We start from the raw sequence: 72,089 nt of genomic DNA, 5'->3' as shown, positions 1-72,089 counted from the left end.
ACGATTAGCATTTTTGTCAGCATTTTGTCTGGCTGGCTGTGTCTTATACCCACTTCCTTGGTGTGGGTGGAAAGGGGATCTACATTCTGTGGTTCTGTATTATGCTGTTGGACATTCCTCACATGTTTTTTTTTTTTTTAAATAAGCACATTATCTCCTGGCTTTTCCTTTTCTAATAACAGTATAGAATAACAGTATATCAGCATTTATACTGTATATTGTTCAGCACAGCGAAACCTTTCAAAGGGCCACAAGTTCAGTGTAGTAGATGAGGTTGAGGGACAATATAAAAAAATATTTCTGTGCAATACCTGAGTATGTGTTTGTTGCATATATATATATATATATATATATATATATATATATAGTTTCATTATCATGTGTTCATACATTGTTCATACATACCTGCTAACTATAGATATCAAGAGGCAAGGTACACATAGGCAAGACCACAAAACCAAACAAACAAATTGTATGATAAGGCAAAACTGCACAATCCTAGAGTGAGCTTGGGCAAGGTTCCTCTTCTCCCAGCAGGATCCTTATATAAGCCACAGCAATCACTTAAGGCAGGGCAGAGCCAGTAATGAGGTACATAGCAAGACTCAAATCCTGAACTGGACCAGGAGCATTTGCAGCAGTCCGGTAGCGTAACATGATTAGTTTGTTATTGGTTGTGACATTATCCAGGAGAGAGCAAAGTGCGAATGTGAAAAACCGAGAGCTTGATTAACACCACAACAAGTGAACAACAGAGTGAAGATGGTCAAAGCAAACTCAGGCTAAAAAAGGTAAATAAATCTAAAGGAGATTTCTTTCCCTGTAAATAAATGAATCCTTTACATGTATTTGTACAGTAGGTCTGTCCTCTAAACGTACTTCATGTCTATTTTATATATATGAAAGGCTATGTCAAATGTGGTTTGAGCTAGCTACAGGCGGATGATCTTGTTTTTTTAGTTGCTAAACATCATGTACCTGATATTTCTAAACATCCTGTTATGACTGAAAATGTTGCACCTTTTATGTTGCTCACATTTCTACAAAGACAGATGTTTTGCCATCTATATATACTTGATGTAAGCAAGAATAAAGGTGACCCCCTGCAGTACAGGAGAGTCAAAGGCTATGTGAGCATCAGGCAATTGCTCCAGCCAGGCCAGTCCCAAGATGCAGAGTAGAGCCAAGACATAAACTGTGATGGTCTCATAGCCTACCTGCAGCCAAAGGGGTTGCATGCAGGGGCTGGCAAGGGGATATTCAGTGCCTGGGACAGGTGCCAATCTATGTAGCTCCCTACAATGCTGGAATCGATCCCCCCTTCAATGTCACAGTTATATACAGGTATATACGAGCAGAAACAAAACACTGCAGGTTTAAGGTATGATGAGAAAGTATCAGGATCAGCTCTACATGTAACACAAGATGACCTGAGGCCCTGCAGTATGCCAATCAAACAAATGCTGATGGTGCTCCTCCATCGAGAAGTGTTATTGGGCATGATGTGGTATGTCCTCGGTCATCATGGAATGCCAGTTCCACTTTATTATCATTTAAACCCATGGTAATAAGAGCATGCTAATTCTGAATGATGGAAGTCCAGAATGTGGTCCAGAATGTGACTCTATAATCCACAACATCCCTACTTGAGGCAAAACCGGTCTTCCTCAGACTCTATTCCCTTGGGTGGATGGCCAAAAATGGAGGAGAAGAGAGCTTTAAACTGCTCAAAAAAGAGTATCTCTGGTCCTTGCTGTCACCACACATTAATGGCCCAGGTCCTGGCCCTCAAGGAGTGTATGGAAGTGAAGAATGCCTCTTTGCATCCTTGGATCCTTGGATCTTATGGAAAATTTGAGTTATGGGTTACACACAAGACAGGGTGAACACAAAACATTGCAGCAAAACCCTGCTGCACAGAATGGGATCCCCATCATATTTGTATGGTTAAGAGTGTTTGGATTTGTGGGAAACAGTAGGTGTGTCTTACTAACCTGAGTGAGTGCACTGTGGAATTGAGTCGCCGGAGTTGTTCCCAAACTCAGCTGATGCTGTTAGGTGATAGTCACCTGTTCCAGGATGGCATTGCTTGTTCCCTGGAAACTGCCTTACTGGGTATGAAACTGGATTCTATCATGAACTATGAAAAAAGGTAAAAGAAACTGGTGCACAAGAACAAATGAATGACTGTTAATACAGTGAACAGAACAAAGATAAAGTAATCACATATAATAAAGTGAACAGAACAAGGACAAATTAATCACATCTAATCCAATAAACATATCAAAGATAAATTAATCATGTGTAATACAGTCAAAAGAATAAGGACAAACTAATCAACAATGATTAATTGTGAACAGAACAAGAACTAATTTATCACATTTAGTACAGTTAACTCAACCAGGATAATCACATATACAGTGAACAGTACAAGTACAAAGTAATCACATGTAATACAATAAACAGAACATGCAAAAGTTAATCACATTTAATGCAGGGAACAGAACAAGGACAAAAACATGCAGAGATAAAGAGGGCAAGACTAGTGGATAGCAGATAGCATAACAACAAACAGGTGTAAACATTTATAACATGAACACAGTGAGAGTCTTGGAGTTATTCCTAGGAAGGAAAATGACAGGAGAACATGTAGCAGGTGTCAATACTCAGGAGAGGTTACGCACTCAGGACTCCCCACCAGGGCAGGATCTGTAACACTGTCCGTGTCCACGTCCTTTTGTTTGTTTCTCTTGCCTCTTTCTCTCCCTTATCTCTTGTAGATCACTGAGCTTTTTGGCATGGGATGAATTTCTTTCAAGCATCTTGGAGTTAGTGATAGGAAGGCCAGAGCATGGGTAGGTTGTAAGCATTTGTAATATAAATCTATAGGGTGTAGCAGTGTAGCAATGTATTTTTCAACATTGCACCTCTAAAACCCTTTCTGCCAAAATCTTTAGGACTTTTGGTTGTGGCATGGAGAGAGATACATTTACACATTTATAAAACCAGATTATAATGTGTCTCAGAACACCTGCTGTAGTGGTTAAGATGAACAGATTTCAGTCCATTTCTAATGTATCTTGGGTGTATTTACACCTGTAATTTTGTGTGGATAATCCCTGGATGGAAGACGGATGCTCATGGTGCATGAAACGACCAGGTGTAAATGAGACCATCTGTGTGGCAGTGGCGTTCAGTGCAAGTCAGATTTTTCACCATTTGACTTCACAGAAATCAGATCCAGATTTGGCAAACTCAAAATGGATGAACTCTTAGAGAGTGCCCTCTGCACAGTTCTTTATTCACAGCCCAGAATGAGCTCTTACTCTGTTGATGTTCAGAGAGAGCATGACACAGTCAGTCAGGGAGAAAGAAAGATTATGAGTCTATGAGAATAATAGGTCAGCTCTCTGGAGGCTACAGCAGAATTACTCTGAATATGAGTTTGCACTAATGCAGGTCAGAACCACTTGTTCTACATTGATCAAAGGAAAGTGGGAGTAATATAAAAAATAGGAGCAGCATTATGAAAAATACAGCATTATGAAAAATAATCTCATCGGATATGCTGTGTTAAGATACAATGTGGCCTCATATTAACTAAAACTTTAATTACTGAGATATGTTTTATAATAGTGATTATAAAATAATAGAAATTATAATATAATAATAGAAATTAATGTAATAGAAATGAATGTAATTCCATTTTTGTCAAATAGTAAAATACTACATTTATACATTTGATTATACATTTATACATATGATTATACATTTCTGCTTAAATTTGCTAATGCTTGCAGTTCTTGTTGACCGTGTTTCATTATTCTGTGTGTTGACACTACAGAGAAAATATGCAGTTCCTCCATTTAGTTGAGAACTGCATTTGGTTAAGGTGACTCCAACCTTTAGCATGGTCCTTTGTTAAGTATCAGTTCTTTAAACTTAAAGCTGCTGTAACTGTTCTTTGATAATTTTTTGATAATTTCTGCCAGATGTACCCACCTTCCTATACCCTCAGTCAAATCCTTTATCCAAAGTCCCTCCCTTCAAAGACATGCATGGTTAGCTATTAGCATGCCCTGCCTAGACTGACTTATTCCTCAGAGTAATCCTTTACTGATAACTAACTGCCTATACAGACAGGCAAGCTGAAGAGTTCTTAAATGAGGAAAAGAATAAGCTGTTATAAGTAAACCAAGTCTAATAGTAAACAAATTTAAAGGGGAATTATACCAATTTTAAACTTTGATATATTTTTTAATGTGGTTATGACTTTTGTTGTTCAGTGTGGAAATATCCAAATGCATGAAGCTGCCAATGACACACTAGTATAAACATGCTGCTGTTGGAAAACAATGAAAAGACTGAGATCATACCTGGAAAAGAAAATGACAGCATAAATAGCACTAACCAGAGCATTCCTGAAAAAGAAAAAGACTAAACTTTACCTCTTAAGCTGATTAAGTATATTAGACAGGGAGAGTGAAATGTTGGGATATAAGAAGCTGTTTGATAAACACTTAACACCACTAAGTTGCAGTTACACTGATTCCTTTCTCCATCCTCTCCCTGACCCTTTCTTTTGTTTCTGAAGTGTCAAGATTGCGTCTATTTTAGCCATCTTCAAACTGAATTGTAACAAGGTGAAATGCATTTGACAGCAAAAGCTATGATATGCACCCATCAGTACTTTATATGCATTGGACCTTATAATAAAGACTGGTTACATAATATTATATGTTGATAAGAATATTGTTATTAAAAATATGTAGAAATGCATTACATGCCTTGCTCTGATATTTCTGCTGCTTTAATGTTGGGTAGACACTTTAATGGTTTATATAAATTATATGAAATACAGTATAAATTGTTATATAAATGAAATATAAATTGTTATATAAATATAAATTATTCACAAAGAACAACTTAAAGTCAAATGCAAAAAACATGCAAGCTAAAGGCAGAAGCAAATGCAAGTCTCTAAATAAATGAAAATGAAACAGAACATAAATATGCATGTTATGGTATGGCCCCTCCCCCCAAATGCCCAAGGTTCCACCCAAGGCTCCACCCAGGAGACTCCACTCTGGAATAAGCAGGCGGCCCAATGGGGCTTGCAGGGGCGTATCGTCCTCAGATGACATAGCACAACAACCCTCAGTTGGTGTGGTGAATAAGACTCAACACACACCACCTGAGGGAGGTGTGGCAACAAACCAAAGCAGGGAGAAACGTGCAACAAAAGACAAAAACATAAACAAATCCACATGCAGACAGCTGCCGCATGACGGATACTACCGGCAGGGGGGGACGACATTAAACATAATATTTTATGTACACAACAGTATCCTATTTATGCAAATTTATCTTTAATTTGTTCTTTAAAGCATTGCACAATTAGAAAAAGTATAGATTATATTATATAAACTATATTACGGCCTATTAGATACAACTATAGAGTAGGTGTACCTGGTATTGATGAAAAGGGAGACAACAAACCCACCAAATAATCCATACTAGTATGTTTTTGTATGTTAAATTCTTGAAGGTCCCATTTAAAGATAAAAATGGGCCTGGACGGACACGTGGTGAAACGAAGAGATGACATCTGGGTTCAGGATTTGGTTGGTCCGCACTCAGCTACTCTCTTTAAGACCATATGTAGAGGTTTTACATTTTTACCTGAACTCTTTTGGAGTCCAACAGAGCCTGCACAGTGTAGGTGGGCTCACCTCCCACGTCCAGCAAAACATGTATTGAGAGCTGTGACCACCCACAGGTAAGTTGACTCAATAGGTTACCTCATTAATGTGCCTTTGGAAGGTGTATAGGCCAACATATGTAGGGTCTAGTTTACCACCTGATCCTTTCTGATGGGCCTTAGTAGCCACCTATACTCAATTTCCCAGGTGGAAGTCCCATGTCTCTGTGCAACATGAACCGGCTTTTCTTTTGAAGGTGGCTGTGGATGCCCAGCTCTGGCGATGAGTGTCCTTCCACACTCACTGGCTTCTCTCAAGTCATGCTTGAGCTGTGGTTAGACCTGAGATGGGCACGTTCCAGGGGTACAGTGGAGGTTGGTAGCCTAACATGCATTTGAAAAGCATAAGTCTTATAAAAACATGGATCAGAGAGTTCTGGGCAGACCAGAGTTTATCAGGTGTCATTACAGTCCACTGTGTTGTGGGACCAGGGTCTGAGAGGTGTCATTAAAGGCAACAGTTTACCAGCAGGAAGGGTGCATGGCATCTTGATCCAAGCAGGAGAAAAATGTGTCTCACTGCATGCCAGTAGCATCCAGCAAGGAATTGACCTGTGTGCCAGGATATCCTATTCCCAGCATATTGTCCTAACTGATGAAATTCAACCTGCAACTCAGTGACACACATTCAGAGTACCTGGTCTCCTATAATTCCTCTTGGTGGGTGTGAGCGTTTTGGAAAAATGTGAAACCAGTTTCAGCATGGGGTTTCCTAAACTGTACCCTATTACATCTAACTACACTACAAAGGGCAAGGAGGTGTAAGGATGCTATAAGATGGGAGCAGTGGTAAAGGCTGCTTTTGGCATCTTAAAGGTTGCTCTAGCCTCTATGGACCAGGCTTGTTGTATCTGTTTGCCTCTCAAGATATCCATGAGTGGTTGGGTGAGGTATCTAAAAAAACACAAATCTCCTATAGAAATGATCAAACCCTAGGAAATGCTGCAATTCCTTGCATGTGGAAGGCTCACGCCACTGGGTCACTGCCTCAACATTAGAGAGTTGCATCTGAATCCATGTTTTATCTATGATGTAACCTAGGAAGTGTGCTCTCTGTCAATGAAACACTTCTCCATCCAGAGAGGCTGAATAAATCAAAATGCCATTAGTGTAGGCGATGACTGATCTGCCCAGGTACTCTCATGGGATGCTGTTAATGAATGCTTGAAACATGGATAGAGCGGTTGCTAGGCCATATGGAAGTGTTCCATTCATCTCCCTCCCAGATTTGAATGAGGTTATAGTTGCAGTGTAGATCCATTTTCATGAAATATCTGAACCCCTGCTTTTTCTGCCCCTTAACTGTTCTAGGGCAATGGGCACTTAGGGGAATTTCACTGGGTAATTCAGAAGGATGGAATTCAACCCTCTGTAATCTGAGGAGAGGCCCCTGTACATTTTCTTAGCAAAGAACACATTGGCAAAGGAAAGTGAGTTGGATGTAGCCTTGCACTAAAGACTCTGTAATGCACTGCTCCATAACCCTGTTTTCCTTGTATGACAGTGTGTAAACCCAACAAATGAGGGAGAAAGTGTTGTCCAGGAGTGTTATGGTGCAATCAATCTTTTTATGTTGCCTCAAGTCTTTCAACAGAGGTGGACAGAAGGGATATGAGGAAGAGAGGTAGTGTGCTTAGCAATATGAGAAGCATTTCAATATTTGAGGGTCAGGCCATGAAATGAGTGGATTGTGTTGTTGTAACCAGGACAATCCTAGGGTGATGGTATGAACTGAGGAATTGATTAAATAAAATGAATAATGCACAATGAGCAGGGTGCTGGTTTGTAGGTGGGACTGTGGTGTATAATGACCCGCATCCAATGCTTGCACAACCATTGGAGGAGATAGAGGTAGACCTTCTACATGGAGAGACCTGGCAAGCTGGTAGTCCATAAAGCTGTCTGCTGCCTCAAAGTCCACTAGTGCTGTAACAGAGCACTTTAAGAGTGCAACATTCACCTCCAGTATAAATGAATGGTGTGCAATAAGGCCAATTGCTTTCTCGCTGTACCTGACTCATACAGATGGCAGGCTGAACAGATGTGATCTACCCCCTGTAGTACTGGCACATGTGTTGTGGGATTCTTTTCTACTTCTCCTCAGCAGTGAGGCACATGCTGCCAAGTAGCACAGGCTCCAGGGACAGCTGGGCCTCCTGCTATAGTGCTGCCTTGTGGATGGGTTGGAGTGTGCAGGGAAAGGCATTTCTCCCCCTGACGCTCATCATAAAGGATCACCCTGGCTTTCTTCTCATCCAGGGATTCCTCCTCTTCTCGGCAAGTAAGATTGGTCATGGACTTTTTATGCAACCCATGCAAAAAATCGATCAACCACTCTGCACTTCAGAAAGTAGCTACCATTGACCATTGCGTTTGACTGGATGTTAGCCGGGACGTGATAGGGCACATGAAGGGTAACACAGTTTAGAAATGGTACAAACTCCATCTTCTAAATACAACTGCTGTGCCAGAAATTTGTGGATTACAATTTACAGTTAATTCCAAAAGGTATAATGGCCAATGATGGAGGAAGCGTACCTGACGTGCTTATACCATGCCATCTATGACATGATTGTACAATCTTTAAAAGCTCTGAAAGTTGTCAAAAGCTGTTTCCTTGTCAGGAAATAGAAAACTTTCTACTCATAGTATATAATAAATAATAAATAATAACAAATAATAAATATTTTTAACCAAACAAAAAAATCCAAGCACATATCATTTTTGAGACCCATTAAAGTCAAGTTTTAAAGATTTTTTTTTAACTGAGACAAGTGGGTCCATTAAGATGTCAAGTTTACTGAATCACAGTGATATTTAAAATTGATGAAGGAAGACAACATCTCATTACCAACACTCCAATTTAAAATATCCCATTAAAATGATTTCAGAGTGATCTGATTCAGAAAACACATGACAATAATGACAAGACTTCTTTTGTAACAGAGGATGCCCTAAAGCATACTGCCACTTAAAGATGACATTCACTGCCATGGACAGGAACCAGTAGGGAAGTATTGTGTATTTACCTTTCTTCAAGCATATTTTAATTAATTATGCTGGAAATAAGTAAAAAGGAAAATGTTCCTTTTATTGTATAGTGATTGTGATTTGCAAATTCTGCTTTTCTTTGGTTAGTCTATGTGGATAGGAATCCTCTGGTACCTGTGTACGTTTCAGCACCACATGTGGATTGACATGGGGTCAGCATTAATGAGTGACTCTGCTGGTGTAATGATGCCCTGCTGGTGTAACTGTATGCTGGTGTATTAAGAACTCAAACTTACAGCCTGAGTAGCATCTCAGCTAAGCTGCAGTAAAACTTCAGACTCTGTTGGTCTGTGAAATATGATCCCTCGGAACGTTGGTTAAGCATTTCATAAATGTTGCATAGTGTGGAAAGAGAAGTAATTGGCTATGCTATTCATTTCATCTGCCATCTCTGCCTGCCTCCCACTGACTGCTGCAGAAAAAGCAGCAGCGCTCAGGTTCAGGTCTTACTGATATATACCAAGAGAGATATTTTATCCAATTATGTTATATATTTACCTATTTCTGGTTTCTCTTCTTCATGATTTCTATTATTGATAATAGATATTGCTTTATATGTTAATAATACACTGTTTGACGTTAGTACTAAATTCTTTAGATGTGATGAATGTAACAGGAGCCTCTAAAGTAAGAACTAAAGTTAAATATCAATAGTTACAAAACTATAAACACCAAAGTCAGGAACCACTGCAACTACAATGTGTATAAGCAAAACATGTTGAACAAAACTAACACCTCTCTCTCTCTCCAAAACATATATTTTTGTATGTGTGAACACAGAGCTTGTTGTGTGGGACATTACATAAATAATCATTCTTAGTTAGCTGGATTATGTTCTGAAAAAATACTGTGTTAGTCTGTGCAGCAGTTTAAAGAACAAGCCTCACAAACCTTGAAGTTTATGAGGAAGAGGTCAGTTGCTCTTTGTGTCAGATGTGTCAGTATATGTGTCATTTTTTTTTGCTAAGTTCTCATTGGGTTTGTAGTGGTCACTCAGGAGTACACTATACAAGAAGCAGACCTGGTGCAGAGGCAGATTTACTATTCACTATACAAAGCTGTCCTTCCAATACTCACAGATGATCTAGTTGCATTATATTATAAATTTCACCAAGCACATCATTTGCTCTTTTGACAAGACTGCAATTTCTAACACATATTAGATACAATTCTAAAATATGCACCTTACATACACCACAAAGATATTGCATTAAATTCCAGAGTGTTTTTATGAACAGACATTACAAAGCAGGGTTAACAAAATGCTGCTCCCCTATGAGAAAAATATTCTTGGTTACTTATCAACTGAAATGAAATGAATAACCATTTAGATAGATATGGTAAATATAGTAGTTTAGACTTTTACTCTGCTCATTATAGCCAATTTTTGTGTTGTATCCGAGACACATAGGACACAAAAATGCTTTTGTTCAGGTTTATTCTGACTGCTACGTCTTAGGAAGGTAGCGGTCAATAAGAGGAAAGCAGTTTATTCAATTTAGTTGAAAATAAAAGTTAAATGGAGTGGAATAGACCAAGCAATACAAATATATATAAAATAAAAGAAACAATCAGAAGGAAATATGGTAGTAGTTATCTCTCTACACCCGATGGCCCTTACCACTTACTGGATAGACATCTCTCACTCACTACCCTGCAAGTTAGTGTAGAATCCGCAACCATGAGTGACAGCCTCAGTACAGCCTCAGTACACCCATTGGACATCAAATTAGTAATCATTAGTAGCCATTATACTCCAAAACCGACTGGACACACATTTCCACACATGTAAGAAGTGCAAGTGACATCACACCAATATCAACTAAAATCAACAATGTCAAAATAAAAGCTTATATGTTTAAAAACAAATTAATTAAATGAAAAAAAGTAGTGAGACCCAGAGGGTTCTGGTATGGGCTCAGCATCACACTGAATACTTAATGGCTCTGCACATTCAGCTGCAGTCTGATTAGACTGAGAATGTTCTGAAACTCTACATAAGCATCTCCAAATGCAGTAGGTTCCATGTTTAACTCCTGTGAGGATCAGTGGAACCACAGTGGAGAAAGTAGAGACTTCAGACTGCCCTCCAAGGTACTGCGGAACTTCTACACCTGCACTATCGAGAGCATCCTCATGGGGAACATCACAGTCTGGTTTGGTAACAGCACCAAGCAAGACAGACAAGCACTCCAAAGGGTTGTGCATTCAGCAGAGTGCATCACTCATACGGAACTTCCTGACCTGCAGAGCATCTATTACAAGCGGTGCCAGACCAAGGCCTGGAGGATTGTGAAGGACCCCACCCATCCCAACAATATACTCTTTTCTCTGTTGAGGTCAGGGAAGTGCTTTCGCTCCCTGTTGACCAAGACAGAGAGACTAAAGAGGAGCTTCTTCCCACAGGCCATTCGGGCCCTGAATCAGGGAAACTGATAAACTGTGGGGACCACCACCACCATGTAACTGTAAATATTCAATTGTAAGCTGGAACTGTACATTGTGTACATACACTTATACATATCCATATATACATTGTACATTGTGTATATAAACATACTATACATATATTGTACATACATTGTTAATATATTTTGTATATATATATATATATATATTTCCCTATACACTCCTGTTTTTTCTCCTCAGTTTGGACAGAGCACTCTCAAACCATTTCACTGCGAGTTATACTGCGTATGACTATGTATGTGACAAATAAACAAATAAACCAAACTTGAACTTGAACTTGAAAAGCAACTGCTGGCACTCACCATGGCAAGAACCAACAACAATACTTTTTTGTCTCTTGGATATGCCTCCAATGCTTTAGCAAACACATCATTGGTATTGACAGAGAAGACCTCTCCTGATTACTGGGCTGTCTCCTTCTATCCCAAAAATACCTAAAAACGCTCATTGTTGGGTCCCTGGCTTAAAAAGTAGCAAGCTCTGTGATAGTGTAACAAGTGAAAGTAGAGGTATTATGCTGAGGACCACTTCCTCCATTGATCAATCCAGACTCTAAGGCCTGAATCTGTCTAACCTTGCAGCACATGTTTCCTGCTGCTACTACATCAGGATCTAGATGAGTTCCCTTATCCACCACATTACATGTAGCAAAACATCCATCATATTCCTCAGCCTTATTACCATCAGCCTCCCTTGCTAGTGGCTGCCTAGAGAGGGCTTCTGCTGCTGTGTTGTGTCTCCCTGGGAAATATTTAACTTCAAAATCAAATACAGCTAATTGAATACAGCCATCCATCTCTGCTCAATGGCACCAAGTTTGGCAGTTTTTAGGTGATACAGAGAATTATTATCTGTATAGCCAACCAACTTAGCTCCTAAAAGATACCCTCTAAATTTCTCGTTGATCACCCATTTTAGAGTAAGCAGTTCAAGATTCATACTGCTATAATTTCTGTCTGCATTATGAAGCCTTCTATTGGCAAATGTTATGAACTATTTGTAATCACCCTGGAGCTGGTAATGTACTGCACCTAATTCTGCTATGAAAGGAAGAGTGAAATCTGTATAACCTAAGATAGGAGTAGAGGTGAGTTTCTCTTTTAAATATTCAAATGATGCTTGACATATATGCAAATGATGCTTGATCTGACAACAATTATTCAAATTCCACGTTCCTCCTAGTAAGAACCTTCTCATGAAGGCACAGATTAAAAAGATCATAAAGCAGGCCTGCCCTTTTTGAGAAGCTCTCAATGAACCTTCTGTAATAACTACAGAAACCCAGAAACCCATTCACTGTGCTTGGAACTTTCCATTGCTTGACTGCTTCAACCTTGTCAGGATCTGTGCCAATGTCTTGGGCTGATATTTTGTGGCCCAGGAAATGAACCCTCTCCTGTAAAAAATGGCACATTTCAAGCTTCACTTTAAGACCTGTCTCTTTCAGCCATGTTAGTACAGTCTCAAGCCTCTCCATGTGCTCATAGAATGTCTGAGAGTACACCAGCATGTCATTGATGTATACTAACATAATCTGGAAAACTAGATCATTCATTGTGGACTGGAACAGACGTTGGAATGTTGAAGGACCATTACAGACCAAAGGGGCATCCTAGTATACTGATAAGTTCCAAAGGAAGTGGTAAATGTCATTTTATGCCTGTCCCCATTCATGAACTGCAACCTGATGATAATGCTAGGCAAGTCTATTGTTGAGAAAAACCTGGCTCCTCACAATGCATCAAAGCATTCATCTATTCTTGGTAGAGGAAAAACATTACATTTGGTCTTTGCATTGAGTCACCTGTAGTCAGAGTCACAGAGCCTTAGACTACCATCAGACTTCCTGACCAAGATGATATGTGAATATATGCACTAGAGCTTTCCCCACCCTTTTTCAAAAGTTTAGAGATGTGCTCTCTAACTTCCCTGTACTGGGTTGGTGGAATACGCCTGTATGGATGAGCTATTGGAATATCATCAGTCAAGTTAATTTCATGTTGAACTTCTGTGTACCCCAAGTCCCCATCCTCAATAGCAAAGATACCAGAAAACCTGTTTAATAGTGTTCTCAATCCTGCTTTTTGCTCATGAGTACCACCTATGTGTAGCTGCTCTAGATGCTGCTCTGAATGGTCCATAGGTGGCTGGGTGTCTTCTCTGTCAATAGTGATCTGCTCTACCCTAGCTGATATGCACTGGAACCAAACTTCACAGGGATCATATGTATTCACACACTCAGCTAGGGACAAAATGTCTAACCTGGGATTTAACCAGAAATCTTCCTGGGAAGGATTCACTACCTGGACCTGGAAAACCTGACCCTTGGAGGAGTTGAGAGAGGGAAGTGGAGTAAGACCACCAGGAAGAGATGTATTCACTGGGTCCAGCAGCATGATTCTACAACCTTTTTCAGAGACATCTATTGGCCCATTGGCAATTACTGTATCAACTGATGAAGCTGGCATGTGTACTACCTTCCTTCCAGGTACTCTTGTAAATGCAATGTTTTATGAACACTGTTAGCAGTTTGGACTTTTTGGATGGAAGTCTCCAATCTTATGGCAAGTTTCCACCTAGGGTTGTATCAAACTCGGCATGCACCAATTGTCGGTACCTGCTAATTATTTTCATGCAGATGAGTCCTGGGACTGCAGAAGAGTTCTCAATGTCCTTTACCACTACACAAGCCACCTAGATGTAGACAGCATATCTTCATCATACCCATGAAGATGTTCTTTAAAGAAACTTTCAGTAATTGTACAAACTTGGCTCCCAGTGTTGAGTAAATATGTAGCACTGACCCCTGCAATTTTGATACCTACCCCTGGACAGGTCCCAACAGCATGTTCCAGTAGTCTGCTACAGTTAGATTGTGTGTAGGGAGAACCTATGGTCTGCTTTCACTGTCACGCCCACAGACTGGAGCTTCCCCCATTTCTCTGGCAATCTAATCACTTCCTTGTTGTCCCATTCATCTGTTTCTATGATCCCGCCCCCCCCCCTTTAGCTCCAGCTGATTCTCATGTATCTTTTATTAGTGTGTCTATTTAAACCCTGTCTTTTTGTCTTCTGTTTGTTGGTCATTGTTTTGCTATATCCTGTTTGAGCTCTCTTGTTCCCATATATTTTTTGCCTGGGGTTCCAGGTCCAGTTACCCTCTCTGTCTGTGTTACTTTCCCTGTTCATGTTTGCTAGTTTTCTTCTGTTTGCTAGTCTGTTGTACTACCTCTCTGTTTTTGTCTATGCTGCTTTGCCCATTAGTATTTGCTTGTCTGATTCTGCTCTCTTTCCTCATCTGGTTTTCTCCCGTTGCTTTGCTTCTGTTTGTTTTCTCTTCCCCTTTTTATATATGCAAGTGTTGTCTGGTTTTCCTTGTTTTCCTTTGAGTTATGATTACTTGTATTTTTATCTTGGCTATCTTACATAGTCTGATTCAGTGTATTCCCTGCTTGTCCTTGTTTTATACCTCTGTTCTCCTATTTAGTTTTTCCTTAGCATCCATTTCCTTTGTTACCTAGTTCTTCCCCTCACCCTGTTAGCCTGTTTGTTCTTTGTTCTATTCTGTTTTGTTAGTCTGTTTGTTATTTATTATTTAGTTATTCTGTTCCATCCGTCCCTTCTATCATGGCTTCCCTATTTAGTTCAGTTCCGTCTCATGTCCAAGGTGCCAGCACTTAGTGTGTTTGCTTTACACCTCTCCAATGTTACAGAATGTCCAACCTACTAAGAACACAGCGAGTGTGCACCTTTCTGGTTAGTGTCACCTTGCTGTGAAAAGTTCTCTCAGCAAGGCCACACCAGGCATACTAACTCCCCTGGCACTGTGGGGACAAGGAGTCTGCCAAGGATAAGCAAATAAGCAGTGTTAATGTTTCTGGCACTGTAGGTGCTGCTCCAGTAATAGACATGGGGGTTATGGCTCCAAGGACATTTTTTTTTCAGGACTTATTGAACTGTCTAAAGACTGGTGAGCCTTGGTCTCTCCCTTCTGCTATGGGTCTCCCATATGAGTACAACATTGAGGGGTCTGTAGAGGGGCTCATATTATAAAGCCAGTTATACTTCTAATATTTCCTCTGTCCAGATCCTCCAGAATTTTAAAGATATGTTCTGTTACAGTTGTCACAGGGTAAGGCATTACAATGTGCAGCCATTCTAATGACTGTCAAAACTAAGTACCTTTTAGAGGGACTTTTTGGCCAGTTAAGGGCCAGGTTTTCAGGATCTAGACCCAGAGAATCCCCTGTTAACTCAGACTAGCTCAGTGCCCCATTACTCAGTATAGCGGATGCCACCTGTCCTGCTTATGATCCTGGCATAATGGATGCTGCCCATCCTGCTCCTGTTCCTGGCATAGTGGATGCCACCCATCCTGTTCCTGGTATAGTGGATGCCGGCCATCCTCCTTCTGTTCCTGGCCAAGTGGAGTCTGCCCAGCCTGTCCTTGCTGCCTGAGGTCACTCAACCTGTTCCTGTTTCCTGTATCAGGTCTGTTCCTGTAGCTGTGCCTCTGGACCTCCCAGACCCACCGTTAAATGCTGTAGCCTTACCCCCGGATCAGCCAGGTGCTGTTCCTGGTGCAAAGGATGCCTCACAGCTTGTTTCACTTCCTGGTGTGGAAGTAGCCAGGCCTGTTCCTGTGCCTCGTACCAGGCCTATCCTCGGGGTTGTTCCTCATGACTCTCCTGTGCCCAAGAAGGCTGCTACAGGTGTGCTCCCTGAGATGCTTAGGATTCCTTTGGCCACACCTCAGACTCCCAGTGACCCCTACGACCTCTCGGTCTCATGTGACTCCTCTGCTCCCTGAGGCTGCTGTGCAAGCCCCCATATCTGCCCCAGTGTCTGCTTCTTGAGTTTCCTCAGCTCCTGTATTGCCTGCTCCTTTTCCTGCTGTTGTCCTTGTTCCTGTCCAAGTATCTATACCCGTTTGTGTAAATATCGTAAAACCTGTTACCCTGCCTTGTGGCATTAGTGTTCCCTTGCCCTTTCCAGTACTTGTACCCATGCCTGTTGTATATCTTGTTATTGTGCATTTCTGTCATGGTTAATATAATTCTTTGTCCCTGTGCCTGATGCCAGTTTTTCTCCTTTTCTCTCCCCACTTGTCTCCGTGCCTATCTCCAGTCCTGACCAGGTCTCCAGTCCCACTCCTTTTCTCCATCTGGCTCCTGTCCCTAAACCCTACCCTTAGTGGTGCGCAAGGACCTGTCCCTACTTCTGTGTCTGCCTCTTGCTTTGCCTTAGCCCCTATAACTACTTCTAGTGTTGGTCTTTCGTTTCTCTTTCTTCTGTTCCTGCTTCTGGTTTTTATTCTGGCCCCTCCACTTTGGATTGTTCTGTGCTTCGGGAGTCGCACATTTGGAGGAGGGGGGGGGGGGGTGTACTATCTCACCTGCAGATGGGAGCACCCCCTGTTTCCCTGGCAACCTAATCACTTCCTTGTTTTCCTACTCGCATGTTTCTGTGGTCTCCTCCCCTTTAGCTCCAGCTGTTCCTTGATTATCTTTTATTAGTGTATCTACTTAAACCCTCTCTTATATTCACACTGTATTGTAATTTGTTCATGCAATAATGCCATCAGGTGATTTGAGTATGCCAGTTTGGGCTAGCAAGGGGGCATCAAATATTAAAGTACAGTACATTTATCATCATAACATTTCTTAGAACTAATACAAGTACCTGCTTACTAATTTTCAGCCATCAACATGCATCTATGCGCCAGAAATCCCACACTGAATATATTGTGTTTTTCTGGTAAATTTCTAACTATCGTGCCCTGGCCTTTTAAATGGCCTTTTAAAACATGCTTCTACTATAAGATAACTTCAGATTTTGTCATAAATTCAGTTGCCATCAAAGCAACTGCATGACATGTTTAAATGTTATATAGTGTTAAAGTTGTGTGCCAACTTTGTGTAAAAACATGAGTTCAGTTCCTTTAGTTACCTCAAAATGCACATAATGACGGTGTTCCTGAATAGAGCATTAGACACCACTTTTCTATTTTATATTGATTTCTATTGGACATTGCAGCACCATTGTCTTGCAGTGACAGCAATTCTTACCAATGTGTGAAGGGCCAAGGGGAGGGGGTGACTATCATTTACTTCCCAAGTGTTTCCAGGGCACGTGGAGAGATTGGCAGCTGTTTCATCAAATGGAGGATGCTTGGACAAAAACGTAGACCCCTCACTTGTCTTATTTAGTCATTCCTTTAATGTTTAAAGGTCTGTGTACTGGCAACCAGTGCTTCAATGTTGTTAGTGTAGTGCATGGGTTTGACGCTGTTTGGTGAAACTCGTACAACCATAAGAATGATTTGATCACCAATACTTTTGGACATCATGGAAAGGAGGAGGCTTATTTTAACTGAAGTTTGTGGAGTTGTTTGGGTGCTACTAGCATGGACTAGTGTGGCTGCAAGCATAGACTAGCTTGGCTGCTAGCATGGACTAGCTTTGATGTTTCCATTCACTCCTGGAAAATTTGTAATTCTGCTACAAAATTTAAGTATAAATGAGAAAGTATACTACTTCTTTATAGTATTACAGCATTTACAGTATTAGCTATTAGCTTTTCCCCTAATAACAATGATGCTATGAAGCTAATATTGTTGTGGAACTTACTAAAGTAACTTACTGTGATGTTTTAGCAAAAAGAAACATGCAAACTTGATGTATAGTGACTGATAACTTTGTGTGCATTTGGACACTTCGAAGATGTCTAGGACACCTAGTTGAAAATACTGTGTAGCTACGTGGTCATTTCATGTATATGCCCAAAACTGTTCAATTTATTAGACAAGACCCTGGTGAATCAGGAAATGTAGAGCATGAGTGAAACTGAATCTCCAGCATCAATAAACACATTATACATCCAAAAAATCAAAGGTGGTTTTGATTGATTGTTTTTTTAAAACCTTTTCTTTTGTATTAGATGAGCTCAAATGGAACCTAAATGATGAACAAATAAGACTGGATGTGAATGGATGTCTTATCCCAAGTGTCTACTTCAATTTAAATCCTGAATGATCATTGTGCTATGTGGACAATTTCAGATACCTAGTGTTAAAGTGAACAAGTACAAATCATTCAAAAAATCTTAAAACTGCAGGTGCAGTAGGGCAACTGAAGGTTCAGATGTGGGAAGTGAATTAGAATCCTTTTGTCAGTGGACACACTTCTAAACAATATGACCTACACCATTGCTTTTAATACATAGGGGCTGACCATCATCAGTGACCATCTTTGACCACATTCGTCAGCTCACTAATACCTAAAGAACATCCTCTAAAGTTACAGCGGGATGTTCTTATGAACATCCTCTAAAGTTACAGCGGGATTAGATGGCAAGTATCGTAGAACCCCTTGCTTCTGACAGATCTTTGGACATTGCACCCTGTTCCTACTCCCCTTTAGCATATGGCCTGAGGTCCTCCAAAGACCATATAATGGCTTCATCTCTTACTTCAATGAAAGTTAACTGTGGCTTCTTTCTAACAAGCTTACGTAGCTCTCTCCTAAGGTTTGCATACCTCACCCCTTCAATGAATTGGTCTCTGATGGCAACCTTTTAATCTGACATAGCATTGAAATGCTGCCTCAATATAGAAGTCAGTATCTGGGACAGTGCATGAGAATATGCATGAAAGTCTTCACCCTCTACCTGTTTACGTCCATAGAATATGTGTAATAATTAAGACAAACTGCATTTTTCTCTGAAAGCTGCTCTCATACACAAAGAGGTCACTAGGCTGTTTGGCCCCCTATCTGTAATGTCACTTCTTCTAAGGCTGCTCCTCTTAAAAGTGAGAGTACAGAGTCTGACTGATCCTCAAGGGGTCCCTAGCCCGCAACACCCTCTCTGCCTCTTCAATAAACTCAACAACCTTGCCATCCTTATTCAAATACCTACTGAAAGGATGAATGTGTCTTTCACTTGGTACATAGATGTAAGACCTCTTTGATCCATTGCTTAAACTGGTAATGGCTGCCATAGCGTTCTCATGTTTCCTATTGAGTTCCTGAAATTGCTGCTGAATGTCCCCCACACTACTCTCACCCCCTGCATCTTCATTTAGGCCAGGAGCTACTTCATCCCCCTCAGACATTTTTCAGCATTTATGCTCCACTACCCAGTTCTAGGGATTAGTCTTTCAGTCCATGTAAGATGAAGGATATTGCATGCAGGCCACTACAGTTTATGTGGAAGCTGTTGACAGGAGACATGCTGAAGCAATGACAGAGCTGCACTCAGGTCCAGAAGCCCCATTGTTGTGGACGTCCCAATGAAAATCCGTCCTTCCCACAGAGAGCTGTCACCCTGGACTCCACCAGCACTAACCTGCACCACTAACATACTTCTCTTAACTAGACTAGCCCCCCCCCCCCCCCCCCCCCCCAACTGTCAGAAACCCCACTCCTGGTAGCAAATGTGTTATATTCCAGCTAAACAGGGCACAAAAAAACTTTTGTTCAGGTTTCTTGTGACTGCTACATCTTAGAAGGGTAGAGGTCAATAGGAGGAAATTAGTTTATTCAATTCAGTTGAAAATAGAAGTTAAATGGTGTGGAATAGACTAAACAATACAAATATATGCAAAATAAAAGAAACAATCATAAGGAAATATGGTAGTGGTTATCTCTCTACACCCGATGGCCCTTACCACTTACTGGGTAGACATCTCTCACTCACTAGCCTGCTAGTAAGTGTAAAATCCATGATCATGAAGGACAGCCTCAGTACACCCAATCATTGGACATGGAATTAGTAGCCATTATACTCCAAAACCAACTGGACACAAAAACAAATGTACGGCACACGTGATACACCAATATCAATTTAAAAGCAACAATGTTAAAATAAAAGCCTATACAGTTATAAACAAATTGATCAAATGAGAATACATTTTTTACCACTTGGTTACAGTTGGAAAGAACACTTCATGATATCTGCTATGGAAATCATTTGCAGTAACAGGTTGAGAAATCAGAACCTTTGTGCTGAGTCTGTCTTCACAGTCTCTACAGTCTGCAGTAAAGTGGTGAGTTTGGGAGATTAATTGGATCATACAGCTGCTTCTTCTGGTGATGCACAAAGGAACAAACTAATACATTAATTTCAATATTCATTTCAATATGCATATGAATTTTTAAAAATTTGTCAACTCTAAATACCTACATGTATTGTTTGTCATGTTTGGCAAGCAACATTGTCTCAAACACAATTGTCTCAAGATTTCATCTCAACCACTGAACTAAAAAATAGCACAACTGAACCAGTATGCATTAACACCTATCCCAATCCCATAGTACATTGTTTATACATCAGTGACCTCCTTGCTCTATAAACAAAATCTGTGTATAAAGAATGGTGCCTCCAAGAAGTAGCTGACAATCTCACAACTAAACACATAACAGGGCCAAACAGAGAAAGTTGTACCAGGCACAAAGTTAACCATTGGGACTTTGCAAATATATATATATATTTGTAATCTTATAATTAAGTAATCACACTCCATTTTAATTTAGGAGGCTGACTACACTGTCTTTGGTGCTGACAAATTACATTTACAGGCTTTATGTTAAGCTATAAGTTATGTTAAGTTATGAGACAATGATGTTATGTGTGAGTATGTACATAAAACAAATGCCTACTACTGGAGATACACAGAAATTAAAAAATGACAATTTTCTTTCTTACAGCATCTTGGGTTGCCACCCTATGATAGCTTACCAACATGCAGGATCACAGGGGCTTTTTTGTTTTGTTACTCTCCATTAATTCTGTCTGGCATTCCCCTTATAGCAAACTGCCTTCCTGTCATTTTAACCGAGCCTATTAGCGTGTTCTGGTGAGCTCCAATAATGGCTTAGATGATGACAACAACTATAAATGAGGAAATATCAGTAGGCCATGATTACCCATGAGGCCATGATTACACATGAGGCCATGATTACCCATGAGGTTTGTGATGCCACTAGCTACATTTACTAGTATGGTATCATGGTATTTGTATATGTACATTTGTATATGCACATCTCAATTAGAAACTTTTAGTTTGATATACTTTCCCCAAAAGTATATAAAACTAAAAGGTTTAATGAATGACTGAATTAATTAATTAATTAATGCATTTTTATTTACAAGGACAATATAGATAAACCTTATTACATTTACATTTATGGCATTTAGCTGACACTTTTATCCAAAGTGACTTACAATTATGACTGGGTACAACTTGAGCAATTAAGGGTTAAGGGCTTATTACATGAGAATGCAACAGATGTAATACATAAGGCTTCAAGCTGCAGATAATTTGCATGTCACGGTAGGCTAGTCATCAAACAGGAGGGACATGCCCACTCTTTCACTTACCCACTCACAGCACCTGCCTCAGTCCCAATCATCAGCATATTAACCTTTCACTCCTGCTCCTTGTTTTCCCTTTCACTATTTAAGCCCACAGGTTCATTACGTCAGTGCTCCATATTGTCAGACCATCCAATCTACTGTCAAATCCTTCGTTCTAAACTGTATCTGGTTTTTTTTTTTTTTTTTTTTTTTTGCTGCTGCCGCCTTGCAGCTTGTTCTTTTGTACTTGCGAGAGTCGTGGACAATAAAAACTCTTTTGAATAATCCTCACCTCTTGCTCTCTCTGTGCCACCAATGTCACTTTGCAGTTTAGGTATCAATCTAGAATCTATGTGTTCCTTATCATTATGCTTTTTCACATTGATGGATAATTCTGTTTTATTTTCTCGACAATCAGGTCGAGAATTCAGGTGCCTTCAAAACTAAGTACTATGGTTACTGTTGCATGTGATGATGTTAGAGCCAGAGTGTTGCATATGTGATAATATGGCAAGCCATTTATGGGAATTTTGTATGTGAGAAGAGTTTGAAACTGAAGTTGAGGAGATTATAAAAAGATCCAGTCTGGCTGTGAGAACTATGCTCCATATAGATCTTCCCTATGTCTAGTGTGTATCTCTCCCATGCAGACCCCTCTGCCTTTGAAAACAGCTCCCAGAATAAGCATTGCAGTCTACATGACAGCTGCATCACAAATAGCATGGTTGGTATGAGAGAGGAGACATTTCACATCTCATATAAAAACATGCAGTGCAAGGCAGTATTTCTAAAGCATATTTCAAATACAAGGCTGTTCAAAGTTAACATAAAAAAATATAATGGAAAAAAATGGATTAATTATATAATGAAACAGAAACAGAGAGCATCAACTTTTGGATCACAGAAGGATATTGAGCTGTTTGATGCCCTTTACTATAAACTTGTTTTAAAAATCAGGATGAAAATTCTTTACTGAAACATACAGTTAAGATAAGGTTTATACTCAAGAGTGCTATGTAGACCAAATTATTACTTTCTTACAGCTCATACCTCCACCTTCAACACTAGGACTTCATTTGCCTATTTCAGACACAGTGGCATTTGTTAGCAGCTGTTGTCAGTTCAAGATACTGTATTTTGTTCTTCACTACCATACATATTATTATGTAACATTGTTAGACTCTCATTACATAACCAAAATAGATGAGTCTCATCAGCACATGACCATGAGTGCAGAGAACAGCTATTGGAGGCTAAAAGCTGAGCTTGGAGCTTGGGTGAAAGGGGTTGTAGGCTTGAGAAGACACTACCAGTGTTCCATTGGTCAAAAACCCTTAAAACACGTTATTATGTAGTGGATTTATCAAAATGCTGGCCAGATACTTCGTAAGAGTTGTTTAGGTGCTTAAAGTGTGTGCTTATGTGTGATGCCTTCAAATTGTAAATATACCCAAGAGTTTCTGGTAACAACACTACACTGTAAAAAACTGCCAAACCTGATTTCTGTTATTTATAACATGTTTTGCCTCATTACAATACCTAATTGTAATGTGTAACTAATTGGCTTATATTTTAATATAGCCTGTGCTACCTTAAAGTGATGTGAGGCTCAGCTCTTCAGATAACATTACATAATGTATATATGTTAAATTACAGAACTGGTCAGACACTTGCAGATAAAATAATTGAAAATTTATTAGCAAGAGAAAATCCAGAATCGTAATAGCCAGAAAAACAAGGGTCAAAAAAGCCAGCACAAAAACAAGGAACAGGAAGACAAGTGTATATGCAGGCAGTTATAATGGGAAACAGGTGGGATCAATAGTATGTTGAAGAGGAACGTGTAAATGAATGGTGATTAGTTGAAAGCTCCTTTAAGCTGTGAACAGGATCCTTGGACTTGTAGTGAGGTTGGTTGTTATAGATAGAGGAGATGTGCCATGTGACAATATATTGAAGTATTCACTATCATGAATCCTATACTCCTGTGCCTATTCTCAGTCTGTCACTGTCCTGCCCAGATCTACTCCCATCCCTGAAATATATCAACACATTCGATCAAGCTCACCTGAGCTTTAACCAGCCCCACCTGTTCCATGTCTTTCCCTGCCCATAATATTCCCCTTCTTATGGAGCCCTCTTCCCCATCCTCTTTGTGAAATATTGCCTTCATATTGTTGCATACCCTGCCTGCCTGCTTGCATGCCACCCAGTGTTCTGACCTGTACTTCCCTTCCAGACCTCATTCTCAGACTTATCCTTGGATATCTCCTAGACTCAGTTCCTGTCTTGACCCTGGATCAGGACAACCTCAAGAATAGCCTCATTCTCTGGACAATCTGCCTGAATCACACAGTTTCTCTGAATCATTATTAATCTTCTCTCAAATGGATCCTTTTGCATCTTAGTTACTTGCTATCATTACTCTCACTAACTAGAATAAAATTACTCCCACAAACTAGAGTAAATACCAACTTAGTTAAATAGATTGCTAACCTATAAAGTATCCAGTCTTTTGTGCACATTTACGACGTTAAACCACAGATTAGGTTAGCTGTACTGTAAACCTCTGAAAAGCAGGCTGTTTCAGCATTAAGGGAATGTAAAAAGTTGTTTATGCATGTTCTTATAACTTACATTGAGTTGTGCAATAAAACTTGGACTTTCCGAATTTGGAGTCAATCAAATCAAATTTAGTTATATAAATGCTTTTTACAACAGATCTTATCACAAAGCAGCTTTACAAATGTTCAAGTCCAAGCCCCCAGTGAGCAAGCCAAGGGTGACAGTGGCAAGGAAAAACTAGAGCATGAGGAAAAACCTTGAGAGAAACCAAGACTCAAAGAGCCCCCCCCGCTGCAATAATAACAATTTTAAGGGAAAAAAAAAATAATAATGAAAAAAAAACAAAACAAAAAAACAATTAAGGTCTAGTTCGGATTTCTAGAAGTCCTACTCTTGTCCTGTTGGTGTGCACATGTCCAAAACCCATCCCTCAAGAGAACATGCATCAAGGGCAATGGAGAAGTAGTTGGCTGGGGTGGAGGTGTGGTGGGCTACAAATCTATCTGTGGTATTTTTCAGGCACAGTGCGAAACATGAGTTGATAAAATAAAAAATGAAACTTTAATGAACAAAGTTCAACAACAGAATAAAGCTAAATATCCAAAAGGATTAGAAAGTAAGAAAGCATTTAAACAATGATGCAGCATCGAAGTAGAAGTAATAGAGACTTCACAGAGAGCTGTATAAGGAGTAGAGGCTACACAGACAGCTGTAGGACTCGAATACAAAAAAAACTGGAGATGGTACCTTGTAGGATTTAAATAGGGTATTGAGATGAGGGACAGGTGCAAGAGATTACTAATAGTCTGGAGATTGTAAAAAGATAAGTGGACGTGAGTTGTGATTTGTGGATTGTTGACAAGATGGGCGTGACATGCATTAAACATTTGCTCCCACCCATTTCTGTCATCTGTTGTAGGTAAGCAGTGTAGGAGTAAGTAAATACACTAACAACCCCCCCCCCTCCATTTAAATTCTAATGTATTTGAAAAAAAAATCTTCAAGTGTCCCTCTGAATGCTAATGTTATCTCTGCCTTCAAGTGTTGTAGGTCTGGGGAGTTGAAAAGATGAGGTAACAGTAATAAATATGCAGCTCTGTGTGTATTGGGTGGTATAGTATGGAGTCTATGAGAGCAGAGAATGTCTGCAGAATGAGTCCATGAAAGCATACACTCCTCTAATGAGTACAGATATCTCTCTCAAACACTCTAGATATTCATGAATGCTAGCTCAATGTGAGCTTTACTTTATTGTAATAGCATCTAGTTCTGATCTTTAGAAATCTGAGAAACCAACAATAAATAATTTGCATGAACTTGTATCGATTTGCAATCTTAGTTTCACCAAAAAAATAAACAAATAAATAAATAAATTTCAGAAAACACTCTTTGGGACACTCCTGTGACAACACAGTCATGTTTGCCTCAGAACGACCAATTGTTTTTCACTCAGCCTGCCCTTAAGGTCACCATCTATGATGAAATTTTCCAAAGCATTTTGTTGTGAACTGATTGTTAGACCCTTGTAGCCTCATCCCAGCATACTGCACTCAGCCCTCATGCAGACCTTATCTGAGTTCAATTTCATTGGGTTAAATAACAATATGAAACTGCAATATATTCATTAAGGCAGAAAAGTCAGAATGAAATTATGTTGCTGTGTGCAAAGCTGAAAATGGGCAGGAAGCTTCGCTCTGAGGGCGATTACGGTGAGTGTGGAAAAATATAGTACCATAAAATAATAACCTGTATTTTTTGGATGGAATACCTCTTAATACAAAGGATAATGCTCTTAAGAAAAATAACATTACATTACATTACATGAGATGAGATTGTATACTGTAGAGGGACTTACTCAAATATGTGGTATATAATTAAATTTCTTAATATCAGAACACATGCCTTTCATTAAATATACAAATGTTACTGAATGTTTGTGTGACTGCAACATAAAGAGATGGCATTCAGGCTGTGTGTTGGTTTTTCCTGAACACATCACCTTCTGCTGAACCTCTTGTATTGCTTCTGTCCTGTAAGTGTGCTGAGAGAGCATTTAAGAGTATTGAATGGAAACTGGTCCTTATAGAACAATCAGAGTGACTTATGGGCTTCAGAGAGCTCTGCTTGATCCAGGGCTCAGACAGAAATGAGCTGATGCTTGAACTGAGAGCTACTAAGTTGTTCAGCTTAAGTGTTTCCTCTGTTAAGAACTCTTGTCATGTCCAGGTCAAACACTATGTAGGTAAGTGCAATGTTGAAAAAAGGCTGAATAATCCAAACAAACTAGGGAAACATAACCAGGAACCACTAAGGCCCAGTAATGCACACTACATGAAATGGTCAGACTTTACATTGAGCAAGAGGATGGCTGGAATCTATGAAGCTGGAAACAAGTAATTGGAAACAATTGTAAATGAGTGGGGCAGTGTTGGTAATTAGAAAGCCAAGGAAGCATGTCTCAGTAACGAACTGCTTTACTCCCCATTGCCTACATAGACATCTGTGTAGGAAGGCACTGCAGCATTTTTACTGAAATCAGAACCTCCTGAAGCTGCTTATTCTAACACTCTGGTTAGATAGCAATTACATCACCAACCATTCTCAACCCCCTGGCACACAACCAGTCTTTGTTCACTTAGCACTAGATAACAAATTAGTTAGTTATCTGGCTATTTGAAACAACACCTGAGGCAGCAGAGAATGAGTTATATTCCAAATTAGGTTTTAGAAGTGGTGTAACTACAGGGGATGGGAACGATGTTGTCAGGGGGGCCATCACGCTGGACCGCTTACAATTCCAGTAGGGCCCTTTTCATCAGGGCTTACACTATGCATCTATAATTCACAAAAAAGATCCTTTAACTACACAATATGCCTTGTCAGCCAGCCTAAATGTATGCTAGACAAACTGACATTTATTTATGCCCCTCTTATTCATAATGCGTCTCAACAGTGGTAGACACAGACAAATTCGTAAACTGATTTTTCAAACATGACATATTCATTATTTATAACTCTAAATTCCTTAAACATGAAAGTAGCTACATTAAAATATATCAAAATATGTATTTTATCAAAATATGCATATCACATAGTAATACTCCTTGGGAAAAATTTTTATTTGGTCAGTAGAGTGTTGGCTAAATCCAAATATGTAGTCCAACATAAATGCTTAGGTAAATATTAGAAGGTTCTTTAATGTTTTATGTATTCTGTGGTGTATGGGTGGTACTTGATAAAAATAGTTCAAGTGAAGATCAAAGGCAAAAAGAAAAAAAGTAATGAGTTGGCTGGATTAAAGAGACCTCCTAAACTTGATACTGTCACAGAACACTCGCCTCCCCCGAGTCACATGGTTTGGCCCGCCACGTGCCGTGGGAGGGCGGTTTTGTTTGTAACCACACCTGCACACACCTGCACCTTGTTTGTCTAAATGTATATAAACCCGTGTCAAAGTGTGCAGGGTTTTGGTTATTGTAGGCGTAATGTGTGGATGTTTCGTGTTAATGTAAAACGTACTCTTGTTTCTTGTATCTTGTTTCATGTCCTCATTCTCTAAACATTTTTTTTCATACTGCCCACACCTACCTTCACATAATGTTACTTTCATGAGTGACAGTTTCTCAAAGTTTCATAAACATTTTGCCCAAATATAGGAGGGGAATAAAATCTGCTAGTAGATGTATAAGATTTTACTTTTTTCGGACCATATCTGATCCTGCAATGTAAAGGGCAAACATATTAAAAGACATAAAAAATATAAAATTGATAAGCAAGTTTCCATTTGCTCTTGAGGAATCCAGAATGTATTCAGTTTCTGTGAAAGTTCAAAAATATTTATATAAACAAAATTACAATGAGACCTGTAGCTTCTAATTGTGATTCAGATCATTTCAGCTAAAATAATGGTTGAATATTGTTATTGTAATTCATTTTTAACCCCCAGTTTTACCTTCCTGGTTTTAAGAGAAGTCACTGATTGTTTGAATAGCTCTTTTATAGGGCCTGTATTATTCCTTCTCTCTGGCCAGCAGATGAAATGAGTTTGATTTTGTACAGTCCACCACCCTCCAGCACCAGCCATCCACCTTGAACCCCCACCTCTGGCCCGCACACTGAGGAGGGATGGAGAGAGGCATGCAGGCAGGGGATTGAGGGGTTGTCTGGTTAATGACCGCAACTCTGCTCATGTGCAGGCAGCTAGTGTGCCTGTGTGCTTTCTGTGACTGATGTGCTGTGAATGCGATTCTGGCACTTTTCGCCTTGTCCAGGAAGCAAGCAGCAGCCTCCTTAAATGGGCAGGATGTGTCTCCCCTCTCCTGCTATGAGTGGAAAACAAGAAAGAGGTCACTAGAGGTCCGCTCTTGCCTGTCAAAAACAATAAAGTAGCAGAAATGCTTCCAGCTTACTGCGGAGTTGCCAGCACACCAGATACAGGTTCCATTGTGGGATGTATGCTCCATCTAGGGTTAACTGCCAATCTTGATTTCAAGTAGTCCTTTGTGTTAATGGGTTGGCCTCATTTTGTGTAATGTGACTGTTGCCATAACATAAAGGGGATCTCCTTTATGTGAGTCTTAATAGTTAGTCTGCAGAGTATTGCAGGGGACTAAATAAACCATGATACAGAATGATGATTACAATGATGAAGGCAACAAATGAAACTTTTGAGAGGTATGCTATGAAACATTTTTGAGAGGATTGGAAATAGGAAGACTGTTGTTTCTATAATTTCATTTAGCACAACCTCAGGTTCTGATCTAACATCAAAGAGAGGTGTAAAAAAAAAGCTGTAAAAAAACTGTTTTGAAATGTATAAACATCATTAAATGGACAAGAAGCCTTTGAGACCATAGTGGTGTGGAGGTTCAACTTTAGCTGAATTCTAAATCCTAGAGGCCCATTAGGTGTGTAGAAGGCATGCATTTGTAAAATTTTGTGGCTTAGTAGCCTATATGTCGCATTTTCAGATCATTACTGAACAAACAAAAAAGGTTTCATTGTTATATGGTAAGTAAGCTGATTTAATTGCAATATTATGCAGCTTGGTAAGATGTTTCTTTGCTGCAGTGTTGATGTGTATGGAGAGCTTCTGTGTGTATGCTGAGTTTATTTTCAAACACTGCCAAAAGGGGGAATATTTTATGCCTACCTGTGATCAACACACAGACATTAACTGATGTTAACTCTTTATAACTATGCTAAATGAAACATTTGCTAAAGAAGTGTTTTTAATTGAATAAGAATCAAAGTACTCTCAAGTACAAAGATGTTTTTTTTTCTGTGGTCTGTCCGACTATACACAGCAACTCTACTGCTGCAAAGATTTGCCTTTTTTTGGAAGCTGTAAACTGCAGGCAGCAGACTGTGGTCCTTGCTCTCTCATTTGAGCTTCCCTGGTTCCCCCCGGCGCTGTTTGGTATCCGTCACCTCTGCCTCTCTGACAGTCTCACCACTAATGAAATGGAGACTGAGGCACTGAGCACCCTGAGCATAAACACATTGCATAATAGCCACTTTCTTGAAATGCTAAAATGCCTCTGAAAAGGTCCTACCATTTGAGAGATCCGGCACGGCTAAGCAAGGGTGAAATTCCAAAGAAGGAAAACAACTTTTCATCCTGGCACTGGAGTGTTCTTACTCTGTGCTGTACGTGGCACTCCGCTCACTCTGAGTGTCAGCTCGCATTTACCTACAGAGTTGTCAGAACATTTCACTGTTGCCTTATGTGCTTAGTACTTATCTGTGATTTGCAGAATAATGGGAAGTAAAAGGTCCTTAAAGACTAGATATCTGTAAAGTAGAAGTAAAAAACCAGGTAATAAGGAAAAAAGTAAAACAGCAAATGCCCATGTGTATTAAGGTCATTAATAACATGATAACAAATAATATTTTGGACTTAAATGCTGAAGGGAAGAGCAGATGGTCAAAGCAACTAGTATAGAAAGCTAGCTCTTTGTGGCTCATGGTATACTACAGTTTTTCTTGTGCTCTTCATGACTGATTATATTAAGTAAAAGTTATATTCACTAGTTGTTTGCGTGTTCACTTAATATTTACAAAATATTTAGAACTGGAAACACATCTGCAATAGAGAGTACAAGAAACAATATAGACAAAGATGACAATGACATTAGACTCTAATACTCCATAAAGTACTTCCTCTTTCATAAGCCAAGTGACTTTTGTTTCTCTCCTTGTCAATTGGTCTGAATCTCTGTCGAGAGAGAGAGAGAGAGAGAGAGAGAGAGAGAGAGAGAGAGAGAGAGAGAGAGAGAGTGAGCAAGAGGGAGAGAGAGAGAGAGAGAGAGAGAGAGAGAGAGAGAGAGAGAGAACATATCAGATGTAATGTAATATTTAAACACCTACTTAAATGAACTTTCTTCATTAGAGGACCAAACTGAGTCCAGTGACACTTGATGCCTACTTAAGAAGTACTTAAACTAAAAATAAAACGATCATCATCTGTAAATAAGGAGGGCTCTGTGATCTGACAAGCGACACAGAGAGGCTAATAACTGGGTGACAGAAAAATCAGTACTGCCTTTAATTTAGCTATGATTCTGCATAATTAGTTTTTGAGAGTTAAGAATGAAAAGTGTGAAAGCTGTTCTCATAAGACATGCTTGGTTGTTTTTACAAAGCAAATAATAGCATTACGTTTTGAGTCATGTGTGGTTTTTGGTAAGCTAAGTGTTTTATAGAGGAGCTTGAGCTAAACACCAGTTGTATCAGTGTTTGAAGGGTTAGTGATGAAAATGATAATATCAATAAGGAGAGGATATCAATTTGGATACCAACAAATGAATTCAGTCGGCAAAAAGTAACAGGTTGGTCTAGCAGTTATGAATCACAAGGCTGTTGCTTAGTCTGTGCAACACAAAAAGCTGATGGCAGTAGATTTGCTGTGTTCACTATTGTTGACTTAGCAAAGATGACTAAGCGGCTGGCTGCTCCAGAGCAAGAAACACCCTGTAAGCCCTTTATCGAAGAAAACAGAAAACAAGCCAACAGACTTGGCAGAGGGGGCAGCTGACATCCTCAAAGTTATGCAGACCATGCTTGCTAAAGGGAGGCTACTTTGCAAAAGCTGTCTGCCATAGGGGAGACAGATAAACCAGCTAACTGTAGCTGTGAAAAACACACCCTGTCTCACCCGGCAAAAGCTAGTTTCTGATGTAAAGATTAATTCTGAAGAGATGCACAAAATGCAAATGCACTTGCAAAAGTGCAAAAGGATAGATGCATGTTACAGACATGGAAATCAAACTGGACATGAAAAGCTGGACCACTACGGTAACTGGAAGTTTAATTTGGTGATTTGTAATTTTTAAGTTGTCTCTGACATACATTGTAAAAAAAAACCCAAAAAAAACAAACAAAAAAAAAGGAAAAAAGAAGAAACCTTTAAATAAGTAAATAAAGTTTAATAATAATAATTGGTCTTTATGATTCAACTCAGGGAGAAAGTCATTTTAGCTTATTTTTAATATATTGATTGTTAGTTTATTTAAACCATTGCTTCAACAAGATCACCATTACTCCCCACTGACCCCATTGTGTTAGTGTACCTATACAGAACTTTCATTTTAGTTAGTTACATTAAATTTTCTAACCTGACATTTTACGTGTTATCAGATTATAAATGTATATTCTTTGCAATGTGGGACTTTTACTAACTCAGTTAAACTTCACTACCCATACAATGTGCCCAAGTAGTATTCAACCCCCTGCAGATTTTGCAAATTCAACAAGTTGCAAAAACTTTAGAGCCTTCAAACTCTGAACAAGAGTAGCATTTATTAATAGATGCCTAAATATTACAAACAAAAAGTGCAAGCTGCTCAATTAAAATATAATACATTTTAAACATAAAAATTAGGATCAATTATTATTCAACCCCTAGGTTTAATATTTTGTGGAATAATCCTTTTTTGCAATTACAGCTATTAATTTTTTTTATAAGACCTGATCAGGCTGGCACAGGTCTCTGGAGTAATCGTGGCCCACTCCTCCATGCAGATCTTCTCCAAGTTGTCTAGATTCTTCGGGCATCTCTTGTGGACTTTGATCTTGAGCTTTTACCACAAGTTTTCAATTGGGTTAAGGTCAGGAGACTGACTAGGCCAGTGCAACACCTTGATCTTTTCCCTCTTAAACTAGGCCTTGGTTTTCTTGGCCGTATGCTTGGGGTCATCCTGTTGGAAGATGAAATGATGATCTATCTCGATCCATGATGGAGGTTTTTGGCCAAAATCTCCAGGTAGGCTGTGCTATCCATCTTCCCATGGATGCAGACCAGATGGCAGGGCCCCTTGGCTGAGAAGCAGCATGATGTTGCAACCACCATGCTTGACTTAAAGGGATGCTTGATCCACCATGCTTGAAGGGATGGTATTCTTGGGGTTGTATGCAGTGCCATCCTCTCGACAAACTCCCAGCGTGTGGTCGGCACCAAAGACCTCGATCTTGGTCTCATCAGACCAGAGAACCTTGAACTGCCTCAGAGTCTGCCTCAGAGTCCTCCAAGTGATCATTAGCAAACTTTAGATGGGCCCTGATATGACACTTTGAAAGTAAAGGTACCTTACGGGCTCGCTTGGAATGGAGACCATTGCGGTGGAGTACGTTGGCATTTATTGAAACCAATGTCCCCACCACAATGAGATCTTCTCAGAGCTCCCTCCTTGTTGTCCTTGGGTCAGCCTTGACCATTTGGACAAGCCTGGCCTCAGCATAGGAGGAAATTTTGAAAGGCTGCCCAGACTGTGGAACAGTAGTTCCATAAGCCTTCTACTTCCGGAAAATGCTCCCAACAGTGGAGACAGGTAGGCCCAATTCCTTGGAAAGGATTTGTACCCCTTGCCAGCCTTGTGACCCTCCACAGTTTTGTCTCTGATGGCCTAGTAATGCTCCTTAGTCTTTCCCATGTTGACCATGTATGAGTGCTGTTTGGGGAGGGGCTTTTATAATCAGAAAAGGTGGGAAAAAACAGAAACTTAATCCAAGCATGTGAGGTTCATTGTTCTTAAGACCTAAATTACTTCTTAATACTTGAAGGAACCAAATAGAATTCTGGTGGTTTGAGGGGTTGAAAAATAATTGACCCTCTGGTAAACTTTGCAAAATGTAAAAAAAAAACCCCAAAAAACAAAAAAAACAAAACAGAGAAATAGCATTCTTTTTTTGCTGCAGTGCATTTCACATGTCCAGGCCCATCTACAGTCCAAATTTCACAATGCTAAGTTAACTCCTAATGTGTAAACCTGCAAAATCTGCAGGTGGTTGAATACTACTTGGAGGCACTGTACTTCCAGTCCTCTTAGTAAGACTATTAAAGAGTCATAAAACTGGTTAATGTTGCGATTCATCTGAATTATTAGGTCCACTTAGCTTGTTTATTCTTGTTTGAATCTTTTCTAGATATAATGTTTTTACAGTGTATGTGATAAACGATGTCCTGTATTATTTGCACCAAATGAAAATAAATAGGACAGATCTCAAAGTGTTATACTGCCATATTTTGATATAGTATATCATCTGGGAGGAAGGCATCATCTGGGAGGGAGCTAAATACTGCATTTACCTTGAGGATAACAGTCTGGACAGCTATAAGGCCTTGGTGAAATTATACCTAAAGTAAAAAAGTTTCCTCCAACGGCATGTTTCTTTGTTTGCGTTATATATCTTGTAACATTTTCCTAACTGCTTATATATTGTGCTTTTTTTGTTTTGTAATGATAGTTGAAGACTCCTTATATACCTGTAGGTAAGTCACTCAAATCCTTACTAAATCCTTACTTAGCAGAATGATTTTCTAAGAACTAGCTATCTATAGTTTTATTTAAGATTGTCATTAACTTCTCTCTGCAGTTATTCTCTGTGCACATATACAATAAACCCTAAATTAGACTAGTTAAATGTTAAACCTCTGACAAAGCAGGGTGTTTCAGTAAAAAAAGGCTGGTTAGTCATATTCTCAAAAAGGTATGCTGTAGGTGACAGCACATTCCACTCCTAATAGACTATTCCTCATGTCCGTGTGTTGGTGTCTGTCTGTGTATGTGGGTGTGTGTGTGTATCAACATGGCCACACCCCTTCCTTAATTGCATGTTACACCTGTCCCTTGTTAGTTATCATTAATGTGTATATTTAAATCTTTGTGTTTTAGTCAGTCCTTGTTGGTGTTTGACTTCATTTAGGCTGTTGTTTGCCACCTTATCTTGTTCTAGTCCTGTTTATTGCTTAGTACATTTTGTCTTGTTTCACTTAGTGTCGCTGTTTGTGTTTTTTGTTTTCTGTTTTTGTTATGTGTTTTAATAGATCTCTGTGCTTCAGCAACACAGCTCATCTTTGCATCCTGCCTTGAGAAGGAAGGGAAAGAATCAACTTAGCCAACCCAACCTAAGTGGAGGAACCCTTGTGGGCACACTTCCTACCAATGTAGCAGGGGAGAGCTCCCTTGGGAAGATTTGGGAGGACCCTGGTGCTTCAGTATAGGATTCTGTGGAGTCCTACTTGCCTTCCCTGGACTACCGGAATGACGACTTGGCAGGGTCTTACTTGCCCTCACTGGACTATTGGGATGGCTACAAGGATCATGGTATTTCGAGGACTATGATGACTGTAGCCTTGGGTAAGATGCAGAGTCTGACCAGTTGGTGGACCCTTCAATGGAGGTGGAGGAGGCCCTCCATGATGATCCCACTTTCAAGCCAAAAATTGGGTCAGGAGACTGTTAGTGATGAGCCCCCAGTAGCTACAGCACATCTCTCCAGAGCCTGCGAGCGCCCCCATGTTTCCTTTCAAGAGGCTTCATCGCTGGTGCCCAAGTCAGTAAAGGACACTCCTTTAACCAGAGCGCAAGACCCCGAAGCCCATGTACCTGCACATCAGCCAGAACAGGGAACAGTGAAAGCATTGCCAGCGCCTGATCCTGAGATGGGCACCTCATCTGGCATGCGCCTCAGCTTGTCTGCCATAAATCTGAGGAGCCGTCACCACCCAAGCCAGTGGCAAGCACTTCTTCCTCACCCCTCTGGCCCTCGCCTTAACAGGCGGACTGGCGGGTCTTCTTCCTCGCCTCACAGGACTCATTCCCTCTTCTTTATATGGTTCTTTTCACATGTGCCTGTTCCCGTCACTGTCCCTATCCTGGTCACTGTTACCATGACAGTCCCTTTGTCTCCTTTTGTGTCCATCCCCCTTCCTGTTAGTGTGTCTATTCCTATGTCTGTCATTGTCGTGGTCCCTTTCGTCCCTCTGTCCTGTCCATGCTACCCTGTGTCAGTCAAAATGCCGGCAGTCATGCTGTGCGGGTAGAGGTTCTATCATGGCATGTCCCCATCCTCTTAGACTGCTCCCCATGCCCAGGTATTGGTGTGTGGGGGTGTGTTTACATGGCCACATCTGTTGCATGTTACATCTATACCTCGTTAGTTATTAACGTGTATATTTAATTCCTTGTGTATTAGTCAGTCCTGGTCAGTGTTTGACCTCATTTAGGCTGTTGTTTGCCACCTTATCATGTTCTAGTCCTGTTTATCCCTTAGTGCATTTTGTCTTGTTTCACTTAGTGTCGTTGTTCGTGTTTTTTGTTCTCTGTATTTATGTATTTTAATAAATGTCTGTGCTTGTGCTCGTCTTTGCATCCTGCCTATCCTCCCATGTTACCAAGCACTGTATTATATTGTGTACTCTTTCCAACAAAATGTTTAATTAAAATTTAGTAAGACATCTTTATTAAGTTTTAAACACAATAAAAATCCAGATGCATGTATTTCCAGAGTTGTAAGTAAGAAAGGGTAACCTAATAATAAAAACACCTAACCTTTCTGTGCATACAGAATCTAGAGCTCCCTGTGTTGCATATGCCAGACATGACGAGGAAATGGGATGCAGAGGCAAGTCTTTGTAAAAACATATTTATTAACAACAAATACAAAGCCTAAACAAACCATGAAGAACGAGAACAAAACACACTAAATCAAACCAACATAGCAAACAATACAACACTGGAAAAATGTGTGGTATAAGTAACATGTAGAACACATGAACACAGGGAGGAGGAGGAGGTCAGACCATGACAGAACCCCCCCCTGCTGGCATGACTCCTGGTGCACCAGGCTATTGGGCCCCCAGTCCAATGCCAAACTGTGAGGTCAAAGGACTGAGCGAACTGACACAGTCCAGCGCGAACAGAACAGAGGGGATAATGATGACACATAGACAGGCACACTGATAGTAAGGGGAATGGACACAAAGGGGGACAGAGGGACTGACACAATAACTGTAATGGGCAATGAGACAGTGACAGGAACATGACTAACAGGCTAGATGGGATAGGATAGGTGGAGGTCCAGAAACTGCCGGAAGAGGACACTGGCAGGCTTTTCTGGAGCTGGCTGGAGCAAGGTTTTACGAGTCCAGGAGGGAGTGCCTGTTGCGAGGGCAGCCCCGCCTTCCTGGCAGATGTGCCAGGGAGTGCATTAAGAGATGAACTGCCTGCCAAGGGCTCGGGTGCCAGAGAGAACTCCACTTTCCTGGTGGACCTGTGAGGGGAATCGCAGACTCTAGTGCGGTGCATGCCGGATGATACGTGCACCATCTTGGAGGTCTTATGAGGAAGCGAGAAGGCTCCAGAGTGACATGCACCCTTCACGGACTCAGCCGCAGATGAGGCTTCCACCTCTGTGCAGGAGCTGTGAGACTTATCTGGTTCCACATCATTTTTTTTTTGTTTGTTTTGAAGAGATGGGAGAGTTGCATCCATCCTTCTTAGGGCTATCAAAGAAGATACTGGAGGGAGACTTTTGGTCACTATAAAGAACTTCTAACCAGCCTTCATCTGCTTTCTCATGTTGGATGAGCCTATCCAAGTCTGTACTGATGCAGGTCTGCCTTGCATCCCCCAAACTGTAGTGTCCTTCCTGTGGTAGGCATCCAGCATGTCTGCAAATGCTCTTATCCTTGTGTGCCTGCTCGCTTTCCTCTTGCAGCAGCGCCAAGTACTTAGCCCCCGCTAGCAGACCTTGTAATGAGAAGGAGACTTGCTGCATCCCTCGGCAGTCGGTGTTCCTGTAATGAGACGTGACGAGGAAGTGGGATGCCAAGGCAAGTCTCCATGAAAATGTATTTATTAACAACAAAAACAAAACACGAAGAACAGGAACGAAACACACTAAACCAAACCAATGTAGCAAACAGCACACAATGGAAACACTTGCGATATAAGTAATGCGTGGAACACCTGGGGTCAAACACCGACAACAAGCAACAGTTAAACGAGGCTCTAAATACACATACTAACAAGGAACATAACTAGAGACAGGTGTGACACATGACCAATTAACAAGGAAGGGATGTGGTGATAGACATACACACACACACATGCACACAGACACAGGGAGGTGGTGGCCGTGCCGTGCCAATTTGCATATGTTTGATGTAAGCACCTAATACAAGACTGTTCTGTTCTTTTCATGGAACCTCTTAAGCCCAATTTAGGTGGAAAATTATGACAAGATGAAAACCCTGCAAAACACTACAGACTGAAGTTGCAGCAGCATACTGCATAATGGTTTTTCAAAAGATTCACAGACTGTCAGATCAGAGACCCTAGTTTTTAGAATGTTATTCTAATCAATAACATTATGTCTCATTAGATAGGAAGTAGCTAATTTGGATCAGTCAAACTCATCAAACTCAGTTCCAGTCAGGGAAATCATAGTGGAAAAGTGTACAAAGTTGGAAAACACCAGTTTCACTCTAATTCCCAGATTGTAGTTTATAGATCAGGATACAACCCTTAACTGTGACATTGTAAGAGGATTCTTACACTTCATCTTGGCTGTCTATTTATCCATTTTGTAGGTCTGTATCAACTAGGGTAGTGGTTCAACACTAATTACCCTGACATTAAAAACTTGGAAACAAACAATGAAGGATATTATGTAATAGTGCTTTCTAGAGAGGTGAGCTTCATGTTTTCAAGATAACACACCCACAGACAAGCTAATTAGTGACAAATAAGCTAATTAAACATCGCATTTTGGTAGACATTGCAACTATTATTGTAAAAAAACAATAGCAGAATAATAAGATGGAAATACTATCTGAATGTATCTAATAGATAGGTTGAGTGGGGGGTGGGGGACAGTGTGAGACAGAATACAAGACCAAGGGAGACATTTCCAAACCTTACTCCTCAGTTGATCTCTGCTGCCCTAGCTCCACTCTCAGAGAAAAGGCTTGAGAAACCAGGGCTGGCCTACACTTCAATAACACTAGACCCAAATGTGCACACATTGTATTTTCCCTGTCGTCATGTTTGGAGCTTTTCTAATACAACAGATGGGGCACCACAGACCTCATATTTTTACAAGAGATTCACTCATGTGATGCAAGAACCAAAGCCTTCTGTAAGCCACAGTGGAGAAGTTTACTTGAATCATGGATCTAATCATGCTGCTGACATTTTAATGCTTTGTATTTATGTAAGGGTTCCAGACATCTGATGATACACATGACAAAGGTCCACCAAGAATAATACCAAAATCATAAACATCTCAGCAAGGTTGTGATGTCTAGTGTCTTTTGTGCTTGCTTATTTACTTTAGGCTAAAAAGTCTATGACAGCAAAATCTAGAATCTTCCCTTTTCCTCCCTCCTACAAGTTGTCAGTTACATATAACAGTCCATTTTATCAATCATAAGTTTATTGTTTCAGATTTGAATCAATATAGAAAACCAGAATTTTTTTATTGAACAACTCTTTATTTAATGAAATTGTGCATGACTTAGTAGAAAAGCTCTTTCACTGACTTAGATGAGCATTAGACCAAATTAACAAATTATAAGAAGAAAAAGTGCTGTAGATAGATGTTAACACACTAAAGTATACAATAAAATTAGTAAATCAGAACTAAAGTGTGGGTTATACTACAAATGAAGAATGAAGAAGCAGAACTTAAATTGGAACTGAAAAGTATGTATATGGAGTGAGCAGTGAGGTGGATCAAAGAAAAAGTGAGAATTGCTATTGTACTTCTTTAGAGAAGAGAAACTGTTTGGCAGTTGTTGCCAGATGTTTTTGTTTTCTCACAAATTTAATTAGTTCTGATGGTAATTGATGTGATTATCTCACTTTCACATTTGTAAAGGATTATATTTTTAATATATACCTTTTTTGTTAATAAATCTTTGATATTGATATTGAGTTTTGCTTAGAGATTCATCAGTATATTGGATAGGTTTGGTAAAAATATAAATAGTTTTACTGAATTCATATATGTTCAAACAATTGAGTATCAAGACAAAATTGCCCAAGTGTTATATATTATTGCCCAAGTGTTATACTATGTTAACATCCTGATGTAGGTGCTGAAACTGGATGCTGGAAGCAAGGGTAACACATACACAGAGCTTTACTTTATTTCTTCTTAAACTTGCACACTGTTGCCAATTTCAGCTTCATGTAATCGGAAAACTCTCTCTCCTGCTTCAGCAACCTACTGAAGGAGATGTTAGTAATTTTAATTACCTGCTGGTTCACTTGGGCAGTCTCTCCGCCCTGCAGACTGCTCCACCTTGACCCTGCTTCCACAGTAACCATTTATTTTTCTGGCATAATTATTATAACTTAATGTTTTAAAGACTCCTGACATGAAGGCTGCATCTATATTTGCAGATTAAGATTTCAAAATAAGCTTCAATATTATTAGTTATTATTTATAATTTAGTAATAATACTAAATGTGTTGAAATGTGACATTGTGTATTTAAGCTAAGTGAAAAAAGATATCCTCAACTTCTGCTAATCTTCTGGGTTTGTCATTCACCACAATCTTTAGTGTGCACAGAGTGGTGTGAAAAACAACAGCAAACATGCTGTTGGGGGCAACAGTTCTGTGTTTGGAAACACCTTCTTGATGATCTTAATACCAATCAACTGTTTGAATGCCACAGGCTATCAGAGTTTTGTTGCAGAATATGTGCAGTGCTTTATAAATTCAGTTTATCCATCTCATAGTGGCTATGTCCTGTAATGGCCAATATTCTGCTTATATATTATATGTCCTGTAATGGCTGATATTCTGTTTATATATTATAAGGTGTAACAGTGCACCTTGTCATATCAAACTACTGTAGTTCGATGTCTGTGGCAGTTAGCTCAGTGAATCTAAATCCATAGAAGCAACTCTGCAGCAATTATGTGATATAGTCATATCAATATGGATTGAATATCAAAGGAATGTTAGGGAAGTCCTACCCAGTATTATTATGTTTTCCTAGACCTTTGTATAGGTCATGTGGCATATGAATGTGTACACATCTGGAGGCTTGGTAGGATCTCTAGATATTTATAGAATATATTTTAAAAGATCATATATAGAGAGAGAAAGAGAGTGAGAGAAAGAGAGCCATATACAAAATTGCAGTAAATAACTTACTAGAGTATATTGTAGTTATAGTTATAGAAAAATATTGCCTGGTCAGATGAATCCAGATTTCAGATGCAATATGCTGATGAGAGGGTCAGAATTTGGTACAAGTAGCATGAATTGATGAGCCCTTCCTGACAGGTGACAACAGTTCAAAAGACATTCAAAATTATAGTAAATCGGTCGATATTACCAAAAATAGTGGATATCAGTGACAAAGTTTTTAAGGAAACTGATCCAATACCATCACAAATCCAAGCTGAAAATAGCACAGCAGTGCTTTGCAGCCATGCAGCGCATAACAGCCAGGTTTTTTTAGCAGGTCAAATGATAACAGCTGGGCATTTATCTCTGTGGTCTATACTAGAATCCAGTGCTGTTAACCTTTGTTTTATTAGACTGACTCATAGTTAGCTTAGCCATGATCATATTCCACATGTCCAAATTCTAGTACTGGTGGATTCCAGTAGCAGTCTGACCTTTCTTTCTCAGGAAGCAGTAGGTGGTCTATCTAGGCATAGATATTTACACTTCATTTCACCCAAGGTATCATTTCACAATATTAAGTTAATGTTGATGGCAGCCTTTTTCTTCATCCATAGTTCACTCACTTTAGTAGTGATCCATGTTGTACAATCTTTTCCAGCTATAGTTTTTTGCATAGCCCACTTATCATTAAACTGTCCTGCATTGTCAGCATTCAATATAAACATCCATGCAACGTACTTATATACACTGATTGGCCACTTCATTACAGACACCTGTGCTTTTGTGATTGTAGCTTCCCTGTATGGAAATTAGACATGTGACACCAGAGTGCAGCATAAAATCAGGTGAGCACCATTTGTGTGAATTAGTTTCAGTGCGAATCCACATTACAATGGGAAAATTGAGCGAACTGAGCAACATTGAATGAAGCATGATGCTTATTTTGTGGGATTTTCTCAAAAACTGCCAATTTTGTGGGATTTTCTTGTGCAATTATGTTGAGAGTATAGTGAGAATGGTGTGATCGAGGAAAAAAAGATGACCCTATGGACATAAACAGCTTATTAATGAAAGGGGTCAGAGTGGGATGTCAAGAATTGATCACATAAACAGGCAGTGAACAGTCAAGCACTCTGGGTCCTGTGATACCCGTGGATGGACGTTTGGACTGTAGGGCTTAAATAAGGGCCTACCTAACTGACCATGTTCATTCCTTCATGGTAACTGTTTGCCCGACAGCAGAAGGACACTTTCAGCAGGACAGTGCACCATGCCACAAGGGTCATATATTCATGGATTTGTTTTAGAAAATGAGAGTAAGTTATCTTTTTTTCCATGACCTTCACAGTCCCAGATCTTAATCCTATAGTGCATCTCTGGGAGGAGGTAGAATGGGCTGTTCAGAGCATGTTAGTCTAATTTGTGGCAACTGCAAGAAGCTATGCTGTCCACATGGGCCAAGATTGCTGCAGAATGATTTCAACACCTAGTGTAATCTATGCCATGACGAATTGTGGCAGTTTTGAAGGCCAAAGGAGGTCCAACATTCGACTAGATGGGTGTGTCTAATAAAGTTGTCATCAGTGTATATACACATATACAATTGGGTAAATGTGTAAAATCAGAAAACAAAGACCTGTCTACATTTTTACTGCATATATTCTAGCTTGGGAAAGAAAGAAAGAAGCCATTTGCAGTCATCTTTGATCTTTGTCCATCTGAAAACTTAATGCAGTTTGCCAAATGCTTAATGCAGTTGTCACGGAACGCTTGCCTCCTGTGAGTCACGTGGTTCGGCCAGCCACGTGTAGTGGGAGGATATGTTTGTTGCCACACCTGCACCTTGTTTGTCTGTATGTATTTAAACCCGTGTCAAAGTGCAGAGTGTTGGTCCTTGTGGATGTAACGTGTTGATGTGATGTGTTAATGTTTTATGGCAATGTTACATGTTTTCGTTATTGTTAACTGTGTTCATGTTTGTTTAATGTCACCCATTTCATGTTCGTATTAACGTTTGTAATGCTTGTGAGTGCCGTTATTGTTCCGTGATTATATGTCAATAAATGTACGTCCCAGTCTGTGTGTTCTGCCCCTCGACCTGCGGCACTCAGGCCACCATGCATTACAGCAGTTTTCTTAATGCAAGATTTTTGTGAATGCACTGATTTATGATCTGTTTATTAAAAAAAATAACTTTCAACCAAAAATTATATGTGATATAAATGATATAAAATGATATTATGTTTTTGATTCCATCTGAGCCTCCCCTATCTGCATAATTAGCTAATGTGAGATCTAATATGTGCTTCCTCCATGATACATGCAGTGCACCCTGGTGCACTGAATGTGCCTAGAATAAAGTGCAAACCTGCATCCTTTCAAATCAGCAAGGAGAGGGCCTATCCCCCTGCTGAGGTCTTCTGGACTTCTGGACACTGACAGCCGTCTGTTTGCATATTTGACCGACTCTGACATGGGTCCTAGGATATGACCTTCCCAGTTGATGGAGCCACTTCAGAGCCCTCGTTATTATTTCTGAACTTTGCAGATATTATGGATTACTCGGCACCAGCCAAGCGTGAAATCGTTTGACTGTGAAATGGCCTGAATTTGTCTTGAGCAGCCCTGTCCACTCAGAGGGAGTTTTTGGGAGGCTAAAAGGATGGCTGGAGCATGTTAAACTCAGTGTACCGTACACGTTAGCTGGAGCATATAGGAGTCAGTGTAGCATGAAGTGTAAATCATACAGCACCTGTACTACAGCTGTTAGACACACAGCACTTTGTGTGTCAGAGGGGATGTAGGTCTAAGTCCAATGGCTAGAGTTCTTGACTGAATCACTCTGAAGGACTGTGTGCCAGCGAGCCTATGTAGGGAGAGGTTTATTGGAAGAATGTTCTTAAAGAGAGGTTGAAGGCTCCAACTCCCTGCCTGGGACTGACACAGTGGTACTTCATAAGTACCACTGTGGTACTACATTCATCTCTGGATTATAGATTTTCATATTTGTGTTGCTTTGTGTCTGTTTACAATTTTTGGTAGGATAGTGGGAATTCAGTTAAAACATCATCATGTGGTATTTTCATGTGTACACAGCAAAGTACAAGCGTGTGTGTTCACTTACTCAGTGTTCTCTTACTCAGTGATGGCTTATATGTGGTTCTTGATAATAGATTTAAATGAAAGGAGAGAAGAAAGGCTGCATGTGTTTGAAATTGTAAGTTGCCACTGACCTAAATGGATCTGTGATGATGGCAAGAGTTTCTTTTTGCCAAGTTATTAATTTTCCATTCTGAGCTTATTATGCATGGTGGCACTGCTACTCTTTATAGTCAGGTTTGGCTGAGGGCAGGGGTGATGATCATCATGCTCTGGTCTGTTGACACACCTCATGAGAGAACAGGCCCACCCCAAACATCTAACTATACAGCACCCTGTACTTCTCACTGCCTCTTATCACATCACCGGCAGTGTGTGATAACAGATGTCTACTCTCTTGCACATATGTACATGTATTGCGCCCAGATTCTGCACCTGCTGCCGTGTAACATGCAGTGGGGGATGTGTTCATAGAGGAGAATAACAATATGGAGGAGGTGCATATGACTGTTAGGGGGTGCTGGGTAACTGCTGGGAAAGCCCACTGAGAGACCGTGAGATAGCTCATGGGTAACAGAGCTTCTTACAGTCTGGGAGAAGAGACCAAAATGGTTAAAAATTTGAATTAAAAGGGTTAAAAATGATTGTTCAGATAGATACATTGATGCATATTATCTGATTCCCTTACAGATTTACTTATCTTGCTCCTAAAGCAATATTTATTGCTTTCAGTGGATACAATTTAGCATGTTTTTGGCACAGTAAACCACAACATTTTCCTCTTTATTCTCTCCAGCCTTGGTGTGACTGGCTCTGCATGGAGATGGTTTCAGTCTTATCTGGAGGGATATTCCTATCAGGTAACATGGAGAGGATCCACATCCAAACCATGTAGACTCTCCACCGGTGTTCCACAGTGCTCATTAATAGGCCTCCTTCTCTTCTCTTTGTATACTCATTCTCTTGGTGATATAATATTTCTCATGGTTTTTCCTACCACTGCTATGCTGATGACACCCAATAATGTTGTTTTTTTCCACCCTCCAACATGCAGGTCTCCAGATGTATCTCAGTATGCTTGACTGACACTGCATCATGGATGACAGTCCACCACTTGAAGCTCAACCCCAGTAAAACCAAGCTTCTGTACATCCCAGGAATTCCTAACCCTTACCATGACTCGAAGTTTCCTTTTGAGAACTCCCTGATATCACCATCTGAAGCTGCTCGTATCCTGGGCATAACTTTGGACAACCAGTTGTCTTTCTCAATTCAAGTTTCAAATCTGACCTGGTCTTGCAGGTTTCTCCTTTATAATATATGAAGGTTTGGCCCTTTCTATTGCAGGAAGCTGCCTAGGTGCTTGTGCAGTCTCTTGTAATCTCAAAGCTAGACTACTGCAACTCACTACTTGTTGGTCTTCCTCTAAGAGCCATCAGACCTCTCTATCTTGTCCAGAATGCAGCAGCATGACTGATCTTCAATCTTTTGAAGTTCACACGTCACTCCACTGCTGCGCTGCCTTCATTGGCTTCGAGTAGATGCATGCATCAGATTTAAAACCTTGATCTTTGCCTACAAAGCCAAAAATGGACCAGCCCTTCCATACATGATGTCAATAATCAAAGCCTGATCCGTACCTTGAGTACTTCAAACCTCAATTATGACTCAGCTTGAAATGCCATGCTTCAAGTCTTATGGAAGAAAAGCATTGAGACTATTCTCTGTCCTGGCACCTACATGGTGGAACAAACTTGTGCTTGCTGTCCAGACAGTAGAGTCCCTTGTAATCTTCAAACACAAACTGAAGACCCATCTATTTGTAGAATATTTAAATTAACTCTGACCCTATGTTGACTAACTGAAACTATTCTTATTGTAGGGTATTGTTTATTACACTGATGTTGACTGCTCCATTGTTGACTAACAAACTCTACTACTTGTTTATTGCACTTATTGTTGTATAAGAGTATTATTATGTATTTTTCACTTCTAGGGATCAGCATCGATCTCTGTATTTCAACAGTATTCTTCAATGGTATATTGGACTCTAACCTACTGTACTGGCTAGGATGTACTCTATAAGTAAATGACAAAGCACTTTTGTAAGTCACTCTGGATAAGAGCATCTGCTAAATGCTATAAATGTAATGTAAATGTAAATGTTTTTAGCAAAGAAAAGTTTAGAAAATGTAAATAATAATAATAATAATAATAATAATAATTATTATTATTATTATTATTATTATACACGGTACTTAATACTAGTGGGATTAGTACTATTGGATACTGACAAGTATAAATATGACAGGTATAAATTGTTCCCACAAATATCACCTAGTGTGTTCTCTTACATTGTATCCAGATTGTGAAATGCTATTTGTCCTAACTGACAAATTGAAAGGAGGAATAATGCTATATTTCCATTGCAAATGTGAACTCTAAGTCCTGCTGATGCAAACATATTTCTTCTCCGAAGTCATCTATTAAGTTCAGTCAAGATCCATAAATTCAGAGTAGACAGCTAATTGCAACCTTTAAAGGATAGAAGTTAATGGGTGCCCACATCCTTAGGCTATGGCTAAACAATTGTGAACACCAGGATACCAAAGACCAAAGAACTTCAGAAGCAGACTTTGAAGGCAACAATAGCCATGATTTGTTCCAAATTCAAATCAATTAACCTACACCACTCATCTCAGCCTGAGTGCTAAAGTAATTTGCTACAGTAATTCAGTATATTAAAAAGCCTTTATTAGTGGCATTTTTCACCAAAGTTTCAATAGAAGTCAAGATAGGTCAGTTTCTCCTGATGCAGTTGCATTATGTTCAAATAAATAGCTCCAAGATTACCTGCCACTTGATTAGTTTCAGGGTAGATAAACATATTCAGCATTTCAGAAAATGTGTTTTTCCTATTCTAGCAAACATAATCTTATGAAAAATTAACTGGTATGAAAATTGTAAATTTACAAATGAAGGCACAAAAAATATGGGTGTAACCCATATTCCTGACAATAACAATTAAACACTTTTCACAAGTTGGCTCATGTGAGGTCCTATAGAACTCTATGACTTCTCATTCAAATAATTAAGGTCTTTATTAATGATGAAAGTATTGCTACACAGTACTGTGAATGCAAATTCTCTACCCTGACATAAATGACTGACCAAATCAGACAATTTTCTGTCAATGTTGTTTTCATTATTCATAATGTATTTGTTGGTAAAATTATGCATGGGTCAGTATTCGGTAAGAGATGGAGAGAGAGACACACACACACACAAAAGCATTAATGGTTACATTACACAATAGAATTTATTTAGCTATTTTCTTGTTCTTTTTATGGTTGTAGCACCTTCAGTGAGTGATAGTGGCAGATTGAATGGCCTGCAGTAAACTCCTTTTTTGGGAGAGTACATCCACTCACAAGCACCATACATTCAAACCAGCACATCAACTCTGAGACCATGAGAGATGAGGAGGGCACCATATATTTCAAAATATTAATGTCATATATATTAATATACATCAAAATATCCAATATTAATGTATTCTAGCTCTTCTTTCAGCCCTTGTTATTTCTCAAGCTTTTTGTGTTCCTTGTTCTGGTTATACAATGGATCTAATTATTCAAGGCACATACAATCTCAGTTTACATGTTCACAAAAAATGTAATGGGAAAGACAGGAATTTTGAGTTAATACAAGTATATCTCTTCTTGTCTGCACTTGGGGTCCAAGCCTTAATTGGGGTTGTAGGGTCTGAGCTACAACACCTGCCCCATTCAAGGCCATTTAGTCATTTAGGCTTCCTTTTATTTCTTTTTTGAAGTAATAACAGTGTAGTGCAGTACGATCGATAATGAAAATAAAAGAAACCAGAAATGTTATAAGTTGTGGCGATGTGGTGATTTGTCTCAAATCAATAATAAGTCCTTAGGATCAGATCCCTTCATGTAAAGACGTTTCTAAAACCTTCATGCATCGATGGTAATTGCACAAAAGAAAAGCACATGTCCCTTAGTTTGACATCAAAACATGTTAGATGTATATGATGTACATGGAAGTGTCTACACTTGGCCTATGATCTAAAAAATACTCTACAGTAGAGAACAATTTTGAGAATCTCAATGCAGCGAGCCTTCATAACTCAGTATTCGCTACAAATGCGCCTACCTAAAACTGTTTTTTTCCTTCAGATTGTCTCATAGTACTGTCATTCTCTGAGTGCAGTTCCTTTCTGAGTGCAGTCTCTCAATCGGAGAACATTCCCTCTCAAGATGACAGATTTCTCTCCTATCATAATATTGTCTTTCTCAGAATCCCATCTATCTCGGAAAATATCTCTTTTAGGATGCTCTCTCTCTCTCTCTCTCTCTCTCTCTCTCTCTCTCTCTCTCTCTGAATGCAGTGTGTCCTAGGTAAGTCTCAGGCTCAGTCATATACTGTGACAGGTTGAATGACTCAGAGCATATTTCCTTCCTTTATCCATTTTTGGTCAGTCACTTTGTGTGGGCAGGTGAGCATTTAATTTCCTATCATTTGGTAGCCAATTTGGTGAAGGTATACAAAAAGGTAGTTGTATTGCATTCTTGACTCTGTCCAGTCCCATGTGGGATGATGGAGAGATATGCTGTTTAATGTGATTCTTCTTATAAGACCATTTTATAAAAATCTTATAAGCTTTGTTTTCCAATTAATTTTAGGCTACTCATTCTTTAAGTGCCTCCAGCAAACATCAGGCCTTCAGTGGTGTGCGCATCCACACATACACGTGACCCCAAAAAACAGGTTGGTCCAGGAAATCTGCATCTGCATAAATTAAACCATACTGTGGAATATTCAGCTAAACCATTCAGTTTAACCATACTGCGGAGGATTCAGTTAAACCACTCAGTTAAGTCATGCTGCATAATATACATTTAAACCATACTACAGAATATACAGTTAAACCATACTGCATGGCCCATTTTCAAATGTTTTTAAATGTTTCTCTTTAAAAAATAACACACTGTTTATAGGCCATTCTTCTAGACTGTTCATTCTTTTGTTTTCATCCTGTATATTTAAATTGTCTTGCAGTTTTTCTGCTTGGTTATTTCTCCCTCCTTCATCACACAGCTGTCATTTGTCCACGTTACTGCTGAGCACATTGTATTTCTTCCATCCATTTTCCCCAAAGGATGACTACTGCTAATGTGCAGTCTCTCTGCTTATTATTCAGCTCTCTGTCTCCTTCTCCTTCTATTTAATTCCATTCAGACCATTCCGAGGCATGATTGCTCCACAGAAATCAAGCATTTTTTTATTACAGGGTTTCATATGAATATCATATGAATCTCATATTACAGGGTATCTTATGAATATTTAATTGTAAAGCAAGGGATTTAATTGGACCTTGAGCATTAGCAATGTGCTTTTACATAAATTATACCTTATCAGTGAATATTATGAAAAGGAATGTTGAAAAGGTAAATTTAAATACTAATACTGATCCAACACTTTCCATCAAAGATGCCTTCATGTATATTGTTATTTTGTATTATGTATTCCCATACTCTCCATGTTGGCTCTATGACCTTGGATCGTGACTACGACTCTGATTATGGATTTGACCCTACTAAATCATAGTCTTCTCAGCTTATGCGTCCGACTCATAATTACTCCTCATCACAGTTTCCAATTAAACAATTGTGGGATTCCAATTAAAGATACCTGGGGTATCTTTTAGACTTCAACAATACTGAAGCAAATGAGCTAGAGATTCTTCAGGCCAGAGTGATGGGTGAACTACAGCCATTTACCAGGTTAATATACTTAATATAATTTTGGTAATCAACCATATTGTGTATGTAAAGAAAGTGAAAGCATCATTGGACTGATTTGCATGTGTAATGTTCTGAAGTTAGAGCAGGATGCTGGGACAAGTTTCATAAAATATAGACATATGTTTATGAACACACAAAACACCAAAGACATAGCACGCAGGCTATCATGGTTAAACACTGACAACAGACTTTTATACATGCATACTAATGACACACAACAAGGATTAGATGTGGAACACAGGGAGGGCATGCCCACACGAACGAACATACACAAACTCAAACACACACGGGGAGACGTTTTGGAGGAGGGGCTGTACCATGACAGAGACCCTCCCCAATGGCACGGCTCCCGGCATGCCAGCCTATCGGGATATGGCCCTCAAGCCAACGCCGAATGGCAAGCCACATGATGGGGACAGACACAGTGAGAGGTACAAAAATACATAGAGGATTGTTAGAGCGTCCAGGGAAGCCAGCAGGAGCCTTGGCCTGTCCCCCAGTCGTCAGCTGGCTGAAGTCCAACCCCTCTGTGGGGGATCACCCCTCGCCGATTTGGAGGGGGGCAGTGACTTCTGCGCACCTGTTTCAGGAGGTGCACCAGCTATTTTACTTGTCTCTGGGGTGGGCACTGGCGTTGCCTCCTTCTTGCCTCTATGAGGCTTAGGTACAGGAGCGTGAGTTCCAAGGCTGTGTGCCCTAGTGGAGGGAGTTTCCTCCCCGGATGACAGCGATGCCTATCTGAAAGTCACATGGGGCAGCTTGCTTGCCTCAGAGTGGTGTGCCCTGGGCGGAGCCTTGGGTGGAACCTTGAGTACCAGAGGCTCGTTGCTCTGGTAGTCTGCAGACACTGTGTTGCTGACCGAGGGAGAGTCCCCATCGAGGACCTCCTCCACCTCCATCGAAGGATCCTCCCCTCCTCAGAGTCCTACCACAGACTAACGTCGCTATACTCCCCATCCCTTTCATAATCCACATAGCCCTCGTGGTAGTCCATGGAAGGGTAGTAGGACCCTGCAGAGTCTGAGTCCGAGTGCCAGACTTCGTTGTACCAGTCCCTGTAGTCCGGCGTGAGTCCGTAAGACTCTGCAGAGTCCAGCCCTGGACCACACTCAGGGCCCTCCCAAGATCTTCCAGTGGCACTCTCTTCTGCTATAAGGGTATGGAGCGTACCCAAGATTATGGAGGATCTCTCTGTGACAGCTGTGGATGGGTATTCGCCACCTTATCGTTCTTCCCATATCTTCTCCTGCTCCTCTTCCCAGGCATCCTTCGTCGGTCTGTGTTTCTGTAACATTGTGGAGTTAGAGCAGGATACGGGGATGAATTTTATAAAATATAGACATATATTTATTAACACACTAAACACCAAAGATGTAACATGCAGGCTAGCATGGTTAAACACTGACAACAGGAACAAGTAATTGATATACATGCATACTAATGACACACAACAAGGATCAGGTGTGGAACATAGGGAGCGCGTGGCAACACGGACAAATATACACACACACAAACACACGGGGAGACGTTTGGGAGGAGGGGCCATACTGTGACAGCGTGATAAGTTATTAAGCCGTCATTTCATTCAGTTTAACATCATGGAGGCAAAGGCCTACTGTATATGTCTGCTATGAACAGCAATGAAAAAATCAACGGTAACAAGAGGACTGAGCAATTAGACTTCACTTAAAATCTGTGCCCATTAAATATAGACTGATATGTCTTTATTAACTTCTGTTTTATTTATTAGAAATATCATTTAAAAAGGAAGACTGAGTGCCACGTTATAGCAAACAAATACTGAAATTTCACATATGAACCAACAAATACTGAAGTTTCACCTATGCCCAAACAAATATAGTCTCAGACTGATGATCCATACACATTTGTGGTAGTACTGAGAGTTTACATTTAACAGACCCTTAAGAAAGTGAAGTAAATGAATAGCCAACTCACTGTAACTATCAACACCATGTGTAAAGAAAAGATGACAGGTCTGACCCTACTAACCCTCCTACTATCACACTAATAAAACACCAATTAAAAATACTGATACAAATAACAATACTGTAATAAATGTTACATAACACTAATCACACTACTATAATACCAAAATCACTACTAAGTAATCAAATAGATGCACAACCCACCTGTCATGACCATGGAGGTGCACAGAACAACTCTTGACTAAAATAAAGGCAAAGTCCATTTTGTTTCCATACCCACTGTGCACATGGGTACAACAAAAATAGTTTCCATGTTACAGTATTAATGATACCTGGACAGTAATTAAACCCTTTATGTTAACACATTGCTGTTGACACATTTTGTGGCACATTTTCTTTCAACTTCAATTAGTATAGAACCCAAAATATAAAAATATAGCCAGATGGCTATTTTTAATTACATTGCTTAAATTAAACTTTATCAGAATGAATATACAGGCAACAAGCAATAACTACCGAGGGCAATACCAAGAAAACAGTGACCTAAACAGTGCAAATACTAATACTAAAACTGAAATACTGAATGGTGTAAGTAGACACCAAACATTGAAGTTCAGTAAACAATTCACTGTGCACATTACTCACTGATGGCCAAGTGAAATAAATGGTGAGGCTACAAAAAGACCTCAAACTGATGAGTTGGATGAGTTGTAGTAAGTCCACCTTATGAGTGTAAGGTTAGGCAGCAGAGTCCATAGGCACAATTTGTAATAGTCATCTTACAGGCCTTCATCACTGGTCAGTTTTTGACAACAGGGCTGTTGTCAGCTGCATATTTTTGGCTGGCAGACCACTCTCAACCCAGTAGTGACTCTGATGTATAATAAAAACTCAACAACACTGCTTTGCCTGACTCTCTTGTACCAGTGCAACACCCACTACTGCCTCAGTGTCACTGCTGGGTCGAAAATGTTCCACCCTGGTCATCAGTGACATTTTAGTTCAAAACTAAGCACTGCTCAATAGGTTGGGTGACAAATTGTGCATGGCCTCAGGTGGGTTACAGTCTAATTAGAGTAAACCCATAAAACACACCTATAAAGGTGTACATAATAAACTGCCAGTGAGAGTAGGTGCAAGGTAAGTGTTTCTAATGTTTCTAACTTCTAATGCCAGTGAGTGTATAACAGCACTGAAGCATCATTATGTCCTAAGCATGTTTTGCACATCCATGCTTCCAAGTCCAAGCAAGTTATGCTGCATACTGCAGAGTCTCTGCAAGCACCTAAACCTACAATTCAATTTTCAGTAAAATAGTTAAAAATGGCAGCAGATGTATAAATAACCTCATAGTGCACACACAGTATTATTTTGACTCCACTCTACAGCACAAGGTCACTAAAGTGACATCACACTTTACACTGTAAAATTGTAGGTATATCAATTGGCAGCACAGCACGTACAAGTGACAATGTTACTAACAAATCTGAAAACAATGTTTTTTTTTTCTCCCAAAAGAAATCACTTCCTGAGTTTTTTGCATCCCTTACTGAATTGCCTTGTTATGTCCTACTCACAATGAGCACTGGATAGGGCTAGTCTCTCATTTGTTTAGCATGATCTGCTGTTGTCCAGAAGAAATGTTTCAGGCCATAGGAAAATACTTTTCATTCATGGCAGTATCTGCTATAAAACCAAAGCATTAGTCACTGCTGTGAAAGCACTTTGCATTGTTTGAACTGAGCTATGGTTTTTCAATCCCATGCTGCTTAATGTCCATTTTTCCATCCCCAGGAGAAAATTTACTTTTATTCAGTTTGGTACAAAGTAGGTTACAGCAAACCTATTTAAAAAGTCTGGATACTGTAAAATTCAGCAGGGAGTTTTCTTTAGGTGGGTTCTTTTGTTATTGCCTTTTGGAATTAAAGCAACCAGTGTGCTAATATGTGCAAGCAGCTGTCAGTGCACAGCATCTATAACACTGCACAACAAGCATTGGAGCTTGTGCTTTTTATCCTTTTGTTTCTGTGTGACATCATTGGTGGCTGTTGCACATTTGTTCCACATTGCAAAGAAATCTGACTTGCTGCTCAGTGTACTCAGTTGCACCATCCATTACCATAATGACAGTATGCAAATCCATGTGTTCAACTTGTAACATGCAGTTAGGTGGTTGTAAAAGAGGAAAAGCCTTCTGGACAAGCTGAGTTAGGATCTTAAAGCTGAGCTACAATATTGCTTGTAGCAACCTAATAGCTTTGATTCACCTTTTCCTCCCAAAAGCCTCTGAGGACTTCATTTTTGCAAGTAGATTTGAAACGTTCTCAAAATTGTCCAGAATTGCTGATATAGTCACCAAATTACCCATTCACCACTGATGCATCAGGTATTTGTATGTGTAGATCAGCTTGTTAATGCAGACAACGTCATCAGCAGCTTCTTATGTGGACACAGCTTGAATGATAATTGAATGAAAGTGATGTTTGAACATGTCACATCCCAGTTTATTCAGTTTCTTCCTTCATTTTCCCAGACATACAGGATGCATTGTCACATAACTGGCTTAATGTCCCCTCATTGCTGAGCTAATGCATCAGTTATTGCTGCTATTGGACTATCTGCATCTCCCTTTTTTGTGCTAGCCGGGACTAATAAGTGCTCAGATATTTTGGAAAGCATTCCACCATAACACATTACTATCGACATGTCTTGCTGGACTGCAGGGTCATAAGCTCCATGAACTCTTTAAGTATATCATAACTTCATAACCACTCCATCAATTTTTTATTTTCATGGAAGGCTCATAATCCAGATCACATCATTTTGAATGTCATGGCTTATATACGTCACATTAAGGAATATTCAAATAATTAGAAAAATAGTCCACTAAATAATGAGAGGGAAAAAATGAGAAAAATAGACCACCAAGGGCACAACTAAATAGCATTTGGTTTACTGCCAAGAACTCGATGAGATCAAATATGGATGATATATAATAAATATACTTTCTCTGTTTATTATATAAATAATGTATTGGATTCCTTCCACGTGGGATTGCATCTTATAATTTCTTTAGTGACTGCATGCATGTTCAAGCCTTTGGCGGCCTTATTTACATGGTTTCCATCAAATGAGGCTTTAACAGCAAATGCTCCATCCAACAAATCTGAATTTGTGATGAGAAAAACAAAACACTGCATCTGCTTCCATAGTGCATTCAAGTCCTACCCTGTCTCTAAACCAGCTACAAATGACTGTTTATTCACACATGACAGTTTAAGGGGATATTTGTCCAAAAGCACCTGCTGGGGCATATCTGTACCAAGGGTAAACACAGTGATGAAAATCCAACTCTCTACTCAGACCCAATGTAGCAGACCTTTCTAGAGTCAAAGTAGATGGAAATTTTTCTACCAGATCAGAAAAGATTAATGATTTGAAAAATCTTTCAATGTGCATATTTAGACTTGGCATCTGAACAAATGTAATCTCTTGTGATTTTTGGGATGCTACACACATACAGGATAGCTATCATAGGTACATAGGGTCTGTGCTAATGATCAGGCTGACACAGCAATGGGTTCTGTTCTTTAGGTCTTACTATATGATGATCTCGACTGAGAAAATAACAACTGCATTAGTGGTTTATTACATTTTATTGAGGTAATTTTGTTGTTTTGTTCTTTGTCTCATGGAAGACTATAGAATGTATTTTTTATACCATATATAATTTGTTTTAAAAAGTGAAAAAAGAAACAAGGAGAAATACATAAAAAATGACAAACTGACAATTCCTTTAAGAAAAGGAAGTTTGGAAATTAAATGACCTTGTTAGAAACTAGGTTATTTTAGACTTATTAGAGACTTTATTGGAAACTTTGGAAATATGAGGTGTTTAAAAGTAGAAAAAAGTTAGCTGACTTTAGTATAAGTACCAACAGAAGTAGATGAAAATAGAGAGGTTGTGTGCATGATAGAGAGAAACAGGAAATCAAAACATCAATTTCAGGATGTTAATTGCGGTTATTAAAAAAACGTAATTGTATGATGTATAATAAAGAATATTTGCTTGATGCTTAACCACAGTTTGCTGTCAGTATTCAGCAGTTAATATTTACTTTTGCCAATAATTTTATACTTGTACATTCAATTCACATAACATCAAACCTGTCACTGTTAAGATGAAATAAAGCACAAGACACCTTAACATGAAAAAGAAACATCACTCTAACATGAGATGTCTATACTTTAATTCACTGTAACTTAGAGTCAAATGTATGATTATAAAAGAAATGGCAGGGTTGAGTGCTGTGGTTTCACAATGCTCCACCCAACCTGTTGCTTCCATGTTTCTCTCAGTGGCAGAATCTGTGAAGCTGGGAGACAAGTTCCTTTGTGGGCCAGTGCTTCTATGGGGTTGGCTATAACAAAGCAGCTAAACTATGGAACCTTTGTTGGGAATGAAATCATGATTTTCTAAGTCTTTGATCTGTATTTATCATGTTCTTGGTCTACTGGTGCCCTACATACATATTCAGTTCTTTTAAAACATATTGACCTATAGAAGTACACTTGTTTGGTGTGAAAAGGTGGTTACTAAGTGATGGTGTTTATTTCTTGTGCTTTCTCTACAGAGGTATGAGGTGTTAATGAGCTCTCTATAGTCATATGACAATGTCCCATATCCCATATCCCATATTCCTCTAGAGCAGGATCACATGGAGCTCCTGCAACCCCCCCCAGGTGACAAGATGATGTGGGCTTGTAAATAAACACATAAAACATTTACAATTACTGTTTATACACAGTGATTTATTTATTTGGAAGTCATGCATATTTGGCTAGTTCGTTACTGAAGAGATTGCCTTTTCATTTTACCCTAGGATACCTTATCTCCTATTCTGGTATACCTTAGCTCCTTATCTCCTGTTGGAGTAGTAGTCATTTTTATTATGAATATAACTATGAATTATATAACTATGAATATAATTATGAATTATACTAGTAAATGAATGTCAGAGCAGTGTAAATTAAGTCTACAAAGTGACATGCTATGGGGAATGACATCATCGTTGCTTCCCATTAAAATCATCAGGGAAATGATAATACTGACAGGGCCAGGCTAGTACCAGGAAAGGTTCCATTTGCCTCTAAAGCCGGGCAAACATTATGCAATTTTAGGCCATATTTAAGACCGATATTTAGTCCATTTTAACCCATAGTCACTCACTAAAATGTAGGATGAGACTGAATTTCAGCTTCATCAGCTTCGTCATTTGATGTGCAGTGTGTCCGATTAAGTACCCAAATGAGCAGCTTTGAGTGACTGGACTCACAGTGTGAATGTGACTGTACTTCCATGCACTAGGTCTGAGTACATCTTAACTGGCTGGCATTAAATTTCTTTTAATTTGCATTTGCATTTAATTTTCTTTTCAAATGCAGACAGTTTGAATGTTAACACCAAACGTAAAATATGTTCCATGAAAGGTACACATGAAAGGACAATTATATTGTCAATCTTCAATTTTATTATAAAAGCCATAGAAAGCTTGGGGAGACCAAAAGCTCATTAGTCTCTATGTCTTTGCCATTCAGTATTCTAATTACTGACTTAAAGTACTGGAAATCCATCAGACAATAAAAGACTATTGGTATGATTTTAATTGTTGCACAAAATATGAATATTATCACTAATAAATATTGATTGATTTCCTCTACAATTTCAAAAGTTAGACAGGGCTACTTGGACACCTCTCTGTTTTAAAGATAATTTCAACAAGGTACTATCACCTGTACCCTGGCTAGGGTTACAAGTACCTTCAGGTTGATGCTGATTAGTCACCTGTGTACCTTGAGGCTGTGTTTCTGTGCAAAGCCACTTCAAATGTGACTGCACATGGGCCGCTTTTCTTCTGGAACTGAGCATGAACAGGAGATATGTGAGATAATGAGATATATGAGATATTTGACAAAATGGGATATTTTGACTGATCAAGAAACCTTGTTAATTTCAAGGCTGAAGCTGGAGCTCCACAGGCCTTTACAGCTAATGCAATTACATACTTTGGTTTGTCTCCCCATCCCCTCACCCCACCACACCACAACATCAGAAGGCCAGGTTTTACACTTTAACCAGTCCCTCTGTAGTACAGGCTCTATAGTCTGGTGAATGACATGTGGTTGGAGGTAGCAAGATCACCCCAGGGCCTTTCCATTTGAACTCACATACACTTGGAGACCCAGGTGCCTGTTGGCTGTGTATAAAGCTTAGGAACACCAACCTTTAAGATCTTTTATTGTGCAGAACATGAAGCACAGAATGAGCACAAAAAGGTAAACACAGTCTGAAATGACATTTTCACTCTTCTAATGTCTGTGCTATTCATTATTTTGATTATTCACATGCAGTACTCTAAATACCATTAAAAATACAAACAAATGACATCCCATCCACATGATTTTAGTGGTGTACGTTTTTTCCTTTTTCTTTCTTTTTTTTTTACCTTTTTAACCTTTTTTAACCTTAGCCTATAAAAATATTAATAATAAAAGAAGCTTGATTAAAATATTGGGAACACATTTAATATATTTTATTGAATGACCTAAAACACAGAATAGGTACAAAAAGCTAAAAATTAAAAGACAATTATATTGTCACTTTTCTAATTCAGTTTCATTATGAAACTGCTTGGCTAAAAGCCACAGAGTGCAAGGAGTCCAAAAAAGCTAATTAGCCTCTCTGTCTGTGCCATTCAACATTTTATTTACTCATATAGATTGCTGTAAATCCATGAGACAAACATAAAATCATAGACTATCTGCATTTGTAGAAACAGAGAGTTTTTGTTCTGAACATCATCACATAATGGATTTTAGCTAGGTGCGCTTGACAGTCACTCAGACTGCAATAGGTACTGGGTCAACATTTGTGGAAGTATTGCCATAATTATAAAGAAAATAGCATATATCAGTTATATAATTGGTATACATCAATACTAGCTAGATTATATAGTAAATTCTATGGTCTGGTTGTGCAAAGGTTGGCAGATTTAAACCTTTCAGAAAATGCAATTGGATGTAAGTGACATGAGATAACAAAACATACTAAAACATATTTGTTTGTTTTGTTATGACATTGCAATGAGAGTGGTGTATGGGAAGACATGCTATAGTGGCAATTTATCTAAAAAAAGCCTGAAAAAATGATTGACATGAGACAGATAGTTAGTTTTGCCTTCCATATTAATGTTATTAAAAGATTACTCAATTTCTGTCCCACCTCCAAAGGTTAGAAAGGTTTGTCTAGATACCACTGTGATTTAAACATTTCAAGCAGTTACTACCTCATATCATATACATATTCATATTTAAGTCCTACTACCAAAATATTTAAGCCTCTTTTACTACCAAAACGTAGGCAACAATATTTCTGAAAATGAATATTCTTTTTATTTTTACACTTTTTATATAAACTGCAGCTCACATGAGATGAAGAAACGAATTGTTTTACAGTCCTCAAATGAACCAGTTTGTGCGCCATAGGGCAGGTCCCCCACATGGAGGCAGACATGTTTAAAATAGATTTAGTACAGAATCTCTGAAACATCCATGCCACTGGGTGTCAGTATAATGGCTGGCTCATAATGTAAAGAAGAATCATTGGAAAAATGACTTATTGTTCCTTTAAGAGTAAATAGTACTGAAAACGCAGATAGGTACTGAAAAAGATGATACATGAATCAGATGCTACTGATAAATACATAGATGGGTGTAAGTTCTAATGGTGGATGGCATCCTGATGTAGTTCTACAACTTAGTATTTCATGATGTGTGACAGAATCCTGTACAAGAGCAACTTGAAAGTGGAAAGGTGTGAATTGCGAGTTGCCCCAAAGATCAACACTGTAATGAGCAGTCATTCTGCCAACACTGCACAAAGTGGCAATGCAGCTCTCCCAGAAAGCCTCTACTTGCACACTCAACCCTCCTCCCTATCATCAGGTCTTAGAATGCATTAAAATGGACTTGCTAGATGGCTGAAAAAAGCAATTCTGTCGGTTGGTGATTACTTCATAAGCAATTGCACTTGAGCTGACATTTTAGTCATAGTTCAATTTATCAGCCCCATGTCTGTTCCACAGTGTGGTGAACATCATACCATTACAGGTAAGAGAGGTCCCATAGGGCCTTTCCATTTGATCTTGTGCATGCCTGGAAACCCAGATGTCTGCTAGATATGACAAAGAGACACAGCATCCCTCACTTTTAATATCTGTTACTGTATATGTGCTGGATTTGTAGCACAGAACAAAGCAAATTGGACTGTATGAGTACATAGGGTATGGAAGAAGCACAGCGAACCCAACAAACATGGCTAACCTTGGCAATTTTCATCATTCCTAATCTTGGGAATTCCAGCCCAGTAACTTCTGTTTTTCTGTTCTGTTTTTCTTCCATGCATCACCATCAAGTTGGCATTTCACCTAACGGGCACTATACACCATTAAATAACTGACTTGTTCAGCTGAGTAAACATGAGTAACAGTAAATATATCACATTAACCTTTAGAAAAAGTGAATAGGACCACAGCCCATCTACTCAAGAATCAAGGCAGAAGAACACAGCCCAGCTCAGTACAGGGAGCTTGGTAGATCAATTTATCATCTTCTCCATCCACCCTAGACAAGGATACCTGGTGCATCCAGAACTTTCCAAGTGGATTACTAACACACTAGGCTTTCTTGGTTCCCTAGGCCCACTGCCATGCTAATGAAAAGTAGAAAAGATGCTATGCATTGGAAACAATTGAGTGGTTTCAAATCCTCTGGTCAAGCTCCATTGCTGTAGTGCTTAAACCAAACAAAAGCTGGAATGACTAAAGATGGTGAATGAATAGACAGGCAAGGAAATTCTAAGTAGATTTCCAACTTGGACCTAATGAAGTGTATTTGGCAGGTGACACTGAACTTCTAGTTCTACCAGAGCTTAAATAGGTAGGCTAACATCCACTTGAACCTTTGTACCATAATCATCTTGTTGAACTATATATATATATATATATATATATATATATATATATATAAGAGAGCTGGTGCTTACCAAAAGACAGCTGGTGCTCAAGTTGTCATAAATATATTTTAAAAAAAACCTCATTCCTACACTACCCTTGCTATACATGATTTCCCAGGTTTTATCACTATATAGATTTTTTGTAATAATTTCTTTCAGAGTGTGAATACTAATGCTTTCACAGTGCACAGCATAGAATATGAGGAATGTGCGAAGATTTGGAGCTAATAAGATGAAGAAGAATACAGAAGCATATTAAATCAGGAAGTCCTTGTGGAAATTGTGAACTGCAGATGCTCCACACAACTCACATGAAAGTACATTAGGCAGGCATATTGTTTGGCAGGTCAAAAAAACTCCAAATTTGAGTCGCAGGCCCTAGGCTGGCCAATAAACAACTAATATGACATTTTAATATATGATTTTGCAAAATGTGAAACTTTTCTAACACACAATTTGCAGCACTAACCATTTAAATTTACCCATTTTTCTCTGAACTGCAATTTCTTTTACACAAAATTGCTTCTACATAATGCTAAATAAAGGCAGGTATTGTCTGTCTCACATGACAGTAGCTGTCGGTTCGTTTCCACAGCAACACACCACAATCCCTTAAGACAGGGATGGGTATGCAGCATCTGTACAGGAGAGCAACGGATTTGACAGGCTCTTGTTTTAATTCTGGAAGAGAATGAATGTGCTCAGCATGGGGAGTATGGAACTAGGCAGGATTCTCAAGGCCCTATTTGTCCAGAGGCACAGGGGAGCCAGCAATCCTTTGGGGAGCCAATGGGTCATCAACCTGCAGGGATCTTTTCTGAAGACAGGGACAGCCCCGTATGAGTGTGCATCAACTCCCAATACGCTTTGAAGCTCTGTGGAACATAAATGGCTTACTATTATCATAAAGAGAGTTTGCTTAAATTTGGCTGAGGTAGAGAAATAGAGTCTTTTAGACTGAAACAAGGAAGATGGTAGATAGTAAAAAACTGTTTAACTCTCATGTTGTGTTTACACTGCTGCCTGGTGGTTCAATAAACAGTGAGTGGTTCAACTTGTATTATGTTCACAAAAACATCTTGATGTCATATGAATGGAAAACGTCACTCACTTCTGTATTTACAGGTCTTGGTGTGAAGTTTGTACTTCTGGAGTTATTTTTAAAAATCCTAACTAATGTGGTAATTAAATTCTGATCAGTTGCCATATATATGACAGGTTAGAGAAACAGTACCTGGAAAGCTTCTGTGCTTAAAGCACTGGTTGTCAAGTACTTCTGTGGCATTAGGTATTTATCTCTATTACATGACTATATTGACCTCTACAACCCTATTTGATTGTGAGGTAAGAATCAATGGTGACCCCTTTCCACCATTCACTGTGGCCACTTTTGTTCCTGGATGTCACGGAACGCTCGCCTCCCGCGAGTCACGTGGTTCAGCCCGCCACATGCAGTGGGAGGACTGTCTTGTTTGTAACCACATCTGCACCTCGTTCGTCTTTATGTATATAAACCCGTGTTGAAGTGTGCAGGGTGTTGGTTATTGTCGACATAATGTCTAGATATAACGCGTTTCTGTTAAATGTATTCTTGTGTATCGTGTTTGTTTAGCGTTAACCGTTTCATGTTTCTTGTTTGTGATAAGTGTGAGTGCCTTTAAGTCTTTAAATGTTAATAAATGCTCGTCCCAATTGGAGGAGTCCATGCATCCTGCCTTGCGCCCTGCGGCACTCGGGCCACCGCACGTTACACTGGACAACTCAGGTCAAAGCCAAAGTCAAGATAATGCAGGAGGCCCAATGTATGATTTAAATAGGAGCCCAACCTCTATGTACTGCTAAGCAGCACTTTAACTGAGTGCACCACTGGTGATTTTACAGATTACATGTGAACATAACCTGGTTCTATCACTTGACCAGGACAGACTATCAATCAATATGTAAACAGAAATGTAAATAAAAATAGCAGTTTGTCTGTTTTTGAGGATTGATATATTCAGTCTGAGGAGGCTGTAGTGCAGCTCCTAGGCACAAAGGATGGTGGGAAAAAAGATTCTGCTTCAATGCATGAAACACTATAATGAAACCTGCACTTATGAATAAGCATCATTTAGGTCGGAAGCACCTAAATGATGTAAATGACATCAATTCTGCCTTGGCCTCCTTGGCATTGTTTTAGTTGGTAGGAACTGATGCAAAGTCAGGAAGAGCTATCAACAGCCCTGTCGGCAGGACATGCAGCTTGACACTAACACTCTCCAGACATCACCAAACATTATTTGATTGATGGAACAATCCATAGTATAATAAGCACAGCAGCTTGTTGCCTTGCTGTTTGCTAGCAAAAAAAACAAACAAACAAACAAACAAACAAAAATCATGATCCCTATAAACTCTAAGTATTTTTTTTTTATTAAATAGGTGTTCTTTGTAACTTGAGATGTATATCTAATTTACCTACTCAAATTTTGCACACATTTTAGTTAGCTTGTCTGTGGGAACACTATGATTAATTCACATATTTATACAATATTTATTGTGAGTTTTCTAGCTGGCTAACTTTAGGTATTTAACAGGTGCATTAGTATCCTACCAACATTGGTGATTATACAAAGAAAGAATTAACAAAGAATTTATACAGCATTGTTGTTCAGTAAGGATTTACTAAGACTGCACATTTATGTTCACATTTACTGTGAATAGGGCTACTAATTGTACTTCCTGTAAGTTTTGAAAGGCAGTTTGACAATGGTGGAAATTGTCAAACATGATACCATCAACAAATTCAAGGTACAAAAAAAAGCAATTTCAGGAACACTAACGTAACAGTGTTAAAAAGTGAATTCACAACCCATCAAACCATTCTACATGGCGTAATGTAGAATAAGAATAATAGAATGTGGAATGAGTTCATGACATTAGTGCCATAGGTACACTAGGTAAACCCCATAAACAAATAAATGCACAGTCTTAGTATGAGGACATCACAAAATAATTTAAGGAAACAATACCAGACATTCTGAAATAAAGAATAATTAAAAAAAAATAGATGCTTTTTTGGTCCACAAGAATTGTTTTATAATTTTAGTACTAGGATGAAAATTGAAAAGTGAGGTCCATAGAGATTACCAAGCTAATGTACAGTACACCAATACTGCCTTCTCTCTCATTGTTTAGCAAATATTCTGATGTACTTCTGTCCTAGCTGTTAGCAATATCTCCATGGTGCTGGGCCTGGCTGCTTGGGAGCTCTCCATGGTGCTAATAGCTATACTTGGCAGTTATGGGAATACATAAATTTTAATGTAACAGGTTTAATGTAACAATCAGCTCATTGTCCAAAGTCTGTTCCTTTCACTAGTGTAATACCACACATACATTTTGGGTGTCTTTTTGAGCAGCAAATAGGTTTTTTAAAGGATATGTGATATGCATAGTGAGTAAACAGTTTTAAATAATTGCTGCTATTCCATGGCAAACAGTTTTCAGGCCCAGTCTCCATGTGACAGCTCCACCCACAGGCACACACATGGCCGTGATAAATTAGCTTTATGCTGTACAAATATTAATCACATTGTCACCACAGCTGAGGAAGGAAGCAGTTTAGTACCGTCATAGCCACACAGTCTCATTTATCAAACACTGGAGTAAACACACACACGCACATTCATATATGCTGTTGTTCACATATTTTCCTCACTCTTGCCAACTCCCTCTCATTTTCTGACTCCCTCTCTCTCTTCATCTCTCTAAAAAGGATAGGCTCAGAAACAATGTTCTTGAACTCTCTCTAAACTCTTTCTTTCTTTCTTTCTTTCTTTCTTTCTTTCTTTCTTTCTTCAAGCTGATAAAATAAGTGCTGAGCACTCACAGAATGTATTAATACACAAGGATACGCGCAGCCCAGATTCTACTTTTCCAGAAGTGTTTCAGCCTGGTCTAATGGAGAGTCCTGTGTGTACTCAGCTAATCAAAGAAATCTTATGTTTTTGGCAGTGTGAGGTCAAGGTTTCAACTGTAGACCAGTTATCACTGGCCTTAGTAGTGTGTCAACAGTCCTGTTAGCTGGGTGACATTAGTGATGAAGGCTGCATGTGCCCTGGAGCACAGTCATCAATGCCTTCAAGAGTGGGTGGAATTTGAGCATATCACTTGGGCATATTTGATGTGGCGGGAAGCAGAGTGTGAAAGTGGTGACTGTGGAGATAGAGGAGAATTCTGAGATTAGCAAAGGGGTTACACACTGCAGCAAGAGAGTGGAAGAGAGAAGGGCATACATTCAAATATCATTTGCACCTTTCCAGTCTGGTCTCATCCACACTGCAGGCAGTGAATTTCCCATGCCTCAGACTATCACACCATATTGTCATACTGTAAGAAAAATCGAGATTGAAATGAAACTGACATTGACAAGTCCACTGAATATCATGCACTGCAAAGTATCACAGCATAAATGTCCTTGTGGCAGTAATTTCACAGTAATGAAATTAAACCTATGCATTTCTTGGAGTCTTGTGTATTAGGTTACTTTGGCTTCTGTAAGATTACCCTTGTTTCCCAGGATATATGTCCCTGTGGTGGTGATTTTGTGGAACCTAAATTACTTGCTCACAGGGACATTTTTTTAGCCTTTGTTTTAAAGATTAATGCCCACCAGGGACTCACAGTGATTGACTTATTTGCTTCAGATGTCACAGCAAATAGCCCAGAAGTGTGTGCAAATATGATTGGACTGGACTGTCCCAATCCATTAGCAAATGAATTACCCAACCAATAAATACCTAAATCACAACAATATGCATAGGACATCATTCATCATCACTCCCTCAGTCATGTTCTGTGCTGGTGTTCCATATTGGAGTGGTTAGAAGGAGTGCAACAAGAACAATGCTAACAGTGATAACATGTCTCCTGGGAAACACATATAATGTCACATTTCCTGAAACAGATAATAGGTACTACGCAGAAAGAATGTTTGTCCTGAGATGGTTTATATAATATATAATGTAGCAAAATATGTAGCCTCATACAAAAACCCCACCCAACTTTGACAGGTTTAATTCAGCTATGTCTGTCCTTGTGTGGTGTCTTTTTACAGTATGTTGATGTGATATTACAGCTCAGTAGTAGTTTGTACCATGTAGACTGGATCATGTGGTAAATGTGTCTGTTAAGAAGTCCACATGATATGCCAGTTCCTCGAAAAGCTGATCATTGAGAGGACACGCACTACTCAGATGTAATTAATGCACTCACATTACCCTACTGACCAAATGAATTCATCCTGAATAGAAACATATTTCACATGGATGTCTAATTCAAACTTGTCAGAGCATTGACCAGTGACAAGATTATAGTAACGTAAATTTGTTATAGAAAATGACTGACATTGCAATTTAAGACCATTCAAAAGCATATTGTAATTGACTCTACCCATTACTGCGATAGTCAGTGCCCTTTAGGCCATCTCTTTTGCTCTCTCTCTCTCTCTCTCTCTCTCTCTCTCTCTCTCTCTCTCTCTCTCTCTCTCTCTCTCTCTCTCTCTCACACACACACACACACACACACACACACACACACACAAAACACTCACTCACACTCAGATGACAATATGACAATCATGGAGCAAATGTAGTCTGATGAAAGTTGAATGTTTTCTCCCAATCCTTGCATCCTTGCAATAATTCCACATATAAGAAACAAACCTAAAGGTAATTTTTCTTGTCAATAATCCTGGTTATGGAACTGATAGTGGTTAGATGTGTTCATAAGGCAGTACTCTCCATGTGTAGTTGCTTTGTAGGATTAATGAGATGGTCTGGGTACACACACAACAATTTCATGCTTCTGTCACAGCGTGAGGCCAGAGCTGACACTCTATATGCAGACTAGGCAGGATTGTTATAAGCTTCATTCCTGTATTGGTGTTCACAGGTGGAAAAAGGATAGACTGCTTATTCAATACTTCCCCCTATAGCAATGCCTCCCTCTATCATGCATACACTGCTCCTATATTACACAAACATCTATAGTGTCATGTAAGTGGAATGAAATAGAAGTGAAGTATAAGGTAGAACTTGAGAATAATTACTCTCCTTTCTCCTAAAATACTCTGAGAAAATTATGTGGCTGATACAGATGTAGGTTATTCTAATTATAATCAGAAACTGAGATAGAAGACAATACTTTCTTATTAACACAACATTAAGACAGGCTCAACTGAAGGTACGCAGTGTTCAGCCAAACTATATATATACACACACAGCAAAAGTGAAATCTGTTTTCTTTGTGTTTTACAGGGTAAAAAAGCACTACAGTCTGTCCCAGTTTATAGAAAAGAACAACAAATAAGACTGTAACTATGGTTCAAGCAGACAATGGATCAGTTCAGGGATTGGAAAGACTTCTAAAGGGACCAGTTCAAGAATTGGATGGGCTCCAGTTTGGGGATTTGACAGGCCTCTAATTGGAACAGGTCAGGAATGGGACAGGCTTCTAATTGGAACAGTTCAGAGATTGGGCAGGCTTTTAAAAGGCCAAGCAATGCATCAAACTGGGCCATGCTGAGTAGACACCAAATTTAAGAGCCAGGTCATGCTTAATCTCATAGCTAAATACCTGGTGAATCTCTAAATATGAAGACATCATTTAGTCCTTAAGCACCAAAGTGCACACATTCAAGAACTCGTATGATTGCGGGAGTTTAAACATGATTGCAGGTAATTACTAACCCTACTTCTGTCCAATCAACCCCATGTGAACTAATCAGCACAAGCTATTGACACAGCGTTCTCTCACTGAGAGACTGAGAGGATATATTGTTTATACAAAGTACTTCTGGTGTTGGAGTCAGACCTTATATGAATTTTTGAATCTTACATCACACATTTTTTCTTTAATTATCGAGACATTAGTATCAGTGCAATATTATATATGATATATTCTCATATATATATATATATATATATATATATATATATATATATATATATATATATATATATATATAACAAAAGCAGCATTTGATACTTCTAAAAGTGCCTAAGACAAACCTTATTTGACTTTGTCCTTAAAGAGTTTAAGTAGTCCCACAATCAATGTCATGAAAAGAGCAGTGATAAAATGATGCTGCATGTAAACCATATTACTTTGATTGAGACTAATGTCTGGAATAGGTTGAAAAATAAATTGATGGTAATCATGGGCTACATTTATATTGGCAAAAGTTCAAGCCAAACTTTCTCTGTGGTGATTGATGGTCCACTATCAACACAGCACCTGCTAAACTAAGCAATGTTCTTAGAGTGTGATTGATAACAGCGCAGTATGGACCAAGCTGCGCAAACCCCAGTGCTAACATTTAGCAAATTTACTCAGTACCTGGAGTTTTCCTGCTTTTCCAACATTAGTTATAAACCTTTCCCACCACTTGTTCCTGAAAAAACACATCACATATGAATCATTTCGACATACATAATTTACACCGAATCAAACAGATGTTCAATTTATGTTAAAAATAATATATAAAAATAAATCAATAAAATTGACACATATTTCATTAAGCATACATATCATAATTACAGTCTGTCTGGTATACTGTTTGATACAAAGGATTTGTGTGCTTGCTTATGCTGGAGAAAATAGCAGGAGTGATATAGTCCTCACACAGGAGTGAGATAATCCTCACACAGGAGTGAGGTAGTCCTCACACAGTAATGTAGTTTCTCTCTCTTCCTGAACCCTCTAAAGTGTTTCTTTGAGAGAGCCTGTTCTTCATTATTCTCTCACCTGAATTTTATTAACTTTTGTACCACCACTGGTGGTTAGTTATGGACAGTTTCTACTGTCCATAACTAGTAAAGTATGTAACTAGTGGAAGGTATAAGTATCACTGAATCATAGCTATCTCTTCAAATTAATATGCAGCATTTATTAATTTACATATACAATTTGCTTGAAGTATACATGACCTAGAAATTATATCCATTCGGCAAAGATAAATGTAAATATTTACAAAAATGTACCCTGCAAATGATTTACACATAAGATTTGCTTAGTTCATGTTTCATACATGAGGCCCTTTGACTATAAAGACTAGTTTATTTGAGTAATTGTCAAACAGAGCAAAATGTTCCATACTAGCTCCATGGTAGCTCCTATGTAACATACAGTATATTAATGTGCAATGTCAGTTGCACAGAGACCAGAGTTTCTCACCTACCAAAGTTGGAAGAAACCCAGTTGACTCATTTTCATACTAATACCCCCACTAGAGGGGCATACATATCCCACAGCTCAACGGGGGCGTATAACCGATAGTCCACAGCTGCTCATTAATAAGCCAATTAAGCCAATAGCTATTATTCATTAGGCTATGGCTAATAGTAATTTGAAAGCCAGGCAGAGCTATCTCCAGAAGCAAAATTCCGCACTTATCATTTTCTTAAAATTTAAGAGATAAAACACTGTATTCAGATTATTAGGTAAGTTCATCTTATTTCATAATTTTAATGGGGGATAGTTTAAGGGGATGTCTTCCTGTCAGTGTTTATATATTTTAAGAACAGTACAAGTGAGACTACATAAACTGAGTGTGTTGAAAAATTATCAGGTTCATGAGTTTAGCTCATGAACCAAAATAAATAAATAAACAAACCCATTTTATTCACACCATTGCAGAATTTGTTGCAAATTCACTAATTCAACACAGAGCACAGAACTCCCAACCTCTCTCAACTAACATTTTTCCTACCAGATTCTCTCTCTCTCTCTCTCTCTCTCTCTCTCTCTCTCTCTCTCTCTCTCTCTCTCTTTCTCTCTCTCTGTCCTAAAGGCAGAGCTATTAATATTCTTGTGCCACCTGTACTGAGCTTATGTTCTATTGCATGCTGAGAGCCAGACCACAGACCCCAACCATGAGCACAGCGTCTGGTGGCCTTCCGCAGGGAAATCTCCCCTGCTCCCCCTTTTGGCACTCTCTCTCTCTGTCCTCTCAGGGGTTTTAGCTGAGACACGGATGCGCTCCTCCTCTTCCTCTGACCCCTGCCAGGAGCCCCTGCCGTCCGTTTCTCTCTGATTTTAATGCTGGCTCTGCACGGAGGCCAGTGATAGTGCTGTCTCAACTGAAGCTGGTAAAAGAGGGCATTGCAGCATGACTACAGAGTGGGGGAGGAGCTGTTGTGAACAGCCTGCTGCAGATATTGCTCACTGCTCAGGTAACAGGCAGAGGCAGAAGACCCGGGGAGTGCCGGTCCTCTTCTCTGCTGACTCCGATACTTTTCAGACAGTCAAATAGCATTTTTATGCAGTACAGTAGAAGCTTGCAAATTGTTTATTTTTATTCGGTCAGTTTGTTTATATCAAGATTCCTTGATTGAAGGAGTTTTTCACAGATCACAGTGTTGTATCAGGCCTGTAGTTAATTTGCACCATTGTTGTACTTTTGTTTCTTTGTGCAGGGTTAGTTGTTTTCTAATACAGCAAAACTGCTGTATTCAAAAAATATTATTGTAGACGATCTTCGCTGTAGATCTTTCTGTCTTCTCCATAAAATTCATAAAGCAAACAATCCTGGATATCCTGTTCTTGTTCCTGATTGTCCCTGCCCAACAGAAAATATATTTCAATTTCTTGATTATATTTTTCAACCTATTGTTCATTATTTAAAGGCTCTTCACAATCCTTCTACAATCTTTGAAGGCCTGAAAGAACAAACAGTACTTGCCAATTTCCTTCATTTTTCAAAAGATGCTAAAAGTTTATACATGGTATTACATACTACAAATAAAACAGTGGCTAATATAAACACTTCAAAATCTTTCAGAATTGCTGAAACATCCTTTTAGTGCATCCTCCTACAAAAACATCAAAGACATGCTCATCAAGGGTGAGATAAATGACCAGTTGAATAAAAAATGTTATTGTAGGTTGTAACTGCTTTAGATGTACTACATTTAAATTCATTAAAATAGCAACTAAAATTATTATCAGGAAAGTCTCAACTGTTATCACCCATTCCTCCTCATGCATTACTCATGCAAGAGATGCAATCAGCTTTTCACTGGAGAAAGAGAGGGCTTGCTGATCATTCTGTGGAACACCCTCAGACCTTTGGAATTAAGGATTTGTTGTTGCCAGTGACAAAGCATTTTAATGCTAATGAACACTGCATTAATGATATATCTGTTTGCATGTCCTGTTGCTATGGTAGCAATGAAGTTAGAAATCGTAAGGAAAAAGAAATAGACTACACTTGTTAGAACTACATTGGTTTTGTTTGTTTGGTTTCAACATAAACTGGTTTCACCTCCTAGATCTCCAGAAGCACTTTTCTTGCACAGCTCATGAAGGACCTCTGTCCAAATGCCCCGTTTCTCTAGAAGCCTGGTGCATTTTACTCTCATGCGTTTCCCTTTGTGTCCCTGTGTCCTCTGAGGCATGCACATGAACAGATATTATGCGGACCTGCCCTCATTAGTTCTTCTAAACAAATCCTATGAATAATACTGAATAATGTCTTTAATCAGTGTGCCACTGGCTCTGTCCTGTGCTCAGATTACCTGCAGAACCCAGCAGCACCATGTTCATGCTCCATCTGCAGGTAAAGCCATCATTTAGCTCTCGACTGCAAATATTAGCTATCATAGCCCCTTTTCTCTGGCCAGGAAGGCTGTCTTTAATGAAATATATTGACCTGCTTTAGATAAATCAGCAATGCTTTTTGAAATGAGCACAATATTTCACTGATAAGTCCCCTGATAAAATCATATTACTTTTTCTCCATGTAATTGATCTACTTTTCACTTATTGGTGCTTTTTTGTGTAGCTTTGTCTTTATTAGCTTTCAGCTGTCCCCTGTACGAGGTCCATCAGTCCCCTATCCATTCTTCAAATGCCATTATAGTAATCCATCATTTAATGAAGTGCAAAACATTAGAAACACCTTGTATCGTTATCATTTCAATGCAAATGCAAATATATCATTTTGTTTTAAACCATATTATAATTAGTCTATTGCTTGGGCACCACTGCAAGATGCTAGAATAAAATTCTAATCAGTCAGTCAATCAATCAGCCAATGTCAAATTGGACATACATCATTGTGGTTGACTACTGCCAAAAGGACAAAACAGTTATGATGTGAAAACATTCAATATTAATTCTTATAATGCCTTCAAATCCTACCCAAACCTTATTATGCTGAAACCAAATTACTCATAAATGACATTCTGATAAACTTGCTGCCTCCAGTATTAGATTAGGCTAGATACACAGCCCCATCCCCAGAATGCAGTGTAGCGAAAGGCTGAATAAACACATCTTTTTGATTATGCACAGAGAAGCACTTGGCATTTCCATGCCCATGAGAACACATGCACTCTAAGAGTAATGCCTGATTTGAGCTGGACAAAGCCCCAAGCTTCTGAAGAGCCTGTCCTGCACAAACTCTCCCAGCTGCTAAGTCAGAACAGCTCTGGGGAGGAAGAGGTCAAGAGGACCCCCTGCCAA

The sequence above is a fragment of the Electrophorus electricus genome, chromosome 2 (genome assembly GCF_013358815.1).
Source record: "Electrophorus electricus isolate fEleEle1 chromosome 2, fEleEle1.pri, whole genome shotgun sequence".
Classification (NCBI taxonomy): Eukaryota; Metazoa; Chordata; class Actinopteri; order Gymnotiformes; family Gymnotidae; genus Electrophorus; species Electrophorus electricus.
The sequence above is the reverse complement of the archived record's forward strand: the minus strand, read 5'-3'. Positions refer to the sequence as shown.